Raw genomic sequence first — 72,089 nt, forward strand, 5'->3', positions numbered from 1 at the left:
CCAAAATGCGATGTCGTCGTCGAATGAAGTCTACTGCCTCATTCTGTTCCTGTTTTCATTTTCCTCCCTCTTTATTATTAAAAGACTATTATTCTTTGAGTCACTACACGGAATCGTAGCTATATAGATCAGATATCTATGATCAGATTGGTGCTAACCACTCCACGAGGGGGTGGAAGATGAATAGTCGATGTGGCTTTCAGTGTAGAGTGTAGACGTAGACCTGGCGGTCCAGATTAGGGTGTGGCGGACCCATCGTACTTACAGACATTTTTTTGACTTGGCAGTGGTCGGCCAACCATTGTCGAGTCCCGCCTTCAGGTTGCACAACCTGTCATGGGGTGGTAATACATGACATTAGTTAGCTATTCATTCTGGGTATGTTTTCAGTATTATTAGTTATACCAGACAGTTATGGTTAGTATGATGTACTAGAAATATGGAAGTATACGTTTTGCGATTATTAAATGATGAATGTTTTCTGGTATGAAGTTTGTACTATATATCTATATTATCATTAAATGTTTATGTTGCCACACAGCTGTATTTAGTTTATTTTCCCTTACTGAGAAGTGTCTCACCCCCGAACATTAAATGATTTTCAGGAAACCCAAAAGGACCGGCGGGTCGTGGCCGTTGTTAAGTTGATTAAGTTACCCCGCTAGGAGGGTAAGTGTTGTGCTCGGATCAGTGGTTTTGTTGTAAGATCCTAGGAAATAATTTTTGGTGTTTTTTGGGTATTTTTGGAGATTGTATATAAATATAGAATGTGATGGATTATAATTAACTCTGGTATTATATATTCTAGGGTTTTGAAAATGTGATTTATACTTACTACTGCTTAGGTTACTGCTGTGAATGACAGGTGTCACTGTTATCCATAGGTTCGAGTTGACTATTTTATTTATTGTGTTTATATATATATATATATATATATATATATATATATATTAAGATAGGTAGGTCATTACATAATTGACTTATATAATATAATCCCCTTACCTGATTCACGAAAAACGACCCGAAACTCCCGAAAAAGAAACCCTAACTTTTGGAGCGAGGCTTGAAAACGAGATCCCACGAGTCGGGAGGAGGGAGAGAGAATCGAGGAGCACTCATGAGTGATCTGGAGAACTTAGAGAGAGAGAGAGAGAGAGAGAGAGAGAGAGAGAGGAAATGAGAGTTATAAAATAAAAACATAATTTAGCCCTTAAGTAACTTAAAATATCTCCTCCAAGATATTTATATATATAAATATTTATAAATATCTAAAAATATCTTCTCCAAGGTATTTATTTATTTATTATTTTATTTTATTTTATTTTTTGTTCGAGTTACTACATGTATGATGAGATGAGGAAACGGCAAGGAGTTGAATGAACTTTAAAATCTATGCTACTAAATACTATCTTTAATGGGCAGACGACTTTCACCCCTCGGGTTTGGTACCGCAGCATGGTGTCTAAAGTGGCACGATGGTGGCTGGAGTCCTTGGGTTATAAAAAAAAACTATGTTAAAAAAATATTTATTTATAATTATTTTTTAAGTTTGCAAATGGATAAAACTATTTATGTCATAGAATAAAAAAATAAAAAAAAATATATTTGAACAATAATATTTAAAAAGCATTTTTTTTGTTTTTATTTATTTATTTTTTAAAAAAGAGGACGGTACCTCCATTTATTTATTAATATACCCACATTTATGGCGGAGGAATACTATGGTTATAAGATAAAACAAAAGGGAGAGTACAGAGAAACCCTTCTAAAAAAAACCAACACTAGCAACCAAATCAAATTAGGGCAACAAAAACTAAACATAACTAACAAAGAAGACAAAAACATAAACACAACCAAAATCAAATCAAAATACACCCAAAGAAACTCTAGAGTTGAGCTAACGATGAACGGAAATGAGACCCCATCTATCCATCAAAAGAATACCTTTCAGATAACGTGGTAGAAACTGTTATTCTTTGTAGATTACATTATTTCCCATTTCTCATTCTTTAGCAAGAAAATCCGCCGCACTATTGCCTTCCTTATATTGATGCATCACCATGACGTTCACTCCTTCTAACTCCACAACGATCTCCTCCCAAAATTACCAAAGATACCACAAAGTACATCTACCTTTCCGCAACCAATCAACTACAATTTGTAAGTCACAAATGAATTCTTTCCCTGATTGCTTTTAATTCCGCACTATTATTCGTACCATTACTAAAATAACTTGAAAAGGCCGGTTTTACTATGCCATGACAATCCCGAATAATTCCTCCACCTTTTGAAGTACCCGGATTACCCCTATAGCTCCTATCACAATTAAGTTTTATCCACCCTACTGGAGGTTTAACCCACGAAATAATTTTTCCAGACCTGTCGCAACCTCCCTGATGCTTAATTTGAAACTCATTCAAAATCTTAATGTCCGACTTCTTCAATTTTTGAAAAGAATTGGTACTTTCAACAATAAAACTAACCCAAAATCGAACACTTCTCCATATCTGATCTACACTTTGGTAAACTCCTTCTATTCTCGCTTTACATCTTCGATTCCAAAGGCACCACGTAATCAAACACGGAATCAGCTCGATTAAAATACCTTTAATAGACGACTTTTGAGCATAGTGGAACCAATTTGCCATTTTATTTTTCTAAGGAAGGGATCGTTCGAAAGGAATCCCCAACGCCACACTAGCCCGACGCCAGACCTCTGAAGCCACCTCACCTAAAGAAAGAATATGATCAATGTTTTCCTAGAATCTCTAATCACAACAATCACAAGTTGAAGCCATCGATATTCCTTTGACCTGAATTCTATCATTTGCAGCCAAGCATGTAAATTGGGCTCTCCATAAACACATGGAGATTCTTCTGGGCAATAAAGAATGCCAAAACCAATCATTCCACACAAAATTGTCACTTCTGCTCCTCACTGCCTCCCAAGCCATTTTTGTAGAAAAATTACCGTCAATAGCAGGCTTTTATACAAAAATATCCTGCGCACTTTTACCCGCCGGCACTTGGTGCAAAATTTCCATTGTTTTATCGGCACCAACCAAATCCATAACTAAATCAGAGTTCTAATTATTATTTAGCCAACAATCCTTAATACACAGTTTCTTATTCAAAATATCTTCAGTACTCATAGATAACGGGCCTGAAGACAGCCACCTGTCGAACCAAAAAGAAGAGTTCCCACCTCTCCCCAAAATCTTAACATTCTTTTGGAATGGTGGTCATAATTGATTTCCAGAACCGAGTGTCATTTGGTCTCCCCTTCCTTATTAATAAATGATCATTTCTGCAATATTTAGCCCTGAAAAAATTTGCCCACAAATTGTTAGAGGAGAGCAATTTGAAGGAAAATTTCATGAGAAGAGATTTCTGAACTTCCTTAAGATCTCTCAGGCCCAGACCCACTTCCGAGGTAGTTTTACAAATTTTTCCCCAAGAGTGCCAATGAATCTTCTTTTTATCTTTCACCTCTCCCCATAAAAAATTAGAAAAAAGAGAGTTAATGCGAGAATATGTGACCTGCGAAACCTTAATAACAGATATCAAATCAATAGGCATGCTAGACAACACATGTAACGACCTGCTTATTAAATGGATTTTTTTTTTTATAATAGCAAATAACATACTCTGATACCTTGATATTAACCTAAGCAGTGAGAAGCATAATACAAACAAACAATTCCATACATAGTGATATACCACACTGTACAATACCAGAGTGCTATCATGTTTCCCAAAAGAATATATACATGTGTTATTGAATCCCTAAAATTGTCCTCAACTAGCTATGGCTACACAAAATCATTTCCAAAAATGATACTCACTCTCTGATGGGGCACTACAGACGCTCTCTATTTGCGAGCCTGATCTGCTCGCCTACCCGGATCACCTGAAAAATATATCAACACTGGGATGAGCCAACACTCAGTAAGAGAAAATATGCTATTACTAGTGTGTGGCAAATGAGCTACTACATATCATGAAATCCGTTTCATATAAACATGAATAACTGAGTACAAAAGTACAGTACAAATAATAAAACACACCACCCCTTTTCCCTATTGCTTAACATATCAGTATTATGGTTATAATTCAAAATACTTCTAGTGTATATAGTAGGATCCCTGTTTCTGTAAGTCAATACGTAAGTAATAGAAATTGAAACTATCCCCTGTGGTTATCTGTGTCATGACATGCCCCTCATGACAAGGTTGTGCGGCCCGTAGGCTGGATTTACCCTGGCTGGCCAACTAGGAATAAATCACTGAACTTCGTCAGTCGACCTACCCACCTCAACCCATATTTGGATGGGGAGCCTAACCTTTTCAAGGGCCTAGGTGGTCGACCGTACCACGTATATCTAAATAGGTGGTTGCACTCATATAGTAACATAATATCTGTAGCAACGGTACCGTGCTCTGTAGCTGCAAGTCCAACAGTGTCTGTTATCGTATAATATATTTCTATATACATGTCTATCTGATTTACCATGATTCTGAAGTACTGAAATAACCATGAATACTGCATATTCATAATACTGGAATTCGTATAATCATGGTACTGAGATTCGTATAATCATGGTACTAAAATCTGTAAAATCATGGTACTGAAGTTCACATAATCATAATACGTAAATCCGTAAAATCATGGTACTGAAATTCATAAAAATCATGAAGCTAGCATTCGTAAAACATATCCCCATACTACATACATATTCACAAGCCACACCATACTTTAATACATAATTTTCGTAATTAAATAAACTGTATAGTATTTAGAAATATTCTAACATAGTATATTTCTCTTACCTGACTAGTGGAAAGCCCCTACTGTACTCTAACCCGATACTCGCAAGGCCTCCTACAAAACACCCTGAAACCAATATTTTCCCGAACTAAACATCAGTATTTTTTTGCCTGTTTCATTTCCTATAACTACCACAAGGCCAAAAAGAGACTAAAAGGCCTTACCCTGAATTTGGGATGATTTCCAACTCTGATTTCCTAACGATTCGCTCCGGTAGATGCGTGGAGAACTCCACCAGGAGAGTCGTGGTAGCTTCGGATCGTCGATCCGGCGACTGGTGGGGCCGAAAATGAAGAGAGAAGGGAGAGAGATTCGTATGAGAGAGAGAGAGAGAGGAGAGAGAGAGTGGCGAGAGAAATGTCAAAAATCCCAAGTTACCTCTATTTATAGGGCCAGGTTCGTCGACGAGCCCTTCACAAAATTCGTTGATGAGGCCCTGTGTTCGTCGACGAAATTCAGAGCAACCCGAACCGTCTCTTGGTATTTTCTCGTCGACAAAGCCCTGTGTTCGTTGACGAAATTCTGAAGACCTTCGTCGACGAGACCCTGTGTTCGTCGACGAAGCTGGGCAATATCCTGAATTTATGATTATTTAATATTATCTCCAAAATGCAATGTCGTCGACGAATTCTACGGCCTCCTTCTGTTTCTATTTCTATTTTCTCTCCCTCTTTAATTTTTAAAATGCTATTATTCTTCGGGTCTCTACAACACATGCCTTAATAAAATCAATCTTCCACCTTACGAGAGCAACTTAGATTTTCACCCTGCAATTTTCTATCTAATCTTCTCCACAAGAGGCTCCAATGTCCTGGAAGACAATTTTCCAGACACCAAAGGCGCACCCAAATATGTAACTAGAAATTTACCTTCCATGAAACATGTGATTCTCAATAAACCACGCTTCCGAGCAGGAGTGATGTATTTCGAAAGGAATAAAGCTGACTTCGTCTTACTAATTTTTTTGACCCGACCACTTCTCATACATTTTTAGAGCATAAACTAAATTTCTAATAGACCTCTTCCCACCATTGGTAAAAATAAGAATATCATCCACATATAGCAAATGCGAAACCAATGGGGCCCCAATCAGATGATTAAATTGACCAATTCGGCTAGTCTCATAGTTTTTTTCCTAAGCAACCTTATCAAATCCTCCTCCATTATGATGAATAAATAAAGAGAGAGTGGATCCCTTTGCCGCAAGCCTCTCATAGATTGAAAAAACCATTTAAAGGTTCCGTGTGATGACCCAAAAATATATACATGATTAAAGCACAATAATAATAAAATAATAAAAATGGTCATTGAGTTAATATCAATACAAAAGTGTTTTTCTGTAGGATCTTTGATTCCATGTTTGATGCCTAAGAAAGACCTTGTCTAAGCGAGTGCTTAGAGACTATTGCGGCTCAGTCGCTCCCTGGAGGTCGGCCTGGTCAAAATGGAATTTTATAGGATAAACAGGATAGACACTGTTTGTACACGTAAATAAGTATATATACATAAAATAATGTTTTGATAGACATAATTTGTAGAAATATATAATAAGATGATAATAATATAGGTATCATATGTGGCGCCCACAAGACTATGTGGGGTCCACATGAGTCCCGAAGCCACAAGACACTGTTTATATACGTAAATAAGTACATAAAATAATGTTTTGACTGATACAATTTGTAAAAATATATGATAAAATAATAATAATATAGGTATCCTATACGGGGCTCACAAGACTATGTGGGGCCCACATGAGTCCCGAAGCCATATGGAGGTTTACACGAGTCTCAAAGCTATGTAGGATGCATAAAATCGTATAGGAGTTATTTGAGTTACGTAGAATCCATTCGGATCTCGAAGTTGTGTGGGGCCCACAAGACCATGTGGGGCCCACATGAGTTTTCAAATTTTAAATATAATTCTTATTCAAAAATAAATAATAAAATAAATAAATACTAAAAATAGTTTAAAAGTAATAACAATGATAATAATAATGATTAAGAAAAATAATAAAATAATTAATTAACTAATTGATTAATTAATTAGGTAAGTGGTTAATTAAAAATTTATTTAATGGGAATGGTGGCAAGCACTCTCACATGGCCTCCATCCTAATCCTATACTCAACCCATACCTTGCCCATCCCTTGCCCATTCTTTAATTTTTAAAAAAATTATAATTTCACCTATCTCCCCACACTTTTATAAATTTCATTTCTTTTCCAAAATTTTCCTATAAATAGAGAGCTCTCAACCTTCATTTTTCACAACAATTTTCCAAGGAAGAGGAGGATTAGTGAGTGAAAGAATTTGTGGTGGAGAGAGAATTTTTGAATAAGTTCTCAATCACCCACTCTTTCCGATCTCATTTCTTAGAGATAGTTACAGTGTTCGTAAGGAAGAAGGTAAGTAATTTTTGATTATGTTAGTTTTTTTTTTATTTAAAATTCATACCCAAGTTTATTTTATAAGTAAATTTCAATTATGTTAATTAGTTCCACAAAATTTCTATGAGTTTATTTTACGCGTATTTAATTATACCAGTTCTATCTTTAATATACTTGCATCTATTTTTGAGTTAAGAAATGTTCTAATCCCCTCGGGTAAATTTTCAGCATTTATTTCTATTCAAAAATAAAATTATATATATTTTTAACACAAAAATTGTGTGGCATGAGTTTATTTCTACGTTACATTTTTTATGAAAATATGAGTAAAGATGAGATTTTCACGATATTATTTTAAATTGCATAAATTATAATAAGATGATTTTAAAACCCCTTATGGCAACGAAAGTTCAAAGTTACAGATGCTCGGTACCGTAACTTAAAGTTTATACGGATCAGAGTGCACCCACACTGTTTACAGAGTGGTTATTTATGTTAGTGGATTTTTCCTGAGTGGACACCTGGTCCGGACCAGGATTTAATAAGGAAAATCTCACTTAAAGTTTACGTACGTTGATTTAGTTTGGTTGGCCAGCCAGCTAAGTCCAGTCTTCGGACCGCACAACCCAATCATGGGGGTAAACATGACTTACGACAAACAGGCCTAAGGGTGGTTTTACAATATATGTTTATACATATTACGTGTACAAAGTTACTGATGATTTGAAGGAAAAGTATAAGTTTACATGAAAATGATCATTTTAGTGTTTAAATGAAGATCTAAAGAAAACGTATAAGGAAAAGTATATGTATATTTATCATTAAATATTTATTCAGTTTTAAAGTTAAAAGTTTAATTTAACAGTTATAGTATATGATTATAAAATTTTACTGTTATAGTTGATGGTAAAAGTTTTATGTAGAAATTTTTAAATTTATATTTATTCTAGAAACAGTTTTGAAATTATAATGTTAAATATTGTTTTATGAAATTTTTAAAAAAGCTTATTTTTGCCACACACTAATAATAATCTTATTTACTTACTGAGCGTCGTCTCACTCCAATCATATTTTTATTTCAGATAACTCTGAAGAGCATGTTGGAAATCAGTCTTAGTAAGCATGCGGGTGGGGATAGAAAAATAAAGATTATTTAGAAATATTAGTATGATGCCAGATATTTATGCTTATGTAATTTTTCTTCTTTTGAAATAAATGATTGTAATATGGATAATTAGCGCTCTGGTTTAATAATAATTGAGTTTATTTGCTTCCACTGTAAATCAATAGTAAAAAGTTAATATCCCAGGCCCCTCGGGGTTGGGGTGTTACATTCCGTTCATCAAAACAGAAAACCATAGGGACTCCGCATAATTTTTTATGAGCTTGTAAAACCTCTCAGAGAAACCAAAAGCCTTAAGAACCTCAAGAAGAAAGTTCCAATTCACTCTGTTATAAGCCTTAGCCATATCGAGTTTTACCATCACATTGCTGCCAGCTATTTTTTTGTGCAAAGATTGCACCATTTCTTGAGCAAGTGTAATATTTTCAAAAATACTACGCCTAAGAATAAAAGCGTCTGGTTTATGCTAGACCAACTTATCAACAACCTCGGTTAGTTTAAAAATAATAATCTTGGAAAGAATCTTATAAGCCACAGAGCATAAACTAATAGGCCGGAATTTATCAAAACTAGAAGGATTATCCATCTTCGAAATTAAAACAATAAACGAATAGGAAAAAAACTTGGAAAAAGAAGTGCCTTGAAAAAAATCCATAGCTGCATCCAAGAGATCTTTTTTTACAATGTTCCAGCAAGATTTATAATATTTAGAACGAAATCCATCCGGTCTCGGACTGCTTTCTTTGGGAATAGAGAACACCGCTCTTTTAACCTCTTCTTCTGTCGGTTCGGCGCAAAGGAAATTATTATCAACATCTGAAATTTGCCTTTGAATTAACTTAGAGAGATCGTATGGTTTAACCACTGAAGACTTTGAAAGAAAATTCTAGAAAAAAATAGTTGCTTCATTATGAATTGCTTCCGCACCTCCAATATCCTCCCGTCATTTAGAACTATCCGGTCTATATGACTTTTATTCCGCTTCTAATTGATAACTGAATGGAAGAATTTAGTGTTTTGATCCCCCTCAATCAACCATTTTTTTTTTTTTGCAAATTGTCCTATGCGAGATGCTTCCCTATTCTTTCACACCTGAATCTCCAACTTAGTAGTCAAGTAATCAGTTTCAACATCCTCAGAAAAACCTGCTTGCAATTGATTTTCTAGATATTCCATCCTTTCCTCAAGAGCTTTTAAATTTTCTCCCACTCTCCCAAAGACATTTTTATTCCATGCACGTAATACAACTTTAGTTCTCTTAAGTCGAATAGTAAGTTTCAAAAGACCCGAGGCCGAGTCATTCCTAATCTAAGCATCTTTAACGCACGATAAAAACTTATCATGCGAGCTCCACATATTCAAGAACCGAAATACGGTAGGGCCATACCAAGAGAAAGACGTATTTGTATACACCACCATAGGGCTATGATTTGAGAATTTCTGACTCAGATATTTGAATTGAGCCGTACAATATAGGTAGGAAAAAACATTATTAAGAAGCACACGATCAAGCATAGCCCAACTACGAGCCATCCCTTCATGGCCATTACTCCACGACATTCGTGAGCCTGCATTTGATAAATAAAAGAGACCACAATGATGTAAGCAGTCATTAAACTCCATTATAGGTAACAGTGGTCTTGGATTTCCACCAATTCTTTCGTTATCCGTTCGAATAACGTTAAAATCACCCACGACCAACCAAGGAAAATCTAATTGGCACTCCTCCAATTGCCGCCGTAACTCTCTTCTTTCAACATAAGAACATTTGGCATAGACAAAACTCATCAAAATTCTTTGACCGTCCTTAAAAAACCATCCAAAAATCTTCTGAGTCATAATTGAAATCACCTCAAAGGCATTTATATCCTTTCAAAATAGCCACAATTTACCTCCCTGATTTTCATTAGATATAAAATGGTGATAATTCAGAAAATTACCCGGCATTTCTATCCGTTCCTTGGCCGCGAAAGGTTCTGAAATAGCAAACAACCTAACATTAAACTTTTTAATTAGCTTCTTTAAACTACCTCTAGACCTGCTTAACCTCCTAATATTCCAAAAAAAAAAAGAATTTGATTATTGTGTTTATACTCCTTTACTTAATATATATATATATATATATTTATATATATATATATATATATATATATATATATACATGCATGAAATATTGGGATGACCATAAAATTATTTTAAATCTCAATATTTTTAGATATTCTTTTGTTTAGCATGTAATATTTAGATATTCTTAGACTCCTTTGAATCATGAATTTACTTGGAAAAAAGGATAGAAATGGAAAATAAAAAGTAAAATCGTCTTCAATTTTATTTTATTTTTTAAAAAATATTCTAACATAACTAAAGGTTTTTAAAAAAAATCAAAAAATTAATATAATTTGAAAAATCAAAATTTTACTTTATTTTTTTCACTTCCTTTAATGACAATACATGAAAAAAATTAATTTTATATATTTTATTTTTTAAAAAATATTTTTCAAATTTTAGAGGAGATCAATTTCCTTTTTTTTTTTTTTTTACATCTATTCCTTTCGGCCTTAAATTCCACCATAACACCTCTAAAAAGGTCCCGACTTTATTCTAATTAATGGGATCGATATTTTAATTTGCTTCGAATGCTTTAGTTTTTTCAAAAAAAGAAAATGATCGTTAAGAACAAATTATTATATATAGATGTGTGTAAATGTATGCAGACTCAAAAGAAATATTATTTTAGTAGTTAAAACTCAAAACTTTTATATTAGAAATATTAAATTTGGAACCTAAAAGGAATGGAAAGAGGTACAAGAGAACAAATACCCAAAAACTCGAATTTGAGAAAGGAAAAATAAGGAAGTTATGGAGTACCCCACAGGTTTCACCAGCTTCTCACCTTCCTGTTCAGTTCGTCGGTGAGCAATGAATTGAAATTAAGTAGAGATGGAGATGGATGCCGCGCCGCCCGAATTAAAGAACAGCTCCACTGTTCACCGTTCTTTCTTTTGCCATTTAATTTTTCAGACCTATGGTTGGTTGAAAATTCATAAGAAGGAGCTTTCATTTCCTTCCTCCAGCTTCCTCACTTTCTGGTTATTTTTATAATTACTATGCACTTTAATGGCGAGGGCGGAGTGTCCGAGCAAGTGGATGCAGCAGTCACCCACCACTTCGTTTAGTTAAAATCTATTTAAAACCCTAAACCCTAAAAGACGTGTGCTTAAAAGCTTTGAAGCGAGTGGATAAATGTGTTTTGAAATCAAATCCCTATTTAAGTGCACATCTTATGCACCATCAGGTGATGACCACTAAATTTAGATGAAATATGTTAGTCTATTTTAAAATGTTAATCAATCTCCTTATATTTATAAAAGGACAAGCTTAAAAAGAGATATGTATCTCAAAAAAAAAAATTATTAGAAAAAGTTTATAGGGTTTTTGGTACCCTATGGGGAGGTCCACTTTTTCTATCAAATCTCATGAGAGGCCATGACTATTTAATTTATGTGAAAAATGTTGATCTCTCATAAGGTTTGTCAAAAAAAACTTAAGTCAATTTTGAAATTTTAAAAATCCAAAAGAAGAAGAAGAAGAATGTAATTCATATAGACATTTTTAAGGTTTGTTAAAAAGACGTAATCCCTTTATATTTGCGAAAGGACAAGCTTGGAGTGGGATATGCATATCTCAAAAATTACATGTTAAAAGAAGTTTATAAATTTTTTAAAATCTAAAAAAATTCATATTTTTTCTAAATCTTATGGAAGGTGAGCGATTTTTGAAATTGCAAAAAAAGTTCATTACCTATTCTTTCAAATTTCAAGAAAAAAAAATCGCTAACTTTAACTCGTAAGTCTATAATTGGACACTTCTATTATCTCAAAAAAAACATATTGCTAATTTAATTTGACAAAAAGAAAAAAACAAGAATACTTAGGTTAAGTGCATTTAGATGAGCGTAATTAATTAGTCACCCTCAATCATTTCATGTCCCTTTACTCATGGTGGGGTGTATGTCATCTGTTCTTGTAGGATTAATTAATGACCCATTAAATAAAAATTTTCAATGCACAACTTTTGGATTTTTCTTGCCCCAAACCCAATAGGGTCTGAAGTGTGACTTTTTTTAAATATTTCACAGGTGACGTAATAAACAGTAACAACGGAAGTAAATAAACTTCAAATACTTTTATGCCAGGGTGCTAAATAACTGTATTTACAGGCATTTCTTTAAACATCAGAATTAACAATCTTTAAAATTTTCAAAACAAAAAACCTAATACATTCCTAACTGGTACTATACTAGTATTTATTCAAATCTGTTATTTCTTTCTAATCTCACCCACGAGCTCTCTAAGCCCAAGTCCCAATATGCTCCTCAAAGCTATTTGTAAAGTAGAAAAATAATTGGGTGATATGATGCTCAATAAGTAAGTGAAAAAAGATCAGTATGTGGCTAAGATGAGTTTTACTATATCATAATTTCGTAACAGTATATATGTAATGCTATAACTTCAAAACTGCATTTGAAAAACTGTAAAACATATATAAATTTCTATAAACTGTAACTGTAACTGTAACTGTAATACTTGTGTATATATATATATATATATATATATATATATATATATATACATATATGTATGTATGTATATACTTTCTTTTATGTTTTTTCAGTAAATCATCATTTAGGCCTTCTAAATATAACTCTGTTCACATATATAAATATATCTAGGTATATACTGTAAATCATCACTTAGGCCTTCTAAAGGTGGTCTTGTTCACACACACACACACACACAAATATATATATATACTTATTTTGTAAAGATATCCCTTTTGCCTCTTAACTGTAAGTTATGTTTACCCTTTTGATTGGGTTGTGCGGTCCCAAGACTGAACTTACCTGACTGACTGTTGTATTTTTGTGGCTCTTATACTTGGTGGAGTTCATAAACAAAGGAAGAAAAACATATATGTGAAGTCATTGGTGCTATGCAGCAGGCAGTCATTGATGAATAGGTCTTATTCGTCGACGAATGGAGATAGTAAGAGTAGATAAAATTCAGACATTTAGAAGTCATCGAAGAATATGCTTGATTCGTCGAAGGATGGACACTAATTTTCGACAAATGGGCCTTATTCGTCGACGAATGGACTTATGGCTGTGAAGATGATTTCAATTTTTGAATATGAACGTTAAAACGGTTGGGTATTTGGAGGTAAGCCTTCGTGGGGTTATTAAATATACCATTCTTGGTATATTTTGGTGTGAGAAATAGAGAAGGAAAGAAGATCATTGAAACTCATTGTATTGTGTATTTTGTGACCTTCGTAGTGAATTTTTTGTTGATTGCTCTTGTGGATGTAGGCTTTGCCGAACCACGTAATTCTTGATCTCATTGCTCTTATTATGACTTTGTTTATTTTCTATGGTTGTGGAATGATTCTGGATAATCACCATTTATATTATTACATTTGGTTTTATTTGATCCTTTACACAATATACATATTTCACTGTGCATTGTTTGAGGGGCATTTTTCCCAACAATTGGTATCAGAGCAATGTTGTAATGACCTCTGCATTGAAGGATCTCTTGGTGCATTAAGGCATGGTGAAAATATTATACAGAATTCAATCAGATAGCATGGATGCAGTGACTTGGAAAGAATTGGGAGCAACGGAAGTATCAACCTTTCGAATTTATTTGGCTAATGACGTGTTGTATCATGTCATGGACGAGGATTCTTCGGCATTAGTTTGGTGAATACTGGAATGCTGATATATGTTTAAGTGTTCGTCAAAATCTGCAAGTCAAGTGGAAGAAGATTCAGAATGTAGTAATAAAGATATGTTATATGTTTCATCAAGTTCGAAGTGCCTCACGAGTGGTTCTTGGATCTTAGATACAATATGTTCTTCTCCTAGAAGATGGTTTGACACCTAGGTTAGTTTATGCTAGTTGTATTTTGATGGAAAATGATATTTCATGCAAAATATTTGTTATTGGAAATGTTAAAATCAGAATGTATGACGATGTTGTAAGAACCATATGTGATGTAAAGCATGAATTGGGTCTAAGGAAGAATATTATTTCATTGGGTACTTTAGACTGTAATGGATATTGTTACAAGTCTGAATATGGAGAAATGAAAGTGTGTGAAGGTGACTCAATAGTGATGAAAGGAGAAAAAGTAGCAGAAAATATCTATGCATTGCAGGATGTTACAGTTGTAGGTGGATCTGTAGCTATTGAATATGAGTCAGATATCTTGTGGCATATGCGGTTAAACATATGGGTGACTACATGTATTCAGATGTTTGGGAACTGATGATGATAGCACAAGGGATATAAATATGTATTTCGTGGGTTTATCACGAAGGGTCTTGGTGTACTTCATGCAGTGGCTGAGGTGGAGAACTAGAGAGATTCTTAAGTTAGACATTGGGGCTAAGTGCGTTGGTTTTGTTCGAGGAGTGTTGTGTGTAGGGCAGATCATGTGTAGGGCTTGTAAGGTACTTCTTGGTGAAGTCAGTGAGTATGACGCGTTTCTCGTGTGACCAATTGCCAAGGGTATCGTTAGATGGGAAAGTTGTAGATGAATTGTGGGTAGGTTTTGTGGTAGACTACTCAATTGTGGTAGACCCTCGGGTAAATTTTCAGCATTTCTTTCTATTCAAAAATAAAATTATATATATTTTGAACACAAAAATTGTGTGGCATGAGTTTGTGTGGCATGAGTTTATTTCTATGTTACATTTTTTATGAAAATATGAGTAAAGATGAGATTTTTACGATATTATTTTAAATTACATAAATTATAATAAAATGATTTTAAAACCCTTTATGGCAACGAAAGTTTAAAGTTACAGATGTTAGGTACCGCAGCTTAAAGTTTATACGGATCAGAGTGCACCCACACTGTTTACAGAGTGGTTATTTATGTTAGTGGATTTCTCCTGAGTGCACACCTGGTTCCGGATCAGGACTTAATAAGGAAAATCTCACTTAAAGTTTACGTACGTTGATTTAGTTTGGTCGGCCAGCCAGCTAAGTCTAGTCTTCGGACCGCACAACCCAATCATGGGGGTAAACATGACTTACGGCAAACAGGCCTAAGGGTGGTTTTTATAATATATGTTTATATATATTTAATTACGTGTACAAAGTTACTGATAATTTGAAGGAAAAGTACAAGTTTACGTGAAAAAGATCATTTTGGTGCTTAAATGACGATCTAAGGAAAACGTATAAGGAAAAGTATATGTATGTTTATCATTAAATATTTTTACAGTTTTCAAGTTAAAAGTTTAATTTAACAGTTATAGTATATAATTATAAAATTTTACTGTTGTAATTGATGACAAAAGTTTTATGCAGAAATTTTTAAAATTATATTTATTCTAAAAGAAAATTTGAAGTTATAGTATTAAATATTGTTTTACGAAATTTTAAAAAAAAAACTCATTTTGGCCACACACTAATAATAATCCTATTTACTTACTGAATGTCGTCTCACTCCAATTATATTTTTATTTCAGATAACTTTGAAGAGCATGTTGGAAATCAGGCTTAGCAAGCATGCGGGTGGGCATAGAAAAATAAAGATTTGTTTAGAAATATTAGTATAATGTCAGATATTTATGCTTGTATAATTTTTTTTCTTTTGAAATAAATGATTGTAATATGGATAATTAGTGCTCTGGTTTAATAAAAAATTGAGTTTATTTGCTTCTACTGTAAATTAGTAGTAAAAAGTTAATATCCCAAACCCCTCGGGGTCGGGGTGTTACATTTGGTATTAGAGCAATAGGTTATAGGTTCTGTAGACTTTAATATATATATATATATATATATATATATATATATATATATATATATATATATATATATATTACCAAAGCATAGGATATAAGTTCTGCATACTCTAATATATAAATTTTACCAAAGCTTAGATATAAAACATGATTTGGGTAGGACTGGGTAGTTTAGAATATTTATTTTAGTTTGTTATATTATTATACGTTAATAATAGATTTATGATTTTAAAATAACATTTGATCATTATTTAGGAATGAATCCTAAAGATAGTAGTATTAGAGGAAATGAGATTTACGTGAAGACTCCTAAGAACAGGTAATAATTATAAATTCTCTAAGAAAAATAGTAGTATTATTGAAGACACGTTAATTAATTTAAATATGTTATTTATGTTTGTACAAACACGTACCCGTATTGATGATTCATAATTAATTGTCAAATGGATTAATAATTTAAAATTTATATATATATAAATATAATAATAATATCTGAGATTTAATTATTTTCAGTGATGTTATTTTCACTAAATATATAAGAAATAACCCATTAGACCCAACTGAATTTAGAAGTGCTACACATTCAAATAGATATGAACAAACAGTCTATTTTGAAATCTGAATTTACCCAAAATTTTTTTGCATGTATAAGTTGGATATGAATATATATTTTTACATTACATATTCAGTTATCAACAAAACATTCAAGCTTAATTTAGGAATATATATTTTGACAAAATCTTTAATTTTTATTTTGTATTAGTATATAAGGAATTGAATATCATTTAAATATTACTTATTATATTTAAATTCAAAAAAAAAAAAATCCCTTAGCATGTGCAAATTAAATATGTATATCTAATTTTGTCTTTTTTTCCATGGCATATTCAATTTCCATCAAGTATTCAAGTTTGATTTAGAAGTACAAATTTTGACAAAATCTTAAATTTTGTATAAATTTATAAAAGTTAATACAACTAAAATTTTTCTATATAAAAAAAAAAAAAAAAACTTTATATAGTAAAAATTTCATTAATGAAAGCAATATAAAAATTAACTAATTTCCTTCAAATAACTAACTAATGTCAAATCATCAATTGGCCAAACATGGCCAACATATATTTGATCTAATAATAATAATAATAATGAAATATATATATATATATATATATATATATATATATATATATATAAAAAAGGGGTACTCTTGCAGTTGAAAAAAAAAAAGGCCTCATGGGTGGAAATCATCGGCTATAGCTCACTTACCCCGAAGCAAGGTCAGGGCATGAGACCACTTGGGTGTAGTGGGGACTTGAACCCGCGATCACATGGATGAACGGCCAGTTCCTTATCACTAGGCCACCCACCAAAGTAGTGACATAAGGATGAAATTAATTATAGTTAAAGCATTAATAAAGATGTAGAACATAAAAAAGAACCTTGAGTCCGCAAATTTTGCAATACATGTCGCTCGCTCGATTTCCGCGACACATATCGCTCTCCCTCAATTTTTGAAAAAATACATCACTCGAGGCACGCGTCGCTCTCTCTCTCAATTTTTGCGACACACATCGTTCTCCCTCGATTTTTGCAAAACGTGTCGTTCGTGACACTCGTCGCTATCTCGATTTTCGTGACATACATCGTTCTCCCTCGATTTGTGTAAAATGCGTGCTCGATATCCGTGACACGTGTCGCTCTCTCTCGATTCTCACGACACATGTCGTTCTCCTTCGATTTGTGCAAAACGCGTTGCTCGATATTCATGACACACGTCGCTCTCCCTCGATTCTCGCAGCACACGTCGCTCTCTCTCGATTTCCACAACACGCGGCCACTCCCCTATAAAAAGGGTCTATCCTTCTCAAGCTCTAAACATCACAGCTTTCTATCATCTTGAACAATCACATTTCGGTTTGCAGTGATTAGCTCTTCCCAACTTGTCTCTTACTTGTCTCATTACTCGAAAAATGTTGCCAAATCACCAAACTCCCCAAGTTGCTGAGAGCAGCACTAGATCGTCGATTCAAAGATCGAAATCCAGTAAGGCACAGCTGGAATTCTAGAGGAGGCCTTCCACAGCAGTCAAGGGGAACTCCCTTCCGTGGAGTGGACTATCTTGCTTGTAGCACAACGCCGACGGTATGGTCCAATCAAGCTGAGAAATATACGCTTTTGATTTGAGAATCGTAGGTGTAGGCGGGGATCAGTTGGAGAAGCCACTATCTCAACTACTGCCCCATCAATTCTCGATATTACCTCCTCCGCCACTATCGATCCGAGTAGTGCCCCTGCCATTCTTCCAACCCTCTTCCCTATCGAGAATATTCCGACTATGAAACTTACAACTAATATCACACCAATGAGCCTTATCCCTTACAATGGCAATATCGCAGTCACCATACTAAGGGTTTCGGATAATGCTGGCCTACTTCACCATTGCAAGGAAATCCGATGCACATTGAGACTCATATACGGGCCACCAATAACTTGGGAAGAGGGCATCTCTTCCTCCATAGCCGAACAAACGGGCGTTCTCTCCCTTTTTCTGACCCAAGCCGGCGACATTATAAGAGGTCAACTCTGCCAAGAAAGAACCCAGGCGGTTAGCAGTGACACCGCTAGTACTGCGATAGATGTTGATGTTGATCTAAGGCTCTAAAGGCCAGATCTCATATATTTTTAATTTATGGGACATGTATAATATATATACATATATATAACTATCCTTTTCCACATCTTCTGAATTTCTTTTCCATTTCAACCTCTATTAGACCGACGATTCACACTTCAATTCCCAAAATAAAATACTTCGCCAAATTGACCCTCAATCTATTCTAAGACTTAGTCAAATCGTTAATCAATGTACTCTTTTAAATAACGCAACCAATTATACAGTACTCATTTTAAATTAGCAAATTTCGAGGACGAAATTTTTATAAGGAGGGGAGATTGTGATGACCCAAATATATATATATATATATATATATATATATAATTAAAGTACAATAATAATAAAAATAATAAAAATGGTCATTAAGTTAATATCAATACAGAAGTGTTTTTTTGTAGGATCCTTGATTCCATGTTTGATGCCTAAGAAAGACCTTGTCTTAGCGAGTGCTCAGAGACTATTATGGCTCAGTCGCTCCTTGGAGGTCGGCCTGGTCAAAATGAAATTTCATAGGATAAACAGGATATACACTATTTGTACACATAAATAAGTTTATATACATAAAATAGTGATTTGACAGACATAATTTGTAAAAATACATAATAAGATGATAGTAAAATAGGTATCATATGTGGGGTCTACAAGACTATGTGGGGTCCACATGAGTCCCGGAGCCACAAGACACTGTTTATATACGTAAATAAGTATATAAAATAATATTTTGACTGATATAATTTGTAGAAATATATAATAAAATAATAATAATATAGGTATTCTATGCGAAGCCCACAAGACTGTGTGGGGCTCACATGAGTCTCGAAGTCGTATGGAGGTTTACACGAGTCTCAATGCTATGTAGGATGCATAAAATTGTATAAGAGTTATTCGAGTTACGTAGGATCCATTCGCGTCTCGAAGTTGTGTGGGGCCCCCAAGACCGTGTGGGGCCCACATGAGTTTTCAAAATTCAAATTTAATTCTTATTCAAAAATAAATAATAAAATAAATAAATACTAAAAATAGTTTAAAAGTAAAAACAATGATAATAATAATGATAATAATGATTAAGAAAAATAATAAAATAATAAAATAATTAATTAACTAATTGACTAATTAATTAGGTAAGTGATTAATTAAAATTTTATTTAATGGGAATGGTGGCAAGCACTCCCACATGGCCTCCATCCCCATCTCATACTCAATCCATACCTTGCCCATCCTTTGCCCATTTTTTAATTTTTAAAAAATTATAATTTCACCAATCTCCCCACACTTTTATAAATTTCATTTCTTCCCCAAAATTTTTCTATAAATAGGGAACTCTCAACATTCATTTTTCATAATAATTTTCTAAGGAAGAGAAGGATTAGTGAGTGAAAGAATTTGTGGTGGAGAGAGAATTTTTGAATAAGTTCTCAATCACCCACTCTTTCCGATCTCATTTCTTAAAGATAGTTACAGTGTTCGTAAGGAAGAATGTAAGTAAATTTTGATTATGTTAGTTACTTTTTTATTTAAAATTTATACCTGAGTTTATTTTATAAGTAAATTTCAATTATGTTAATTAGTTCCACAAAATTTCCATGAGTTTATTTTTACGCATATTTAATTATACTAGTTCTATCTTTAATATACTTGCATCTATTTTTGGGTTAAAAAATATTCTAATCCCCTCGGGTAAATTTTTAGCATTTCTTTTTATTCAAAAATAAAATTATATATATTTTTAACACAAAAATTGTGTGCCATGAGTTTATTTCTGCGTTGCATTTTTTATGAAAATATGAGTAAAGATGAGATTTTTACGATATTATTTTAAATTGCATAAATTATAATAAGATAATTTTAAAACCCCTTATGGCAACGAAAGTTCAAAGTTACAGATGCTCGGTACCACAGCTTAAAGTTTATACGGATCAAAGTGCACCCACACTGTTTACAGAGTGGTTATTTATGTTAGTGGATTTCTCCTGAATGCACACCTGGTTCCGGATCAGGACTTAATAAGGAAAATCTCACTTAAAGTTTACGTACGTTGATTTAGTTTGGTCGGCCAGCCAGCTAAGTCCAGTCTTCGGACCGCACAACCCAATCATGGGGGTAAACATGACTTTCGGCAAACAGGCCTAAGGGTGGTTTTTATAATATATGTTTATATATATTTAATTATGTGTACAAAGTTACTGATGATTTGAAGGAAAAGTGCAAGTTTACGTGAAAAGGATCATTTTGGTGCTTAAATGACGATCTAAGAAGAACGTATTAGGAAAAGTATATATATGTTTATCATTAAATATTTTTACAGTTTTAAAGTTAAAAATTTAATTTAACAGTTATAGTATATAATTATAAAATTTTACTGTTGTAATTGATGACAAAAGTTTTATGCAGAAATTTTTAAAATTATATTTATTCTAAAAGAAAATTTGAAGTTATAGTATTAAATATTGTTTTACGAAATTTTTTAAAAAAAACTCATTTTGGCCACACACTAATAATAATCCTATTTACTTATTGAGCGTCGTCTCACTCTAATCATATTTTTATTTCAGATAACTTTGAAGAGCATGTTGGAAATCAGGCTTAACAAGCATACGAGTAGGGATAGAAAAATAAAGATTTGTTTAAAAATATTAGTATGATGTCAGATATTTATGCTTGTGTAATTTTTCTTCTTTTGAAATATATGATTGTAATATGGATAATTAGTGCTCTGGTTTAATAAAAAATTGAGTTTATTTGTTTCCGCTGTAAATCAGTAGTAAAAAGTTAATATCCCAGGCCCCTCGGGGTCTGGGTGTTACAGGTTCAAACTGGGTGATCCTGTAGCAAACGAAGGAGTGATTGAGGACATGAATTTTGTTGATGAAAACGTGATGCAGCGTACTCTGGTAAAGAAAGAGAAACAATTGCTAGAAAACTGTGGCAGCAGCAATCATGTTATTCAAGTGGAGTTAGGGACTCAGGGGAGAAATGTAGGGAGCTCTGTCTTAGGTTAGCAGTATCATGGTATGAATGGGCATGTGATGCAAGTGGAGCTACAAACTCAGGGCAGAGATGATAATGGCCATATTTTATGGAGTTTCAGCTTGGAAGATCAGTAGAATCACAGTGGGTCCATGTACACTATCAGACCACCAATTAGGTATAAATTTGGCATTTTGGTGTTTCCTGTATTCATTACTTGTAGCGATTTGATATTTCCTACCATTTTTTAAAAAAACTTTAAGATTCTATTGCTCTGATACCAATCTATAACAATATGATATTTCCTACCATTTTTTTTTTTTAAATTGTAGGACTTTACTGCTCTGATACCCGTTAATATAAATCAACTGTCATCATGGTCCAGATAGGACCTATGGAATCTGAGACATAATAAAGTACCTAAGCAGCTGGAAGTAGAATACATACAACCATAATAATATATATATAATACTAGAGTGACATAATTCTTCCCAAAATATACATACGTAATCATTTTCAAAAATATCCTCATCTAAACCTAGGGCTACCCAAAAATGACTACCCAAAATATTCACCCTACAATGAGGGCAGTAATGTTGTCCCCTTTACCTACGAGCCTGATCTGCTCGCCTAAATGGATCACCTAAAAAATGTTAAATCACTAGGATGAGATAACGCTCAGTAAGATGAAATATGCTATTACTAGTGTGTGACAGGTGAGTTTACATATTTGTAAAAACTGATTTGCAAAATATCATAAATAACTGAGTTTGAAAAAACACATATAAATATTACAATACAACTCATACCTAAGTTGCTTAACATAAACCGATTTTATGAATATTCTATTCATAATACTTCTAGTATTTATAAGTATGTCTACGATTTCTGTAAATTTGTATATAAATATAATAATCAAGAAAATTTTCCTGGATGGATAGCTGAAAGTCATGATTTAACCCCTCATGACAGGGTTGTTCGGTCCGAAGGCAGGACCTATCCTGGCTGGCCGACTAGGATAAGTCAACTGAACTCCGAAAGTCAGATCGGCCTCCTCAACCCTAACTGACAGGGAGTCTGTCCACAACATAGGCATGATCAACTACTGATATCCACATACTATCTGAGTTATGTGATTGCACTCTAAACTAAAAATAGCCACAGTACTGTGCTCTGCCGACTGAATCTAGACCATCAAGGTCTGATACTATATACATATGCAACTGATATATCTATATTACTGTTTTACCATGATTTTGAAATAACCATAACACTGTAAAAGTGATCTGAATAATGTGAAAAATCTGAATAGCTGATTGAATATTTAATATCTAAATAAATGAATATCTGTCTGAATTTTTGAGTATTTGAGTGTTATGGTTATAAAATCATGATATTCTGAAATTGCTAAAAATATATGTTTCTGTACATATATTGTAAATCATGATATCTTCAAAATATTATAAATCATGTTTCTGAATATGCTGTATAATTTCTATCTATATGTATACTGAAAATTCACCATTTTATAAAACATGTATATCCCATGATATTTTCTGCTAATATACTGTAAAACATGGTATTTGAAAACTGTATAGTTACTGTGCTACTTTGTTACTTGCTCATGCACACAATTAAATGAATGGGATTCGCATGCTCTGAAATCTGTATTTTCTATTATACTAATATTTATAATTTGAATAATAATCTTGTAAAAGTATATTTTATACTGAAAATCGTACTAAATTCTCCTAGAGTAGCATATTTCCCTTACCTGACTATCTGAATACTAGATGTTCTTTACAATCTCACACGTGCGGTATTTATAATTTCAACATTTTGAGATAATACACATATAATTTCCCAATCAAACAATTGAATTCACCTAAATAATCATCACATGCATATTTCCCCAAATCCATATACACAATTCCTAGTCTATTAACCATGTTATCATTTTACTTGGGTTCTTGAAATACCACCCACTAGAGTTCTCACCCTTGCCTACAGGGTCCCAAAACACCCTACTTCTGAAAATAAAATACCCTAGTTTTATTCCAAAAAATACTATTATGTTCTCAAAAAATAAAAAATCTCAACTTAGATAAACCTGTTAATAACATCTGAATAATCTACTTACCTTGAATTTGGGATGGGGTCCAAGTTGGCCTAACCAACAAATTATTCCAGCAGATTTGAAGAGAATCTTCCCAGGAGTGACGTGGTAGCTTCAAATCGTCAAACCGGCGAAGAACGGAGCTGGAATCGAAGAGAGATGGAGGGAGGGACGATTTTAGTGTTAGAGAGGAAGCCTGCATGCCAAAATTTCTCGCAGAAAGGAAATTTCTTGGTTACTTATACCCCTGGCTTCATCGACGAGACACGTCACTTCGTCGACGAGGCCAAGAAGCAATTTCCTTGACGAACACATTACCCTCGTTGAAGAAATTCAGGGCCTAAATACAGCTCTCGGAAATTACTCGTCGATGAGACAAGTGTCCACGTTAACAAGCCCAACAAGACAATTCATCAACGAACACTCTGTGTTCGTCAATGAGACCTTGCTGATAAACCCTCTCTTATTTTCCTTTATTATTTAATTACTATAATTCTTCAGGTCTTTACATTACTACTAGCAGCAAAGTTTCTACTATTTTTGAATTTGCAATGCATAATAAAGGAAAAGTGGAAGGATAAGTGTTGTGGTAGAAAAAATGGATATATTGCATATGTACTAGGTGTGTGAGTTTGTAATGACCTGCTTCAATTTTCAAAATTTTTTTCCTTTTTATAATAAATCCAATATAATAAATCTAGTAGATCATAATCCACCTGAACCCGTGGGTACCAGGGATACATTAGAAAATAGCACGGAAGCCTAAGCAGTAGGAAACATAAAATCATAAATAACTCATAATACCATATACATTACCATCCATCACAATGTCAGAATTACTACATCCATTGTAATTACATATGTAAAGCACCCAAAAGAGTCCTAGGGTCACTTCCCACAAAAATCCATCTGACCTTATTACAAAAAACATACCCTTCAGAGAGGGCAGATTAGTCGTAACTATCACAGCTGAGCTTTATCCGCTCTCCTATCCAGGGCTCTTGAAATGTTTATGAAATTTAGGGATGAGGCACCTCTCAGTAAGGGAAATGAACTAATACTAGTGTGTGACAACAGTTTTTTTGTGTTATACATAAAAACATATATAAGCATATTAAGTAAATATGTCTGTATCATTTCTGGGAAAAACATGTATAAATATACCATGGAAAAACATACTGGATTTTCATAACATAAATCATCTCATATATTAATAATAGAAAAACAATCCTAGTAGGTTAGCTGGCTGTTGTCATGTATTATCCTCATATTATTGGGTTGTGTGGCCTGAAGGCGGGACTTGACAATGGTTGGCCAACCACTGCCAAGTCAAAAGTATAGTCTGTAAGTCCGATAGGTCTACCAGACCTGGTCCGTACACTAGGGACGCTCACACTTCTTAAAACCACATCGACTGTCCGTCCTCATGCTACTCCGTACAGCAGCGTTAACACAATATCGTGATAATTACAAACACATAGCAGCGGTACCATACAAGTGCTAGCCTAGACCAAGCCAATCACGTTCTGATAACATAGCATATAGTCAAACTGTGATAAATGGGTATTTCATACTATTAATTGCCAAATCAATATCATCACCTCATTTTGCATATATACATCATGAAAATCGTCAGTCCATACGCCGACATTTCATATTTTTACCATAACTCGGCTCGTATGCTGGCAAATCATATCCATAGCACGGCCCGTACGCTGGCAAATTGTATCCATAGCCCAGTCCTTACGCCGAAAAATCATATTCTTAGCTCGGCTCGTACGCCCACAAATCATATGCATAGCTCGACCTGTATGCCGACAAATCATATCCATAGCTTGGCCCGTACATCGGCAAATCATATTCATAGCATTATCATGATCCCAGAAAACAGTAATTTATAACAAATTCTACTCATGCCACACAAAATGGGTTTCACATATATTTAGAACATACCATTATTTACAGCAGTATTTTCTAACGTAATGCATATATAAATATATTTATTTTCTTGAAAGCAAGTGCTGTAATATCATACATATATTTTCTTAAAAATAACTAGCTTAGTTTATCTCCTTATCTGATTCTTGAAAAACCCCTAAGATAAACAGTCCTGCACCCATAGGATTCCCTATTCAATACCTTGAAAATGATATTTTCCAGAATTAAACTTTAGTATTTCTACGCGGACTACGTTTTATACAACTGTCAAGAAGTCAAATACTGAGTAGAAAGCCTTACCTTGAATTTAGGATGAATTTCCAAACTCGACCCACTGACGATCCACTCCAGCAGATATGCAGAGAACTTCGCCAGGAGTGTCGCGGTGGCTTCAGATCATTGAACCGGCAGAAGATTGGCTCGAAATCTTAAAGAGAAGTTAGGGAAAACGAAATAAGGAGAGAAAGAGAGACATTCTCGCAAGTTTTCAGAAATAAAATGAGGGTTAAACCTATTTATACACTGGCCAGTATTTAACATATTCATCTAGTATCCTTATCCTAATTATTTCCTATACTCTGATATAAATCATTTCCTAAATCATCAAAATCCCCAAAATCATTGCTCTGATACAAAAATGTAATACCCCAAACCCTTAAACCAGGGTCTGGTGCGTTATACTAGATAAAATCCCTGATAATCCATATTTCATAACATACGCAACAGAAAACATAAACATAATCTCAATATCATAATATAGTAATACCACAATACCGTAATACCAGAGTTTACTATTTTTTATCTATAAATCCATAAAATCCAACCATCACCTGCATTTCCATATAATCATACATCTCCGAAACATTTTAGTATGTCCACAACCATTCTGTTCTCAACATCTTTAAAACATAAAGACATAAAACATAAACATTTCCATTTCCAAGATAGTATCAACATATACCCTATTTCTTATATAGTCCTCAAAAATGCTAAAAATACCCTCGAGCTCCTAAGCCCGACCTCGAGGATGTCCTGAAAAGAAACATTCATATTCGGGTAAGACAGATCTCAGTAAGGGAAAAAACATACATATTAAAACAGCGTGTGGCCAACATGAGGTAAATAAACATCATTTTAATTACATTTGGAAATCATCACGTACCATTGAAATCATTTTTTGAACCTACACAATCACACGCAAATATTTAACCCACGAGATTACCCAAAGATAGGGGTGATTACCCGCCCACACAAGTAGCACCCTTCTGCTCTGATACTTAGGTAACCCTAAGGTCACAACTAAAGCATATCAGGGCACTCACCTTACTCAGTAAGCCCTCAAGTGTTAGATTAATCTTGTATTTACGCATTCAATAATAGCTTACCAGTAAAGGCCCTAAGGATAGGGAAATCTACCTACCCATACAAGTAGGTTCCCTCTAACTTAGTACGTTATGCAGCTAATGTCACATCTGAGGCTACTAGTGCACTCGCCTTTCTCGGCAAGATCTCAGGCGAAGGGTTCGCCTTGCCTAATTGTAACATGTGCTACATACATAAATACTTCTAATAACATAATACATCATTCTTTTCTATCATTATACATTCATACACATTCATTCATGTTCATATCTTAAACATTGCATTTTATTTCACTTTAAGTGACTCTTTCCCATTTGTATCATTCACGTTTCACATTTCATTTCATTGCATTATCATTCCATTGTCATTTCATTGCATAAAATTTCATTTCATTACTTTGTACTACAACTGGTCTTTAGCCATCATCAGTTAGTTTCCACATAGAAATGCGTTAGAATCTGCTACAGTTAGTTTTCACATAGAAATGCGCTAGAATATGCTAACATGACTATCTTTCAGCTGTCTTACATTTACATGGTTGCATTTAACATACACAAGCAACATTGTCCATATCATATTTTATTCATAAAACTTTACTTACTTAACCTGCATCTCGTATATTTAACATATATTCGCATAGAATCTCATGCCATGCAATTTTAGCGGTAAAATTCATATACATTTCTTACAAAATAAGTCAACCCATAATTAACATTTATATTCTAAAAATACATTTCATTTCTTACTTAATTCACCAGAAAGTTCATTTCCACTTTCATTCGATTACTTTCACATATACATAGCTATATAAGCATTCCTAAGCTCAGAAACATAAATTTCATGGCTGACATTTTAAACCCACATAAAAATATATATAAAAAAATAACACATAATTCATTTTAGATCATGAAAAACTTGATTTAATATATAAATCTCTCCCTTACCTAACTTCCGAACTATGCTGGCAAAATCCCCGAACCGATACCCGCAGCATTCACTTGGACCCTGAATCCAAAAATTTTAATTTAATTAAAATAAATTCCAATTAACTTAACTCTTAAGGAAAATACTTATTTACTACTTTATAGGCTCCAAATAAGCATATTCCTTAAGAAAATCCCAAAATAAATCACTTACCCTAATTTTGGGATGTTTCCCAAACCTCACAACCCAACGATCAGCTCCTACAGCCTTGAAGAGAATGATCCCACGAAACTCATGGAGGTTCCGGATCATCAAACCGGGTCAAATTCAACCCAAAATCGAAGAGAGAAGGAAAGGAGATCGTTTTCTAGAGGGAGAAGGAGAATTTTCCCCTAGTTTTACGCTAAAAAATGAAAGAACTTCAATTTATAGGTAGGGCTTCGTTGACGAGATACGTCGATTCGTCGACGAGGCACTATAGAGACTTCGTCGACGAGAAGATACCTTTGTCGACAAAATTTAGAGTTCTTAAAATTCTCTCTCGTGATTCCTTCGTCAATGAGAAACCGAGTTTGTCGATGAGCTTAGAAGGTCACTCGTCGACGAATACAAGACATTCATCGACGAGACATGTTATTTTCTTAAAAATTCTTCCTTTCCTCCTCTTATTTTCCTCTAATCCATTTTATTCATTATATTTTCTAATTATTTTAATTCCGGGTCATTACATTCACCCCTCCTTAAGAAATTTTGTCCTCAAAATTTTACTATCTAATCATCCTTTTACATAACTTAAACTCATTTACTAAATACCATCATAAGAACGTAACATGCATATCATCACATAAGTCATTTAATCATCATTCATTAAATTAAATTATCTCATACCTGCTTCTCTGATGGCATCCTCCTCAGCTCGAAGTGTATACAGGCAAGGCAGACCATCTCTTCCAAGTGGTATCTACTGCTTTCCCCTGTCCTGATTCTGAGCAGCTATCATAGGCAAGGGTTCTCGACAATCTTTCCTGTGGTGCCCTGGCTTACTGCTCCTGTAGTAATTCGGAGTGTCATACTAGCATTTGCCCCTATGCCTCTTATCACATTTCGAGCATACAGAGCCCATTGCTTCTTTTCCTTTCTTCATTGATCCCTGACTAGCCTCAGACTGAAAGCCAAATGGTGCAGGTCTCTTCTTCTGCTCTGAAGGCTCAATGCTACTCTAGATACTTTTCTCCAACACTGTGACCTTGTCAACTCATTCTGAAATATTCTGAACTTGAAACCCAACCACCAGCTCATAAATCCTGCACCTCAAGCCTTTCTCAAATTTCCTAGCTTTCCTTACTTCATTTGGGACCAGAAATGGAGCGAAACGCAAGCCGCATACTCCGCAACCATCATATCCCTCTAGGTCATATTGGTGAACTCCTCTATCTTTTCCTCTCTGACAGATGAAGGAAAATACCTGTCAAAGAACAGCTCCTTGAATCTCTCCCAGGTAAGAGTTATCCTTACTACCCTCTAATCCTGTAGCAACTTCGTAGAAAGCCACCAGCGCTTCGCCTCTCCTATCATCTTAAAAGCGGCATAGCATACCTTCTACTCATCGGTGCAGTCGAGTATAGCCATAATCTCCTCTATCTTTTGTACCTAGTTCTCTGCAACCACAAGATTTCGTCCACCTGTAAAAGCTGGAGGGTTCATCCATACAAACTCTTTTATACTGCAGCCCTGTCCTACAGATGGACAGTTCTATTCCTTGGGTTCCTTCTTCATTTTTGCTTTAACTTGACGAATGATACCCCGCAATACCTTAAAGGTATCTATTTCTTCCTCACTAGAGGTCATTGAATCCTCCCTTCCTTCAGCCTCTATATTCTCATCTCCAAAGTCCATCCTGAAAATAGGACAAAGAAGAGATAAGATTTCCATACTAAAACTCAAAATAACATAATCATTAAATAAAATCCAAAATCCCCATATAAGGACCAGTCTCAAAATTCAGAAACAAAAACATATAAGGTTTACCATGGCTTTTCTGAGGCTGTCGACTACTTCAAAAACATCACAGGAAATTGTCGACGTAATTTTTCCTCTAAATCACAAAACAAAATCCTATACTTCCCTACACCAAACCTATTTCTCAGTATCTAACCTATTCATCTAGTATCCTTATCGTAACTATTTCCTATACTTTGATATAAATCATTTCCTAAATCCTTAAAATCCCCAAAATCATTGCTCTAGTACCAAAATGTAACGCGCCAAATCCTTAAATCTGGGTCTGGCGCGTTATACCTAATAAAATCCCTGATAATCCATATTTTATAACATACGTAGCGGAAAACATAACATAATCTCTATATCATAATATAGTAATACCACAATACCGTAATACAAGAGTTTACTATTTTCTATCTATAAATCCATAAAATCCAACCATCACCTACATTTCCATATAATCATACATCTCCAAAACATTTTAGTATGTCCACAACCATTCCATTCTCAATATCCTTAAAACATAAAGACATAAAGCATAAACATTTCCATTTCCAAGATAGTATTAACATATACGTTGTTTCTTATATAGTCCTAAAAAATGCTAAAAATACCCTCCAGCTTCTAAGCTCGACCTCGAGGATGTCCTGAAAAGAAACATTCATATTCCCATGAGACACATCTCAATAAGGGAAGAAATATACATATTAAAATAGTGTGTGGCCAACATGAGGTAAATAAACATCATTTTAATTATATTTGCAAATCATCACGTACCATTGAAATCGTTTTCTGACCCTACACAATCACACGCAAATATTTAACCCACGAGATTACCCAAGGATAGGGGTGGTTACCCGCCTATACAAGTAGCACCCCTTTGCTCTAGATACTTTGGTAACCCTAAGGTCACAACTAAAGCATATCAGGGCACTCACCTTGCTCAGCAAGCTATTAAGTGTTAGATTAATTTCGTACTCACGCATTCAACAATAGTTTACCGGCAAAGTCTCTAAGAATAGGGAAATCTACCCGCCAATACAAGTAGGTTCCCTCTGCCCTAGTACGTTATGCAACTACTACCACGTCTGAAGCAACTAGTGCACTTGCCTTTCTCAGCAAGCCCTCAAGTGAAGGGTTCGCCTTGCCTAATCGTAACATGTGCTACATACATAAATACTTCTAATAACATAATGCATTATTCTTTTCTGTCATTATACATTTATACACATTCATTCATGTTCATATCTTAAACATTGCATTTTATTTCACTTTAAGTGACCCTTTCTCATTTGTATCATTCACGTTTCACATTTCATTTTATTGCATTGTCATTCCATTGTCATTTCATTGCATAACATTTCATTTCAGTACTTTGTACTACAGCTGGTCTTTTACCATCATTAGTTAGTTTCCACATATAAATGCGCTAGAATCTTCTATAGTTAGTTTCCACATAGAAATGCGTTAGAATCAGCTAACATGGCTGTCTTTTAGCTGTCTTACATTTACATGGTTGCATTTAACATACACAAGCAACATTATCCATATCATATTTTATTCATAAAGCTTTACTTACTTAACCTGCATCTCGTATATTTAACATATATTCGCATAGTATCTCATGTCACACAATTTTAGTAGTAAAATTCATATACATTTCTTACAAAATAAGCCAACCCATAATTAACATTTATATGCTAAAAATACATTTTATTTCTTACTTACTTCACTAGAAAGTTCCTTTTCACTTTCATTCGGTTACTTTCACATATACAAAGCTATATAAGCATTCCTAAGCTCAGAAAACATAAATTTCATGGCTGGCATTTTAAGCCCACATAAAAATATATATTCATGAAAAACCTGATTTAATATATAAATTTCCCTCTTACCTAACTTTTGAACTATGCTGGTAGGATCCCCGAACCGATACCCACAGCATTCACTTGGACCCTGAATCCAAAAATCCCAACTTAATTAAAATAAATTCCAATTAACTTAAATCTGAAGGAAAATACTTATTTACTACTTCTTAGGCTCCAAATAACAACATTCCTTAAGAAAATCCCAAAATAAATGACTTACCCTGATTTTGGGATGTTTCCCAAATCTCACAACCCAACGATAAACTCCTACAGCCTTGAAGAGAATGATCCCACAAACCTTGTGGCGGTTCCGGATTGTCAAATCGGGTCAAATCTGGCCCGAAATCAAAGAGAGAAGGCTGGGAGATCGTTTTCTAGAGAGAGAAGGAGAATTTTCCTCGAGTTTTATGTTGAAAAATGAAAGAACTTCAATTTATAGGTAGGGTTTCGTCGATGAGACACGTCAATTCGTCGACGAGGCGCTATAGAGACTTCGTCGACGAGAAGATACTTTCGTCGACAAAATTCAGAGTTCCTAAAATTCTCTCTTGGGATTCCTTCATCGACGAGAAACCGAGTTCGTCGACGAGTTTAGAAGGACACTCGTCGACGAATATAGGACATTCGTCGACAAGGCCTGTTATTTTATTAAAAATTCTTCTTTTCTTCCCCTTATTTTCCTTTAATCCAATTTATTCATTATATTTTCTAATTATTTTAATTCCGGGTCATTACATATTATTTCAGATAGAAAGTCATAATTTTAAAATTTGAATCTTGACCATTTAACGAGAGAGCATTGAGTTTATCACCTAAGTCAGTACTCTTTGGGAGCAATGACCAGAGTTCGAGTAAATTGAATACCTAACATAACAATCGTTAGCGTTTGATAAAATTGAGTCGTTGAAAACAATTAAATTCAGTAGTGACACCAACAAAACTCGTCATCAGTGCTCGAAAGATACGTAACTCAAACATACATTATTGTTATCAAATGAATGACATTATTTTCTTCACTTAAATTCTAAATTATTATCTCAAATGGAAAGTCGTAATCTTAAAATTCGAATCTTGACTAGTTAACCAGAGAGCGATGAGTTTATCACCTAAGTCAATACACTTTGGAGGCAAAGACCAAAGTTCGAGTACACTGAATACTTAACATAATAATCGTCATCGTATGATACATTTAAGTCATCCAAAACAATTAAATTCTACAGTGACACCAACAAGACTCGTCATCAATGCTTCAAAGATATTTAACTCAAACATGGATTATTTGTTATCAAATAAATGACATGCTTTTTGTTGGTCAAGTTTCTTGACTCCTGAATTAGATACTTAGGTAATGAAAAACCATTAATTTATTCTTTTTAATCTTGGAACGCAGGTGTATCATGAAGTATAAAAATTGTAACTATGATGATATAATTGGGATGATGCTAATAAATGCAAGTTCCAAATGATGAGGGAACTATATATATGCATGGTTAATCCATGTGGCATGTTGTGATTGGGCAGTTTTGAGCCGTACGTACGTGCAGCATGCTGAGTGAAAGCTACCTCTTTAAAAAAAAAAAAAGCATGCAGAGTGAAACGATGTAGAAATGATGCATGCGTACGTACGCAAGCTAGCCGTTCGGACTTGGGGAGTGTCATTATGGCTGCATCCGTCTCGTCACTAAAAGTGAAAAATTGAAGTCAGGTTGGGCTGAGTAATCAAGTGGGTCGGTAGTAGGCAGCAGTCGGACAGCCAGCCAGCTCACCAAATTCACCTCTTTAATTTCCAACTAATTCTTTATGGAGAGACCGTAGAGCGACAACCCGGCCATCCTCATAAATGCCAATTGGTGGTCCGGAAACCAAAAAAATAAAAATAAAAAAATCAGGCTTTGTTGGCTACTCAAGAATGAAATAAAATTGACCATCATAATTTTAGATATTTTTTCTATAAAATTTTACGATCCTCATTTTGTGATTTGTTTCATTCCGGTTGTGGTACCGAGTAATATTAGATTATAGTTATTTTTTGGGAAAATAATTATCTAAAATTTTTTAAAGTTTAATTGTCTTGTCATGAAATTTAAAAAATTACAACACTATTTGAGAGGTTTCAAAATTTTACAGGTCTTCCTTTTATTTTTTTTGTTTTTTTTGATAGCTCAAAGACTCGAACTACCATCGTGTCACTTTGTATACTATGATGCGGTACCAAACTCGGGAGGTGAAAGCTTTGAGCTAAATTCTTAAAGGGGGAATAGTATTAAAAATTCGAGTTGTGAGTTTGTCCCACATTGAAAAATTTGAGTGCATGATGGGTGTTTATATATGCATGATTAGATCCAAGACCCAATAGGCTTAAGCTTGTGGGTCAAGTTAGTATTCGCCTATATGTATCAAGCCCACTTATAGGATTGCCTAGAGGAGTATACACCAGGTGACTTCGGTAAGCTATACCTTGGCAATGATCAACCTTGCGACTTAGTCATATGAGTGAAAAGGGACTCAGGGTAATGCACTCAACGGGAAAGTTGAGTGATCTATAGTCAGTAGAGATTGACATGTGTGAGCATGGTATACTAAGGAAATAGAAGAGGGTCAATTTCCAAACATACACCATTATCTCAAAGAATGAGAGACTTGAAGTAGTCCATTTAGATGTGTGGGGACCGACAACTATCTCATCTACAGGTGGAAGGAATTACTTTATGACATTTATTGACGATCATTCTCGGAAGGTATGAGTTTACTTTTTGAAATATAAATTAGAGTATTTGATGGTTTTAAGATTTGGAAAGCAATGGTTGAAAATGAAACTGTTTTAAAAATCAAGAATCTGAGAACCGACAATGATGGTGAGTATGAAGACACTAGGTTTAAGAAATTCTGCTATGAGCATGACATGTGGATGGAAAGAATAGTGCCAGGTACGCCCCAGCACAACGGCGTAGCCGAGCAGATGAACCGATTGTTGACTGAAAGATCCAAAAGCATGTGTATACAGTTAGACTTACCAAAGTAGTTCTGGGCAAAAGCAATCAACACAGCAGCATACTTAATTAATAGGAGTTCATCAGTACCATTGGACCACGGTCTACTAGAAGAAGTATGGAGTGGAAAAGAGGTGAGACTTTCACATTAGACAGTTTTTTGTTATGTTGCATATATGCATATCAGTGATCAGAAATAAGTTTGATTCAAAGTCCCGGAAATGCACCTTCGTCGGTTACGGTGAAGATGAGTATAAGAATCACATTTAGGATGATGAAAACAAGAAGATGATTAGAAGCAGAGACATGATCTTCAGTGAAAATACGATTTACAAGGACAGACACACAATATAACCTACAGAACAAGTTTAGAATAAAACAATCTATGTAGACTTGGATGATGTCCTACAAGGTATTGGGACACCATAGTGAAACACTGAGAATCCTTAGGAAAAGGAGACACAACATAAAAATGCATATAATCCTCAGGTGGAGGAACTTGTGGAGCAGATCGTCGCACCACCACCTCCAGCTCCAGCTCCAGAGCTTAGCAGATATTTTTTTCTCCATGTACCAAATAAGAGGTATATGAATTATTTACTTCTTATAGATGGAGGAGAACTCGAATGCAACGATGAAACATGTCAGGTGGGAGATTTGAGCAAGTGGGAGCTGGTGATGAAGGATGAGATGAAGTCCACCTACAAAAGAATGTGGGAACTAGCAAAGTTGCATAAGGTAAAAATACTCTTCATAACAAGTGGGTGTACAAGATTAAAAAGGAGTATGATGGATCCAGGAGGTACAAAGCTTAGTTGGTAGTCAAAGACTTCGAGAAGAAGGAAGGAATTGACTACACCAACATCTTTGCACCAGTTGTGAAGTTAACAAGTACCATCAGATTAGTCTTGAGCATTGTTACCTCGAAAGGCATACATCTCGAGCAATTGGATGTGAAGACAACATTTCTTCATGGTGATCTTGATGAGGAGATTTACATGCAATAGCCCAAAGGATTCTTACTAAAAGGTAAAGAGAATCTTGAGTTCATATTGAAGAAGAGCTTGTATGGTCTCAAATAAGCTCCCAAAATTTGGTACTGAAAATTCGACGGCTTTATGCGCATAAAATATTTTCAAAAGTGCAATGCCAACCACTGTTGCAACTTCAAGAGGTATCAATATGGCTATATCATTATATTGTTATATGTTGATGACATGTTACTCACAGGACCAAATATAGAAGAGTTCAGAAAATTAAAGCAGCAATTGTCAGAGGAGTTTGAAATGAAGGACTTGGGTTAAGCAAAACAAATACTTGGGATGCGGATCTCCAGAGATAAGCAATAAAGAACATTGTGGTTATCTCAGTTAGAGTATATTAGCCGTGTTTTACAAAGATTCAATATGAGTAGTGCCAAAGCAATAAATACACCATTGGCTGGTCACTTCCGCCTCTCCAAGGATCAGGCTCTCCAAATAGATGAAGAGAAGGATTTCATGGCTAAAGTACCTTATGCCTCACCCATTAGAAGTCTTATGTATGCCATGGTTTGTACCAGACCAGACATTGGTCAAGCAATGGGAGCTATTAGCAGGTTTTTGTCAAATCTAAGGAAGACTTACTGGGAAGCAATGAAGTGGATCTTGAGATATCAACGTGGCACTATTGATAAGTGTCTATATTTTGGAAAAGGAGATATGATTTTAAAATTGAAGGGTATGTTGATACCAATTTTTCTTGTGAAATTGATCACCGTAGAAGCACCACTAGATATGTGTTCACTGTTGGCACAAAAGTTGTTAGTTGTGTAACGCCACGAACCCGAGAGTGGGCCCTGTGTAATGATCCGAAGTATGATGGTATTTTAATAATAATTAAGAGAGAAAAATGGGAATAGAAAAGAGGGTGTAGCAGGCTTCTTCAACGAGTGCTTCACGTTCGTCGATGACGCGGCAATTGGGCTCATTTACGAGAAAATACCGAGGAAGGTTTTGGCAATTCTGAATTTTGTTGATGAGGGTAAAGGTTCGTCGAAGAAACTTTTCAGGGACTCGTCGACGAGGTGACGTGTCTCGTTGACGAATCCGACTCTATAAATAGCATAAAATTCGGATTTAAATGCAAAACAATCAGAAAATTTGCTCTCTCTCTCTCTCTCTCTCTCTCTCTCTCTCTCTCTCTCTCTCCTCCCTACAGTTTCTCTCTCCTCTCTCTTCGATTTTGGCTCCATCATTCACTGGATTGACGATCTGAGACCACCACGATGCTCTTAAGGAAGTTCTCTCCAAATTTGTCGGAGCGGATCGTTGGTGGAAGCAAGTTGAAATTCATCTCTAAGTTGAGGTAAAACTTTTTTTGCCAAATTTGATCTTTTCACAATTATAGGAAATGATATTCACGTGAAAATACTAAAATTTAGTTCTGTGAGTTGTTGAATTCAGGGTGTTGAACGGGGAACCCTGCGGGTGCAAGACGAGTGGAATTTTTAGGGGGTTTTCTTTAGTACCAGGTAAGGGAATAAACTAAAGAAGATATTTTCCATGTAAACTATTATTATTTATCAGTAATTAATTTTCAAGAAAGCATGTATTACATTTGAATATTATTGAAAAAACGCATATTTAGGAAAATATTGCGGTTATACAGAAAATGTGGTTTTAGAATGAAATGTACGAATATACTTAGTTTTGTGTGGCATGAATATTATTTTTCATGAAAAGTATTATGATATGACAATTTTATGAGCAAAGCATGTTTTCAGGAATTATGAAATAATATAGTACATTACGATTTTGAAAATACATGATAATTGATTTATTTACTTGGACTGATATGTATGAGAATATTCGACGTAAGGCCGTGATTGATAGCCAGCGTGAGGCCGTATTTATGAAATGTTCGACGCAGGGCCGTATTTATGAAATGTTCGACACAAGGCAGTATTTATGAAGTTATAGAAAATGCTATCAATTTATTTATGTTAAACACTATATTATCATGTATTATATGTTATCAGAACCCGGATGTTAGTTTACTTCAGTTTTAGGAGCACGATACCGTAGTTATATAGATCATATATCTATGTTCAGATTGGTGCTAACCACCCCACGAGGGGGTGGGAGATGGATAGTCAATGTGACTTTCAGTGTAGAGTTGTAGACGTCCACCTGGCAGTTCGGACCAGGGTCTGGCGAGCCCATCGTACTTACAGACATTTTTGACTCAGCAATGGTCGGCCAGCCATTGTCGAGTCCTACCTTCGGGTTGCACAACCAGTCATGGGGGGTAATACATGACATCACTTAGCTATTCATCCTGGGTATATTTTCAGTATTATTAGCTATACTGGACAATTATGATTAGTATGATTTATAAAAATATGAAGGTAAACGTTTATGCAATTATTAAATGATTAATATTTTCTGGTATGGAAAATGTACTGTATATCTATATTATCATTAAATATTCATGTTGTCACACAACTGTATTTAGTTTATTTTCCTTTATTGAGAAGTATCTCACCCCCCCCCCCCACTTAAATAGTTTTCAGGAAACCGAGAAGGACCGGCGGGTCGTGGCCGCCGTTGAGTCTGTTGTGTCACCCCATTAAGAGGGTAAGTTTGAACTAGGATCAGGAGATTCTGATGTGGAATCCTAGCAATAAGTTTGAACTAGGATCAGGAGATTGATGATTTACATTTACTGCTGCCTAGGTTCCGCTGTGTATGACAGGTGTCCCCGCTACCCACGAGTTCGGGTTGACTATTTTATTTATTATGTTTTATTATATGATTAGATAAGCAGGTCGTTACAGTTTGGTATCAGAGCCTAGGATGCTAAGTTCTATAGACTTTAGAATGCAATAGTAAAAATACCAGAGTATAGCATAAGGGAATTTGAGGTCTAGTTTTGTAGTCTAGATACAGGACTTCCGTGGTGGTTTGTGTGATTTTCCTGGGGTGACAATTTTAGGAAAGTCATGGTAAACTATTGTCGTGTTGGGTATCTAGGTTGCAAGATTGAATCTTGAATTAAGACCAAGAGAAATGAATTAATTAGGAGTAAATATTATATTGGTTGGGTGATATGTATAGTAAAGGGGGTTCTAAGTTAAGTTATTTGTTTTTCAAGATGGACCGTAGTGGTAGTAGTACCTATGCTAGTGGGAATGAGGGTGCTGGACCCTCAGGCGCTGCGGGTGGTGATTCAGATGCAGTTTTGCACAACGTGGCACAACAAGTTATGGCTGAAATCGCTAGGAGTTCAAGGGAACAAGGTAGTCTATCGGCAGGTCACGGTAGCTCAATAAATAAGTTCATTAAAATGAATCCTCCGGCTTTCTTGGGGGGAACAGATCCTACAGTCGCTGAAAACTGGGTGCAGGAGATAGAGAAAATATTTGCAGTGCTGCAGTGTTCAGAGGTGCAGAGGGTGCTATTTGCTACCTACAGATTGACCAGAGAGGCTAAGAGGTGGTGGACGACGGTGAAACTCTTAGAGCAGCAGAGGATGGTACCTGTGGAGATGACATGGGAGCGATTTAAGGAGACATTCTTCGATAGGTATTTTCCAGCCTCATCCAGGGAAGTTAAGATAGATGAGTTCCTGAATCTGAAGTAGGGATAGTAGATCGTACAACAGTACGCGGTGAGGTTTATCTAATTATCTCGCTTCACCCCATACATCATAACAGGTGAAGCAAAGAAGGTACGATAGTTTGAAAGAGGTTTGAGGAGAGAAATATATAAGTAGGTGTCGATTCTGAAGTTGCAAGATTTCGCTGAGCTGGTGGATAGAACCACTATAGCAGAGATTAGGGAGTGGTTGGAGGCTGAGAAGCAGAGGCAGAAGAAGAGATCCACACCTTCTGATTCCCAGCAGGGAGTCGGTCGTGGTTCGTGGAAGAGAGGTTACTACTATAGTGATCGGAGGCAGGAGACCGAGAATCACGGTTTTCAGGGTGTGTAGCCATCTCCAACTTGCCATCTTGTGGGAAGAGACACCTGGGGGAATGTCATGCCGGGCAAGGTATTTGCTACTGGTGTCGGGAGCCAAGGCATATGATGAGGGATTTTTAGGCTCAGATTGGTGCTGCTTCTACTCCTAGACTTGCTCGAGGAGGCTACCAAGTGCCACATGGAGGCCAGTAGAGGAATATGGCTCCAGCCAAGGTTTTTGCTCTGATGCCAGGTGATGCTGAGCTGGTCGGCGACGTGGTGATAGGTACGATTAATATTTTTTTATTTAAAGTTATTACACTATTTGACTTAGGGGCCACACACTCATTTGTATCTATGGGGTGTGTTAAATTGTGTGGGGCCGAAACACAATCACTAGATGTTGAATTATTAGTGGCTACACTGACTAGGTCAGTGGTGAGATATAGTAGGGTACTCCGTGGTTGTCCAGCTGATGTTTAGGGGAGGATTCTATCTGCTGATTTGGTAGTGCTGGGCATGCATGGGTTTCATATCATATTCGACATGGATTGGCTAGCAGCTAATTTTGCCAGTATAAACTGTCGTGCGAGAGAGGTGATATTCAGACCTCTAGGAAGACCATAATTCATATTTATAGGGTCACGAGTACAGTCTCTACCTCAAATGGTCTTAGCTGTTCAGGTGAGGAGGCTACTTCTGAGTGGTTGTCAGGGATTTGTGGCCTTCGTGAAGGAAACCGCAAGGAATGAAGTGAAGCTCACCAGTATGCCAGTAGTAAAGGAGTTTACTGATGTATTTCTGGATGAATTACTAGGTTTGCCACCTGATCATGAGGTAGATTTTCCTATTAATCTACTTCCAGGTACAACATCGATCTCTAAAGCATTGTATCGAATGGTGCCAGCAGAGTTGGCAGAACTGAAAGATCAATTACAGGATTTACTTGATAAAGGTTTTATATGACCTAGTGTATCTCTGTGGGGAGCTCTAGTACTATTTTTAAGGAAGAAGGATGGGTCTATGAGGATGTGCATAGATTACAAGGAGATTAATAAAGTGACAATCAAGGACAAGTATCCTCTACCCCGTACCGATGATTTGTTTGACCAACTCCAGGGTACACGGGTATATTTTAAGATTAACCTCAGATCAGGCTACCATCAAGTAAAGGTAAGAGCAAAAGTTGTATCAAAGATGGCTTTCAGGACTAGGTATGGGCATTACAAGTTCCTTGTTATGCCATTTTGTATGATGAATGCCCTTGCAATATTTATGGATTTGATGAGTCGGATCTTTCATCCATTTTTAGACCAGTTTGTTGTTATTTTTATTGATAATATACTGGTTTATTTGAGGAGTTATAAGGCACGAGATACATTTGAGGCAAGTTTTACAGATGCTTAGGAAGAAGAAGTTGTATGCCAAGTTCAGTAAATATGACTTCTGGCTCGAGAAAGTTGTGTTTTTGGGGCATGTCATCTCAGGAGACAGAATTTTTGTGGATCCCAGTAGAATTGATGCGGTAGTGAATTGAGCTAGACCGAGGAACATTTAGGATGTCAGGAGTTTCTTGGGGTTAGCTGGATATTACAGTCATTTTTTTTTAGGGATTCTCAGCTTTATTAGGGCTTCTGACATGATTAACTAGAAAGAATGCCATATTTGAATGGGACAACAGTTGTGAGTAGAGTTTTCAGGAATTGAAACAGAGGCTAGTCACAGCACCAGTACTGATCATCCCGTTAGGGGGTGAGGGTTATACTATCTACAATGATACATCCTCGAAAGGACTTGGCTATGTATTGATGCAGCATGACAAGGTGGTGTCGTATGCGTCCAGACAGTTGAAAGAGTATGAGAAGAATTACCCTACCCATGATCTTGAATTGGCCGTAGTGGTACACGCATTAAAGATATGGAGGCATCATCTGTACGACGAGCGGTGTGAGATTTTCTCCAACCAGAAGAGTTTAAAGTATTTCTTCACCCAGAAGGAACTGAATATGAGACAGAGAAGGTGGTTAGAGTTAATTAAACATTTTGATTGTACTATCAGTTACCTCCCAGGGAAAGCAAATGTGGCTGCTGATGTGTTGAGTAGGAAGTCTGCAAGATCAGTGTTAGCAGTTATGGACATCCAATATTCGATTATGATGGATCTGGAGAAACTCGGCATTGAATTCATCAAGAGTAATCCTTTAGTATGTAATGTCAGCCTAGTGGTACAGCCTACTCTGCAAGAAAGAATTAAAGCTGCTCAGAAGGAAGACCCAGAATTAGCAGAGATGATAGATAAAGTGCAGAGTGGTCAGGGGGAGGAATTCTGTTTGTCAGATGATGGAGCTTTGCCGTCCCATTCCAGATTATATTTTCCTATTGATGCTGACTTCAGGAAAACTATTTTGGAGGAGGCTCATAGATCTTTGTATACAGTTCATCCCAAAAGTACGAAAATATACAGGGATCTGCGAGAGTTCTATTGGTGGAGTGGTATGAAGAGAGAAATTACCGAGTATGTAGCGCAGTGTCTGACATGCCAGCATAAAAGCTGAGCATCAGAGGCCAGCGGGTTAGTTGTAGCCGCCTATTTATCCTAGAGTGGAAGTGGGATCATATATTCATGGACTTTGTTTCAAGGCTACCGTCAACATCGAATGGCCATAATGCAATTTGGGTGATAGTAGATTGGTTGACTAAGACTGCCCATTTCCTCCCAATCAAGATCAGTTACTCCCTTAACTGTTTGGCAGAGATTTATATTTAAGAGATAGTTCGTTCTCACGAAGTGCCGATATCCATAATGTCAGATCAAGACCCGCATTTCATGTCACGTTTTTATAGAAGCTTGCTGGAAGCTCTAGGGTCTCAGCTATCGTTTAGCACAACATTCCATCCTCAGCCAGATGGGCAGACTGAGAGGAAGATACAAATACTATAATATATGCACATGCGTATTAGATTTTGGGGGTAGTTGGACTTAGTTTATGCCGCTAGTAGAGTTTGCATATAATAATAGTTATCAGGCCAGCATTGGCATAACACCATTTGAGGCTTTATACAGTAAGAGATGTTGATCTCCTTTGTATTGGGATGAGATGGGTGAGCGGCGAGTTGTGGGACCAGAGCTTGTGCAGCAGGCGTATAATAAGGTTCGGCTCATTAGAGATAGGATCAGTGCAGTTCAAAGCCGACAGAAGAGTTATGCCAAAAATTGCCACAGGAAATTAGAATTTGATATTGGGGATCATGTATTTATGAAGATAGCTCCGTTAAAAGGGGTTATAAGGTTTGGTAGGAAAGGTAAACTTAGCCCTATGTTTATCGGTCCTTTTGAGATTTTAGAGAAAGTGGGACCAGTTGCCTATAGGCTAGCGTTTCCACCTACACTATCCAGGATGCACGACGTGTTCCACGTATCTATATTGAGGAAATACGTCCTAGATCCTTCTGATATTATCAGTTATGGTGAGTTAGAGTTCGACGATTCGCTAGTCTATGAGGAGGTACCAGTGTAGATTCTGGATAGAAGAGAATAGGAACTACATAATAAGAAGATTCCTACGGTAAAGGTCCTATGGAGGAATCATGCAATAGAAGAGGCTTCTTGGGAACTCGAGGAGTAGATCAGACAGAAGTAACCGTAATTGTTCTAAGAAGTTCGAATGTAATTAGGAAATGGAAGTAAATAGGTAGTATATCTTTTGCAGGTACATGTAATACTTTAGTTAGTAAGTGGTATTTTAGTTTTGGGAGAATTTTCTTTTATATATGTAATCTCGTAGGACTCGAAATGTAACCATGGTATTCTTCCGCCATAAGTGAGGGTAAGTAATAAAATAAGTAGACCATTTTGCCTTTAAGGGATGATGAATTATATGAATAGTAAATTTCGAGGATGAAATTTTATAAGGAGGGGAGAATGTAATGACCCAAAGTATAATAGTATTTTAATAATAATTAAGAAAGAGAAAAATGGGAATAGAAAAGAGGGTGCAGCAGGCTTCATCGACGAACGCTTTGATGCAGCAATTAGGCTCGTCGACAAGGGTATGTCTCGTCGATGAGAAAATACTGAGGAGGGTTTTGGAAATTCTGAAATTCGTCGATGATGGGTGAAGGTTCGTCGATGAAATTCTTCAAGGACTCGTCGATGAGGTGACGTGTCTCGTTGACGAATCTAGCTCTATAAATAGCCTTAAACTCATATTTAAACGTAGAAAAATCAAAAAAATTTCTCTCTCTCTCTCTCTCCTCCCTACGGTTTCACTCTCCTCTCTCTCCAATTGCGGCTTCATCGTTCGCTGGATCGACAATTCGAGGCCTCCACGACACTTCTGGGGAAGTTCTCTCCAAATCTGCCGAAGCGAATCATTGGTGGAAGCGAGTTGAAATTCATCCCTGAGCTGAGGTAAGACTTTTTATGTCAAATTTGATCTTTTCGCAGTTATAGGAAATGATATTCATGTGAAAATACTGAAGTTTAGTTTTGGGAGTTGTTGAATTCAGGGTGTTGAATAGGAAACCCTGCGGATGCAGGACGAGTGGAATTTTTAGGAGGTTTTCTTCTGTACCAGTTAAAGGAATAAACTAAAGAAGATATTTGCCATACAAACTATTATTATTTATCAGCAATTAATTTTCAGGAAAGCATGTATTACATTTGAATATTATTGAAAAAATACATATTTGGGAAAATACTGCTATTATACAGAAAATGTGATTTTAGAATGAAATGTACGAATACACTCAGCTTTGTGTGGCATGAATATTATTTTTCATGAAAAGTATTATGATATGGCAATTTTATGAGTAAAGCATGTTTTCAGGAATTATGAAATAATACAGTACATTACGATTTTGAAAATACATGATAATTGATTTATTTACTCAGAATGATATGTATGAGATATTTGACGCAAGACCGTGATTGATAACTGGCGCGAGACCATGTATGATATATGATTTTGGTGCAAGGCTATATTTATGAAATGTTTGGCTCAAGGCCGTATTTACGAAGTTATAGAAAATGCTATCAATCCATTTATGTTTAATGCTACATTATCATGTATTATATTTTATCAGAACCCAGATGTTAGTTTAATTCAGTTTCAGGAGCACGGTACCGTAGCTATATAGATCATATATCTATGTTCAGATTGGTGCTAACCACCCTACGAGGGGGTGGGAGATGGATAGTTGATGTGGCTTTTAGTGTAGAGTTGTAGACGTCCACTTGGCAGTCCGGACCAAGGTGTGGCGGGCCCATCTTACTTTTAGACATTTTTGACTCGGCAGTGGTCGGTCAGCCATTGTCGGGTCCCACTTTCGAGTTGCACAACCCGTTATAAGGGGTAATACATGACATCAGCTAGCTATTCATCCTGAGTAGGTTTTCAGTATTATTAGCTATACCAGACAGTTATGATTAGTATGATTTATAAAAAAATATGAAGGTATACATTTATGCTGTTATTAAATGATTAATGTTTTTTGGTATGGAAAATGTACTGTATATCTATATTATCATTAAATATTCATGTTGCTACACAATTGTATTTAGTTTATTTTCCCTTACTGAGAAGTGTCTCACCCGCGAACTTAAATAATTTTCAGGAAATGTAGAAGGACCGGCGGGTCGTGGCCGCCGTTAAGTCTGTTGTGCTACCCCATTAGGAGGGTAAGTTTGAACTTAGATCAGGAGATTCTGATGTGGGATCCTAGTAATATTTTTTTTTATTTTATTTTATAGAGATTGTGTATAAATACAATGTTTTGGAATATAATTAACTCTGGTATTATGTATTTTGTGGTATTGAGGATGATGATTTACATTTACTGCTGCCTAAGTTCCGCTGTATATGACAGGTGTCCCCGCTACCCACGGGTTCGGGTAGACTATTTTATTTGTTATGTTTTATTATATGATTAGATAAGCAGGTCGTTACATCCGGAGGGTTATTTTCTAAATAAATCATCCCGAATACTAATTAATTATACAACAAAAGATTAGCATAACAAATACCAGAGTACTAAAAACCATTTTTTATTACAAGACAATCCAAGTATCATAATAATAGATTTGAACCCATAAAAAATATAAATAAAATACTAACAATAACTCCAACATCAATTGTATACATCCTTAGGAATTTCAAGATAAACCAAAATAACATAGTAACATTTAATCTAAATCTCGCTATCTAGTCCCACCCATGCTTCCACTACTCACTTTGATTACTAATATACTCCTCATAACATCTGAAAAACATTTGATCATGATGGGATAAGACACCTTTCAATAAAAAGGAATAATTTATTATTGATGTGTGGCTAATGTGAGTTTTAGTGAAATCAAACACCTCGCTTAATTTACTTTAGCTGGCAAAGATGGCATTTGTATAATATAACTCACACCTACACCATTGGAAATACACATTTTCTCCATAAAATTAACTAGTTCCATAAATAATATCATTTTCATAAATTTACATATATGCATAGAAGAAACCCCCTTTTGGAAAAACACATCATAATGTATAAACCACCATGATCGGGTTGTGTTGTCCGATGACTAGAGCTAACCCTGGCTAGCCTACCACCAAACTAAATCAAACCTCATGTCTGCAAGTTTGATTTGCCTACCCAGCCTGGTCAAGACTCCAGGGGGATACACAACCCTTTCGTGGCCAAATCGGCTTTTCAATACCAACACTTCTATCCATAACAGTGTGGTTGCACTATCTCAAATACTAGTTACGGTATCGTGCTCTCATCACATCTGGCTCTCAGGGTTCTTATACCATATAATGCAATTTAAGTAATAAAACTATAATAAAATTCTCATTTTCGTAATTCAGTATAAAACCTGTCATATACACATTTTCATATAAAACGTATCATATCGGAACCTGACATTCAGCCTCCATATCTAACCCGGCATTTAGCCGTCATATCAAACTCGGCACCTAGCCATCATATTAAACCTGGCATTCAACCATCATATTAAACCTGACATTCGTCCATCATATCAAACTCGACATTCAATCGTCATATCCCATTTCAAAAATTCCACCACATTTCCAATATTTCCATCAAATTGTCCAAATTCTATTTTCACTATATAATACCACAAAATACTCAAATTCAATTATACAGTAAAATATGAATAATCTCATGCCACACTATTTTTAAACTGATAATCCATTATATACCAAAATGCCTGGGAAAATATATTTTCAATGAAAACAAGGCATGATCATCTCCACGATTTTATTTAACCTCAACTATATTTTTAGGAAACAGAAATGATCAACCAACACATTTTAGGTTTTTCCCAAATACGTATAATAATCCAAAACATCCATATCATTTGTCTGAATCAACCATAAAATCATATATAACATATATGAGTTCATATACTTGAATTTAATTGGTTTAAATTTAAGAAAAAGCTGATATAATTTATTCCTCTTACCTGTTCCTGAAAAACCGTCTAAAACAATCGAAAATGAACCCTAGCTCTCACGATCCTACAATGGAAAACCAGCAAGTCAAGTAAGAATGAGGTGAGCGATAGGAGAAACTTGCCAGAGCCTCGGGAGGCCGTAGGAGAGAGAGAGAGAGAGAGAGAGAGAGAGAGAGAGAGAGAGAGAGAGAGAGAGAGAGAGAGAGAGAAGCCCTAATTTTTTAGAGAGAAAGAGGGAAATGTGATGAAATGAATAAAACATAAGATTCCCCACTTATAAGCCCCTGCACCACAAACAACTGTCAATGGTTTTTCTGTGCTTTATAAAACCATGACGATTTGGTTAATAACTGCTCTCGATAGTTTATACAGTCAACAATTTTCTAAGATTCCTCAAAACCGTCAACGGTTTTGGTCCTACCAAACCAATTTTCTGTCATTTTCTTTCTCTTTTCTTTTATTTATTTCTTTTCTTTTCTTGGTTTGAGTCCCTACATCCTCCCCCACCTTATAAAAATTTCTTCCTCGAAATTTGCTAACAAAATCGATCACATCTAAAAACCAAGGTGTAGTCTCAAGAGGAAGGGTGAATTGGGTTATTAAAATTTTAGTTAATTTCATGAATTCTTAACCACTTTTAATTCTTTTAATGAATTCTCAACTTCTTGTTGATTTAGCAATCACAGAAAAACTTAAGTCTTTTTATTCAATCCACAACCACACAACTTAAACAAAACTTAAACAACTAATCAATTGATTTACCAAGCACAAGTTAAGGTATGCACTGTAGCACTATCAAGATTAATTCAAAGTTAGATTTTAATGCTTGCAAGTTTTAGCACTTAAAGTAAAGATTGAGAATGTATGCTTGCTAATATAAAGCCTTGTATTAATGATTTTTCTTTCTCAATATGATGTGCAATATAAAATCCAACACTCTTTCCAAAAGTTTAGACTTTAAATAAACTTTTAGTAAAAGAGTCTATGGGTGTTAACCAATCAATGTACTCCCATACGATTTTCGCAAATTATTGATCAACCAATGTACTCCCTTTCGGTTTCTACAAGTCCGAAAACAAATTAATATTCAGCTTATTTAATTTCCAAACTATGTAGTATATATGATCAAGAATTTAAATCATCCACGTTGTTTATAGGTATGCTAAAAAAATAAATATAGTAACAGAATGAGAGTGATACCACATCTTTTACGAGCTTCAGCTTATCCTTAGCCTACATCCTCATCTTAGGCAAACCACCTAAGGATTACACTATACCTATTTCTTTCTGGGTGGTACAAAACCGTTACAAGCGATACCACATGCTTAACCACTCCTTCAATAGGCTAGAGCAACGCCTCTCCAAGTGATACCCCACACTAGGTCACTCCTTCAGTAGGCTAGAGCAACACCTCTCCAAGTGATACCCAACACTCGGTCAATGATCCAACAACTTGGAATCGTCAAGAAACAACAAAAAACAAGAAGCAATTGTTGCGTACAAGAACACTCTCACAAAGAGCAAATTAGTACAAATTCAACACTATATACTTTAATATTTAAATATCAAGATGAAGTAGAATTGAAGCTCAAGCATAGAATTCACCAAGAATCCTTCTTAGATGATGATTAGCAGTATAAATCAGTGTAGGAAAGATTAGATCTTTAGCAACTTTCAGTAATTCAGTTGTACAAAGGTTTGAGTAAGAGAGAGCTTTAGCAATTAGAATGCTTGAATGCTGATTGTATGCTTGGTGATTTAATTCATTGGATTAAAGGAGTATTCATAGAGTTTTTAGAGTGAGTTTCCTTGTTTCCCATGTTGCTTAGAGTGTCCCCCAAGTTTTTATAATATTTAGATTTGAAAAACTAATTTTTGGAATTTTTCCGTTGAAGTTCAAATTTTAAAATCTCTGCAGGGTCAGTAGGCCGGGTCACTCGAATGGGCTTGTTTTTGTATAGGTCAGTCAGCTGGACAATCGGTCGAGACCATTTTGTCTGTCTAGGAATTTTAGAAATTAATTGTCAGTCGGCTAAGTGAACACAATTCATTATGGTCAGTCAGTTGGACAGTTTAATTGTCAGTCGGCTGAGTAAGTATAGTTCATTTATGTCAGTCAGCTGGATAGTCCAATTTTATAAACTTTCATTTTTAAGACTTTGAACCCTTGTTGTTTGAAAAACTCAAATGTGACTTTTATAATCATTTTTCAGGGTTTTAAAAAATTGGTCTCCAAGTCAATATTGCATCCTAAAGAGCTTCAATATATTTCAAGAGATATTCAAATATGAAGTACTTACATAAATACTTCTTAAGACTTTGACATTCTAAACACTTCAGTCTTCATGCTTGCTTTGGCTCCATCTTGTCTTCAAGCTTTAATATACTTTGAGCTTTCTCTTTAATATCCATGCTCTAATAATCTTCAAGCTTTAATAGATCATCTTGAAATCCATGCCTTTAAGCTACTTTTGATCATATATATATTTTAAGACTTCAATGGATCCTTGTGAACACTTGACCTTTCTTTCTCATAGTTGAGTCCTAAAATGTCATCACTTAACCAAATATGTTAAGTTCGTCTTATTTTTTATCATCAAAATAAGATTTTAAGCCTTGTAAGGCCAACAACATCCTCTGGCGTGTTTCTTAACTAATAACCTTGTTCTACAGAAGAGTCGATAGCCACTCACATAGCGGCCTCGTCCCAAGTTTATTACCAACCCTCACTTGTGGCGGGGGAATATCGTGGTTACAATATCGGTATTTGGGGGATTACAAATAACCAAATAAACCTTCCCCCAAAACCACGCATAACACAAAATCATAACTCGTAAACTTACACAATCAAACATAACCATACAACCAGCACAAAACATAATTATATTCAAAATTAACCACCTACCTGACCTATTACCCTTACCCGTCTAACACTGGGACTCATTGAATAGCTGATGATATGTTCGCCATATTTCTTCTTCCAACTCCCAAGAAGCTTCCTCAACTATATGATTTGACCATAGCACTTTCACTAACGGTATTCTCTTAGTACGCAGTTCCTGTTCCTTCCATTCTAAGATCTAAATCGGCACTTCATCGTATGATAAGGTGTCACTCACCTCCAATGACTTGTAACTTATCACATGCAAAGGGTTTAGGATGTATTTTATCAGCATAGACACATGAAATATGTCATGCATCCTTGACAGTGTTGGGGGTAAAGCCACCCTATAGGCAACCGGATTGATTGTCTCTAGAATCTAAAATGGCCCAATATACCTAGGGCTCAGTTTCCCTTTCTTCTCAAATCTTACAACTCCTTTCATCAGAGCAACCCTTAGGAAAATCATAGCCCCCACATCAAACTCTAGTTCCCATCGGTGAGTATCAGCATAAGTCTTTTGCCGACTCTGAGGTGTCCTAATTCTATCCCCAATTAATTTGATATGTCTGTTGAATCAATTCTAGCCCCAAAATCTATTGTTCTCCTACCACATCCCAATACAGCGGAGATCAGCACCTTCGACCATACAATGCCTTATATGGTGCCATCTTAATACGAGCTTGATAGCTGTTATTGTAGGAGAATTCCACAAGTGGAAAAAACTGAATCCAACAACCTTCAAAATCTAGTATACAAGCTTGCAACATATCTTCTAAAATCTAAATTGTCCTCTCTGACTGTCCGTTAGTCTGCGGGTGAAATTTGGTACTGAAAGTAAGTTGAGATCCCAAAGCTTCCTACAAACTTTTCTAGATTCAGGAGGTGAATCGTGTATCTCAATCTGAAACAATGGATAGAGGCACGCCATGAAGTTGAACGATTTCCTGCACATAAAGTTATGCTAGCCTATTCATGGAGTAACTGACTCTACTTCGAACGAAATGCGTAGTCTTTGTCATCCAATCCAAAATTACCCAGATGGCAACTTGTTTATGCAACGCTGAAGGCAACCCCGTCACAAAGTCCATAGAGATATGCTCCCACTTTCACTTAAGAATACAAAGTGGTTGCAATGGTCTCGCTGGCCTCTGATGTTCCGCTTTCACTTGTTGGCATGTCAAACACTATTCTACGAACCAGGCTATCTCTCTCTTTATATTACACCACCATAAGGATTCTCGTAGATCTCTATGCATCTTATTACCTCCGGGATGTACGGTTTAAAGAGAGCGATGAGCCCCCTCTAGAATCGTTCTTTTAATCTTTGCATTGTTAGGTACACATAGTCTGGTGTGAAATATGAGAATCCCATCATACGAGATATTCATGAAGTCTGTTTGTTGTCCACTTCGTACTTTCTGCACAATTTTCATCAACTCTGCATCTCTCATCCGAGTGGCTTTAATTCTTTCCTACAAGGTCAGTTGAATTACTTGAATTGTAATAAACGCCGAGTGATTCCCCTCCACCATTTCCACACCAAAACTATCCTAGTCCATCCTAATCTAATGTTGAGTGACTATCACTGATGCTGACGTATCCCCTAACTTATGACTCAGCGCATCAGCTACTGCATTAGCTTTTCATAGGTGGTAGTTGATGGTGCAATTGTAGTCGTTAATTAGTTCAAACCACATCCTCTGCCTCATATTCAGCTCCTTTTGTGTGAAAATGTATTTAAGGCTCTTATGATCTGTGAAAATTTCACACCTTTCACCATACAAATATTGCCTCCAAATTTTCAATGCAAAAATCATTGCTGCTAACTCCAAGTCGTGCATAGGATAATTCTTCTCATACTCATTGAGTTGCCAAGAAGCATATGCAATTAATCTCCCTCGTTTCATCAGCACGCACTTGATCCCTTTATGAGACGCATCACTATAGATTACAAAATTCCCTTCCCGTAAAGGGATTGTCAGTACCGTCGCAGTGATAAGTCACTGCTTTAACTCCCGGAAGCTCTGTTCACATTCGTCTGTATAGTAACACTAATAACTATGGGACTTAAATAATAAAGAAATGAAAGAAAAAGGGAATTTTTAAAGGGGACATAGTAGGGCCTCGTCGACAAACAGAGAGCATTCATCGATGAACAGTCTTCTTGGGCTCGTCGATGTGGATGCATGTCTCATCGATGAGAGTTTACCAAGGGGTTGTTTTCGAGGCCTAAAACTCATCGATGAGTGTTAGGTGTTCATCAAGGAACTCCCTTCTTGGATTCATCAACGAGGTGAAGTGGCTTGTCGATGAGGCCACAGGGCAAGAGGACTATAAATAGCTTGTTGACCTCATAGGTCACACCCAGTTTTGATAATGACAAATACTCAAGTATTTTATGGCTATCTAGTTTGTGTGCAAGTTTATATTCACAGGTACTTTGATGGCACATGAAGTAGAGCATGAAGACCCTGAAGATCATTTTATATTGCAATTCATTATTATTCAATTTGGGTCTGTAGTAGTAATTAGGGAAAAAGGTTTGTAATGAATCTCTACATATCATGCGCATAGGCTAATTGTAAGCTCACAGACTGTAGAGAAACCTTAGGTCCCTACACATATGCACAAATAGTCCCCGTTACACTTGCACTATTAGAGGATTGATATGAAATGAATTGGACTAAAATAGGCAAATCTGTGAGAGGTCAGGCGACTAAACCCGTTGTGCTCAAAACACATCGAGAGCCCAAACCGTGGAAAAGTTAGCATGTTGACTTAGTTTCGGGCGACCAAACCAAAATGAATGCACCGTTCATGAGCGACCGAACCACTGAGGTGACCATTCTCACCAACTTAGCCAACCGAACTTTACGTTCAAAATGGCCCCGGGCAACCGAACACTTGAGTTCAGTCAATCGAATCATAGATCAGGCGACTGAAATGTGGACAAAATAATTTTCGCCTTAATTCAACCAACCGTGCATACACTCGAGCACTCGAACATCCAAAAGAGACTTTTTCTACTGAGTCTATTCGGTAGACCGAACCAAGGTTCAGCCACCCGAAAATTCTCGAGTTGCTTATTTTTTTTACCTAGGTTAAAATGCTTAAACATGGTTAAAATTTCTAAATTGTTTTAAAACAATTATAATAATACCCTACATGTCCTAAATGGTTATATTTTGGCCCACTTCTATATAAAGGGTCTTATTTGTGTATTAGTATAAGATTAATAAAATCATTAGTGCCAAAATCCTCTCAAACCCAAAAGCTCAACTTCTTAAAATACTCTCATACCTTCATTCCTTTGATCAATCTTAGCATTGTGAGAGCTTCTTGTTTGTGCTATTGCTTAGTATAGATTGCTTAATACTCCCATCACCCTTTCTTGATTGATTTATTTATTTTGGGGAGTCAAGTAAAGTTTATCCCACATATTTAAGTTTAATAAATCTTGTGTTGGGATAAACTCAGTAGCTTGAAGATCTTTGCATTGTCATTGCAAGATTTCTATAGCTATATTTTTTGGTGTGCAAATATTTTTTACAAGTTATAATATTTTTCAAAAACTTGTGCCTATTTCATTGAAGAAAATATTTTTTTAGTTTATTTTAATATTTAATTGATTTCTTTGAAACCCTAATTTATTATTGAGATTGAATATCTTGTTTCAAAGAAATAGCTTGTTTATACACTTAAGCATACTTGTGATCATACTTTGCTTAGTGTTTGCTTGCCCAGAATCACATCACTGAGCTTACATTACCCATACTATTGATGTATGGTTGATTGATTACATTTGGTACATATCTTCTTGATTAAGAAGCATAATCATTGTGCCCTGTTTGTATTGTGAAAATACTGTTGTATTCCAGGCGTAGCCTGAGGGGGTAGTAATCCAGCCTAGTAAGGATTGTATGTAAAGGTTGAGGTCAGCCCTATGCTAATTGACTTGGTTGTTTACGTTTTGCTCCACACCTGAAGTGAGTTTATAGTGGTATTCCTTGTGCTTGTTAGCCAAGGCGAGGATGTAGGCAGTTTGCTGAACCTCGATAACATTTTTGGTGTCATCTCCTTTACTGCTTTATTATGCATGCTTGGTTAATTTATTTGTGCAATTTAATTTCTACTGTATATATATATTGATTTACTTTATCTGCACTAGATTGACCTTAGGCTTGTGAATTACTACTGTTAGGGGATTGACCTAGGGGATAAAATTTGAAAATACCAATTCAGCCCCTCCTCTCTTGGGATTATGGTGAAGCTAACAATTGGTATCAGAGCCACGTAGCATAGACTTAATAGTTAATTTGCAAATGATCTAGATGGCTTATAGCACTGTAACCCCTTTCCTTGAGGGACCCTCTTCCACACGCCCTCTGGTTTTCAGTGATGTTAATTACACCTTCTAGAAATAGAGGCTGCACATATATCCTCAAACACTGATTGGAAGGTGTGGAGAGTTGTCTCTAGGGGTAATTATGTTCTTATGAAAACTGAGGGTACAACTAAAGTTCCTAAAACTAAGGAAGAATACAATGATGATGATATGAAAGTTGTTAGTTTGAATGCCGCTGCTATGAATATTTTGTACTGTGGTCTTGATGTAAATGAATTTAATAGAGTTATAGCATGTTCATCTGCTAAGGAGATATGTGTAAGTTAGAGGTCACATATGAGAGTACTAGAGATGTAAAAGATAGTAGGATTGATATGTTGACTAGTGAGTATGAAGCATTTAGGATGAACACTGGTGAGTCCATTCAGATCATGTACACTAGATTCACACACATCATTAATCCACTGCATGCATTAGGTAACACCAATCCTACATATGAGATGATTAGGAAAGTCTTTAAAGGCTTGCCTCTTGTTTGGGAAGTTAAGGCTACAGTTATTTCTGAGGGTAGAGACCTTAAGGCCATGACATTAGATGAGTTGATTGGTTCATTGATCACCTATGAATTAGCTATAAATTAGAGACTTAATGAACATAATAGGTTGAAAAAGGTGACTGCATTAAAAACTTCCACTAATACATCCAGTGAGTGTAACAAACATGATTCTAGAGATGATATGGCCATGCTAACTAGGAAATTCAGTAGATTCTTCACGAAGAATAGTAAACTATACAAAAGGTATAGGGAGTTTGCATATGGGAAGGGAGATTTGAGTAAAAGAAAGAAGAAATCAAATGCACCTACGTGCTATAACTGTAACAAGGTTGGATGTTGACCTTATAAGTCACGCCCGGTTTTGATAATGACAAATACTCATTGTATCTAATGGGTGTTTGAGATTTTGTGCAGGAACTACAATTGTTAAGATCAATATGGACACAAAGCACGTAAAGCCTGAAGACAAATTTATATTCAGTATAGCAATATATTTCATTTGTAAAAATTGGTCTGTAATAGTAATTAGGGCTCTGGTTTGTAATAAGCTCACACACATCACATGCATTTTAAAACGTAAGCTCAAATAAACCGTAACCTAAAAGTGACCTTAGAATGACCTTAGGTCGATCGACACCGGATTTTCTCGGTGTCTTCAATATTGGACCCAAAGTGACCTTAGGACACTCACCTTTGCACTTGCATGTATTAGGAACTTGAATAGGGTGAATGTGTATTGAAACGGGATCAAAATTTATGCACTTTCAGTCGATCGACCAAGGCAGTTCATTCTGCCCCGATCGACCGAAACAGGCTTGGGTCAACAGTTGACCAACGTCCTAGTTGATCGAACCAAAGTAGTTCAAATCCCTTGGTCAACCGAAACCCTATCTGGTAACAATTTGACCATCTGGTTGACCGAACCAAAAATGAATACCAACTACCTGGTCGACTGAGGGGCCTCGGGAAAAATCCCAACGATCTGGTCGACCGAACCAACCAATTCAAAATGGTCCGATTAACCGAACCTCAAAGAAATGGGAAATCGCCCACTTTCGGTCGACCGAGCCTTCAGTTCAAAAACCTCCTGGTCAACCGAATCATATGAGATCTGGTCAACCAAAACTGTTCTGGTCGACCGGACCTCTTGGGTTGCCCTGATTTTTACAGCAGTTAAACATTTTTTAAACAGGATTGAAATGTCATTAAACTTTCCTAATAATACCCAAAAGGTCTCTAACGGTCATATCTCTTCCCATGTCTATATATATGAGATCATTTGTGCAAATTAGTAAGGGATTAGGATTTTTGATTAGGGTGAAAATCCTCTGAAAATCCCAAAACCCATAATACTCATCTTTAAGCCTCCAACACTTATTCTTACTAGATCTTACTTCTAAAATATCTTTGTAAGTGAGTTTAAGTGTGGTTGTGCATATAGGTTTGCTCTTCTTGCTCTTGTTGTTTGATATAATTTTATTGAGAGTCAAACCTAAAGGATTCTTAAGGGACTTTGCTAATAAGTTCATCCTAAGAAGACTTTATTAGATGTTATGAGATTGCATATTCGTTGCAACATCTTAAGAAGCTCGTATTTGTTTTTGGTTGCGAAATATTTTCAAAATCATTTACAAATATCTATTGTGCTTTACCTTGAAAACCATTTAAAGGGATATTTGTTTTTGAGGTGAAAAATATTTGTTCCAATATTTATTCAAATACATATCATTTTACTGAATACAAAGATTACATATATCTTGCAAACCAAGCATATACTTTATTTGATATTTACATGCTTATGACATCCTGCTGATTGAAATATTTGAGACTTGACATCTTTGTGTGAATTTACTGATTGAATATCTTGTGATACAAAGATTGCTTGATTGATACACTCACGCACTCATTACACCGATAGTAAATATATATTTTTGAGAGTTGAAATATTGGACCACACTGAGCTTACATATTAAATCATATTGTGGTGTATGTAATTACACGTATTTTGGGTACATATCTGCTTTACACGAAAGCACAATCATTGTATCGTTCGATTGTAATACACATCTTTTGTATCTCCAGGCACGGGCTTGAAGAGGGAGACTAGCCCTGGAATAGTTCTGGATTGGCTTAGACCCAGTTAGGAAAGCTAGGTGCGCCATCCTGTTAAGGCATGTAGGTTGAGGTCAGCCCCACTAATTGACCTAGTTAAGGTTGAGGTCAGTCCTATACTAATTGACCTGGTTGTAATCGGTGCCACTCCACCCTTAAGCGAGCCTTTAGTGGAATCCTCAGGCTTGCGAACTAGAGGCAGGAACGTAGGCATAGTTGGCCGAACCTCGATAACATATCGTATGCTTTGTTTATATTTCTGCACTTTATATTTACCACACATATATGTTATAGTATGAAGGATGCGTTTGATTTAATTTCCACATCATATTTGTATACGCATTTGGAAATTGCATAGACAAACCCTAGGTTGTGTATATATTGCTATTGGATAGATTAACCTAGGAGAAAAGTTTAAATTTCCAATTCACCCCCCCCCCCCTTCTCTTAGGAATACACCAATTCTAACATTGGACATATCAAGCCAGATTGTCCCTTACTAAAAAAGGAAGCTAGGAAAAAGAAGAAAGCCATGAAAGATGCCACTTCATGGGATAAACTAAGTAGCATTGACTCAAACTCAGACCGCAATGACTCATAGGTTGCTAATCTGTACTTGATGGCACATGATGATGAGGTATTGTCTTCTTGCTCTTTATCTTCATATTTTTCTTCTGATGATTTTGATTCTGATAGCATGTCTACTTTTAAAGAATTGCAATTTGAATATATTCGTGTGTCTAAAGTGTTAAATAAAATGAGCAAGGAGAATGATGTTTTAAAAAAGAAATGCAAGAATTGGTCAAAATTATTTGAAATGGCAAAAAATTCTCATGCTTCGATTCTTAAAGAAAAAGATTTGAAAATTGAGGAGCTTGAAATAAAATTGGAGGATAGCTCCAAAAATATTTTTAAATTTACCGAGGGCCAACGTAATTTTGAAAAAATGCTTGGAGCCCAAAGAAATTCTCTTAGTAAAGAGGGACTTGGTTTTAATGGTGTTGAAAATATTAGACGACCTAATCTTTATTTAGGACACTTCACACATGAATCAAAATCTCAAATCCCATCTAAAGATCCAAGGTGTCGATTAAAATGTTTTAAATGCAAGCAAATCGGTCATATTCAATTTGATTGCCCACTTAGAAATAAACATGTAAAAATTAGAAAGATGTGGGTAGTTAAGGGTGACCCAGTCACTAACCCCCATAGGCTCAATAGAATCTTGGGACCAGCATCAGTTACTTAGTTTATCTTATAGGTGTGCTTGAGATTGTCCTCTTCAAAGGAAAAATGGTACCTAGATAGCAGGTGCTCACGAAACATGACCGACGAGAAGGCAAAATTCGCCTCAATCACTCCCAAGGATGGAGGGCACATGACGTTTGGTGACAATGCAAAGGGACGCATCATCGGCATAGGTAAGGTCGATAAGGATCCTTCCCTGGTTATTGATAATGTTCTATTAGTTGATGGTTTGAAGCATAATCTATTCAGTATAAGTCAATTGTGTGATAAATGATATAAGGTTTCATTTGAAAATCATAAATGCATAGTTGAAAGCAAATCAGATCATAAAATTCTTTTCACTGCAGATAGCCATGAAAATGTATATACTACTACTTTTGATAATTTAACTGCACAACAAGTAACTTGTTTTTCTATAATAAATGAAGCCAGTTGGTTATGGCATAATCGCTTAAAACACGCTAGCATGAACTTGTTGTCAAAACTAGTAAGAAAAGATTTAGTGAAAGGCTTGCCTAAAGCACCATTTGTGAAAGATAAGATCTGTGATGCATGTCAAATGGGTAAGCAAACAAAGTCTAGTTTTAAAAAAAAGAAATTTATATCTACCTCTAGACCACTTGAAATGCTTCACTTGGATTTATTTGGTTCTAATTCTGTGCAAAGTCTAAGTGGTAAATCATATATTTTTGTTATTGTTGATGACTATTCTAGGTTCACATGGGTGCTATTTCTCTTACATAGAAATGAATCATGTGAATAGTTTACTAACCTAGGCAGGAGAATTCAAAATGAAAAAGGCTATAAGATAACTCACATAAGAAGTGATAAAGGCACTGAATTTAAAAATGATGGCATAGAAAATTATTGTGACCTAAAGGGCATATCACACAAATTTTCTGCACCTAAGACCCCTCAACAAAATGGTGTAGTAGACAGAAAGAATAGGTCATTGCAGGAAATGGGAAGGACTATGCTAAATGAACATAAATTGCCTAAATATTTTTAGGCTGAGGCTATAAATACTGCATGTTATGTCATTAATAGTGTGTTAATTAGACCTTCACTTAATAAAACTGTAATAACCCGAAGAATTTTCAGCATCTCGTCGACGAACAAAGGGGATTCATCGATGAGGATATAAGAGGGGCTCGTCGATGAGGACAGGTTTCGTCGACGAGAAAATACCGAGAGAGGTTTTTGGGGCAGTCTAAAATTCGTCGACGAAGGAGGAAGTTCATTGACGAAATTACTTAAAGACTCATCGATGAGATGACGTGTCTCATCGATGAATCCATGGATATAAATAGTGAAAACTCGGATTAAATTGTAGAATTTGGCGCAGCAATCTCTCTCTCTCTCTCTCTCTCTAAAACACCTCTCCCTCCTTCTCTCTTCAATCTCGGTCCCGTTTCTCGTCGGATCGAAAATCCAAGACCACCACGACGCTCCTAGAGAAGTTCTCTACAAGTCCTCTGGAGCTGATCGTTGGTGGAGTTAGTTTGAAATTCATCCCAAATTTAGGATAAGGTGTTTTATTCAGATTCTGCTCTCCTTGCAGTTATAGGAAATGTTGTATGTAGGAAAATATTGATACTTTGTTTTGGGGGATGTCATTTTCAGGGTGTTGAGCGGAGAACCCTGCGAATGTAGGGCCAGAATTTAGCGAGAGCTCTTCAGAAATTGGGTAAGGGAAATATGCTATGCTAGGAGATTTACTTACGTCATTAGAAATTATGTATATATATATATATATATATATATATATATATGCATGTATACCATATATTATACAAGATATGAATTTTTAAAGTATGTGTGGCCTGAGTACATGATATTGATATGGAGTTTTATGTAGTTTTTCAGTATTTTAAGTTATATAGATATAGTTAGATAATTGCAGATCTTATACAGACAAAATATGTATACATATACAGTTTTATTCAAATGATTACATAGATGGATATATATAACAGTATACAAATATTTATTCAGAACAGTATATACAGTGTATATAGAAAGCTATGATTTTCCTAAATGTCATAACACTTATATTATATAGAAATAAAATACAGACAAATTATATAGTTATAACATCAAAATCCTACAGATATTACAGTATTTACAGTACGACAATATAGTGTTATGGTTATTTTGGAAATATAATGAAAACAGTATAAAGAGTATAGTATGTATGTATGTATATATATATAGTATCAGATCTTTGTGGAAAGATTACAGACATATACAGTACAGATATAGAATATAGAGCACGCACCTGTTGCTAGATACAAATAGAGTGCAACCACATATCTCAGATAGTGTGTGGGTACCATTGACCGTGCTCGGAGAGTATGCAGCTCCCAGTTCACTGGGTGGAGGGGGCCGGTTTGACGAGGTACCAGCCAGTCCCGCACTTATGAGAGTATGCGGTTTGGTCGGGTTGAGGTAGTGTAGAGTATAGTGACTTACCTAGAGGGCCGACTAGGTTAAGTCCCACCAACGGACCGCACAACCCTGTCATGAGGGGTCAAATCATGACATAGAGAGTCCCAGGGAAAGAACACAGTTATATATATATATATATATATATATATATATATATATAGTTTTACAGTTTTATAGTTTTTATCGTATGTAGTATGTTATAGCAGTATGAATGATAGAAAGCTTTGATGATACAAATGTTTTAAGCTATTATACATGTGTTTTATAGATTTTCCAGATCATGCAGATTTGAATATTATTATTATAATTTTATGACTCGGTTGCCACACACTAGTAATAGCATATTTCTACTTACTCAGCGTCGACTCACCCCATTACTTTAACATTTTTCAGGTGAGCCAGCTAAGCGAGCAGATCAGGCTCGCAGATAGAGATCACTTGGTCACCCTAGTTATAGGGTAAGTTTTGTGTAGAGTTTTGTATTTTTGGGGTAGTTGACATTGGAGAGAGAGATGTATTATGTAGTTATGGTTGAAAATACTGAATTCTGGTATTGTATATATATGTATATGTAATTTATGTTTTCCACTACTTAGGGGTGCCCATTATATTCAAATATTAGAGTAATTTGTCATTATATATATAAAAAAAAAATGGTGAGAATTTTGAGAATGTTACATTTTGGTATCAGAGCCTAGGTTGCTAGGTTTTGTAGACTCAAGAGTGCAGTAGAAAACAATACCAGAATATAGAAAAAAGATTTGAGGTTTTGTTTTGTGATCTGGATATGAGATTTCGTGATTGTTTCTGTGTTTTTTCTGTGGTGACGATTCCAGGAAAACCATAGTAAACTGTTGACGAGTCATGTGTTTAGGTTGCAGGATTGGATTGTGGGGTAGGATCAAGGGGAAAAGTTGATGTGTGGGAAATAGGATTCTAAAAATAGTGTTCTATATGTTTGCAGGATGGACCCAGGAGGCAGTAGCGCTCACGCTAGTGGGGATGATGGAGCAGGTCCTTTTGGCGTAGAAGGTGGAGATTTAGATGTTGTGCTTCGTAGTGTGGGTCAGCAAGTTATGGCTGAGATAGCGCGGAGCTCTAAATAGCAAGGAGGTCCATCTCCAGTTCAGGGATGTACCATAGAGAAATTCATGAAGATGAATCCGCCAACTTTTTCTAGAGCGACTGACCCTGCAGTTGCTAAGAACTGGGTGTAGGAGATAGAGAAGATCTTGACAGTACTTCACTGCACCGACGAGAAAAGAGTCTTATATGCTACATATAGACTAGCAAGGGAGGCCAAGAGATGGTGGACAGCTACCAAACTATCGGAGGAGCAGAGGGCGATTCCAATATCGACGACCTAGGCCCGATTCAGGGATGTGTTCTTTGATAGATACAATCCTGCTTCAGTCAGAGATACTTGAGTACAAGAGTTTCTGAGTCTGTCCCAGGGGTCATTGACTGTCTAGCAGTACGCCGCGAGATTTATCGAGCTATCGCGTTTCTGCCCCTATATTGTCCCAAATGAAGCGAAGAAAGCTAGAATGTTTAAGAGAAACTTGAAACGTGATATTTATAGGCAGATGACGGTACTTAGGATCCAAGACTTCTCAGAGTTGGTTGTATAGGCTATTATAGCAGAGGAAAGTTTGCCCAGGGAGACTAAGACATAGAGTCAAAAGAAGAAGACTGCACCCTCGAATTTTCAGGCGGGTCCTAGCCGAGGCCCTTGGAGAGGGGATAGATTTGGCAGAGGCCAAAGACAGATGGTAGAGCATGATGGATTTCAAGGCGGACAGCTTCTTGCCATTTGTCCTAGATGCGGACGGAGACATCCTGGTGAGTGTCGACTAAAGGAAAATGTTTGTTATCGATGCGAGAGGCCCAGTCATATGGCTCGATTATGTTAGATGCCATTGAATTATGCATAGGCTCCCCAGCCGTTTCGAGGTGGATATCAGGCACCTCGCGGAGGTCAGCAGAGAAATATTGCACTGGCGAGGGTCTATGCGTTGACACTGGGAGACGCTGAGACAATTGGAGACGTGGTCATAGGTACTCTTACTGCTTTACCATATAAAATTATTGTTTTGTTTGATACAGGTGCCACCCACTCTTTTATATCGGTGGGTTATGTTAGAATAACTGGGGTGGAGACACAACTATTATATATAGAATTATCTGTGGGCACGCCAATGGGATCCATGGTAAAATGCAAGAAAGTGCTTCGAAATTTTCCAATAAGTATTCAAGAGAGTGCTGTTAGGCGATATTGTGGTCTTCGATATGCAGGGATTTGATGTGATATTGGGCATCGATTTTTTAGCTATTTATCACGCTAGCATTGATTGCCATCAGAAAGAAGTGATTTTCAGACCCTCAAGTGAGCCAGAATTTAGATTTGTGGGTTCACGCGTATGTGCCTCACCACAGCTGGTGTCGACTATTCAGGTAAGGAGATTGCTACAGGGTGGTTTCCGGGGGTATGTCGCATACATAAAAGAATTTTCAAAAGAAGAATTGAGACAAGATAACATACCAGTAGTGAGAGAGTTTTTCGATGTATTTCCAGAAGAATTGCCTGGTTTGCCACTTGATCATGAGATTGAGTTCACTATAGACCTATTGCCGGGATCTGCACTAATATCTAAAGCATCGTATCGTATGGCTCCAGTCGAGTTGAAAAAACTGAAAGATCAGCTAAAGGAATTACTGGATAAGGGTTTTATTAGGCCTAGTGTGTCACCCTCGGGTGCGCCAGTTCTGTTCATGAAAAAGAAGGATGGGACCATGAGACTGTGTATCGATTATAGGGAGATCAATAAACTAACGATCAAGAATAAATATCCTCTTCCTAGGATCGATGACTTTTTTGACCAGCTTCAGGGGACCCAGGTTTACTGTAAAATTGATCTGCAGTCAGGCTACCGTCAGGTGAAAGTTAGAGTATAAGATATTTCAAAGACTGCATTTCGTACTAGATATGGGCATTACGAGTTTTTAGTAATGCCATTTGGGTTGACAAATGCACCAGCAGTATTTATGGATCTAATGAATCGGGTGTTCCATAAGTATTTGGACTAGTTTGTGGTTGTGTTTATTGATGATAAACTGGTCTACTCGAGGAGTTTTGAGGAGCACGAGCATCATTTGAAACTAGTGTTGCAGGTATTAAGGGAAAGGAAATTATATGCAAAATTCAAGAAATGTAAGTTCTGGTTAAGACGGGTTACTTTTCTCGGCGATGTGATCTCAGAAGCAGGAGTATCCATTGATCCAAGTAAAATAGAGGCAGTGGTGAGTTGGAAAAGGCCGGGAAATGTTCAGGAAGTCAGGAGTTTCTTGGGATTAGCAGGTTATTACCGACACTTTGTCTATGGTTTCTCTAGGCTATTAGGTCCATTAACATGATTTACGAGAAAAAATGTAAAGTTTGATTGGACCGACAATTATGAGCAGAGTTTTCAGAAGTTAAAGCGGCGGTTAGTTTCAACTCCAATATTAGCTATTCCATCAGGGGAAGACGGGTTTGTAGTATACAGTGATGCCTCTTTGAAGGGTCTTGGATGCGTGTTGATGCAGCATGATAAAGTTATTGCATATGCGTCTAGGCAGCTTAAAGAATATGAGAAGAATTATCCTGTCCATGATTTAGAACTTGCTGCAGTGGTGTATGCTTTTAAGATTTGGAAGCATTACCTATATGGTGGGAAGTGTGAGATTTTCACAGATCACAAGAGCATAAAATATTTCTTCACCTAGAAAGAGTTGGATATGAGGCAAAGAAGGTGGCTAGAACTTATTAAAGATTATGACTGTATGATTAATTATCAACCAGGAAAAGCGAATGCGGTGGCTGGTGCTCTAAGTAGGAAATCAGGGGGATCAACACTGGAAGCCATGGAGATTCCACATTCAATTTTAATGGATTTGAAGAAGCTCAGTTTAGAGTTAATAGAGGAGAGTTTGCAGGCGGTCATTGCCAGTCTAGTGGTTCAACCAATGCTTTACAAGAGGATTAAAGCAGCTAAGGGTGACAATGCAGAGTTGGCAGCGTAATGGCTAGAGTACGAGATGGTTAGGGTGAGAAATTCAGTATATCAGATAACGAAGCCCTATGATTCCATAATAGGCTCTATGTTCCTGTGGATACCGAGATCAGAAAAACTATACTGGAGGAGGCTCACAAAATCCTATACACCGTACATGTAGGTAGCACTAAAATGTATCGGGATCTATGAGAGTATTTTTGGTCGAGTGGAATGAAGAGGGAAATAGCCGAGTTTTTTCAGCAATGCTTGACGTGTCAGAAGGTTAAAGCTAAGCACCAGAGGCTGACAGGAAAGTTGCAGCCATTGTTTATTCCAGAGTGGAAATGAGATCACATTTCGATGGATTTTGTTACGGGGTTACCACCTGTACGTCAGGGGTTGAATGCAATTCGGGTGGTTGATCGTCTGACAAAGACCGGTCATTTCATTCCGATTAAAATTAGTTACTCCATGGATAGATTGGCAGAGATATATGTTCGAGAAATAGTTCATGTCCATGGTGTACCGGTATCCATAGTTTCAGACCAAGATCCTCGGTTCACTTCACGATTTTGGACAAGTTTTCAGGAGGCTATGGGTACACAGTTAGCATTCAGCACTGCTTTCCATCCCTAGACAGATGGACAGATTGAGACGACGATTCAGACATTAGAAGATATGCTTTATACTTGCGTGTTGGATTTTGGGGGTAGTTGGACTTAGTTTCTATCGCTAGTTGAATTTGCTTATAATAACAACTACCAAGCTAGTATCGGCATAGCTCCATATGAGGCATTGTATGGTAGGAGATGTCGTTCTCCTCTCTTCTGGGATGAGGTAGGTGAAAAGCGAGTTTTGGGTCCAGAGATAGTACAGCAGGCTTGTGACAAGGTCCAACTAATTAAAGAAAGAATCAATACAATAAAGAGTCAGCAGAAGAGCTACGCAGACACTCGCCACCGAGAGTTAGAGTTTGATGTGGGAGAATAAGTATTTTTGAAGATAGATCCTCTGAAACGAGTTATGAGGTTTGGAAAGAAGGGCAAGTTGAGCCCTAAGTATATTGGCCCTTTTGAGATACTAGAGAAAATAGGGTCAGTTGCCTATAGGCTAGTGTAGCCGCCATCTTTGGCTAGATTTCATGATGTGTTTCATGTTGCTATGTTAAGGAAATATGTCCCAGACCCGTCCCACATCATTAGGTATGTAGAAATAAAACTTAGGGATTCATTAGCTTATGAAGAAACGCCAACACAAATTTTAGATAGAAAGACACAAGAACTACGTACTAAAGAAATTCAGTTAGTGAAAGTTTTGTGGAAAAATCATGCTATTGTGGAAGCTTCTAGGGAACTTAAGGAACATATCAGACAGAGATACCCGCAGTTATTTCAAGAGGTATAGAGATAATCAGGTAAAGTATAATAGTTAGATAAGTTTCTTTTGCAGGTACATGTATGGATTTAGTTAGTAGATAGTTTTTAGTTTTTATATGTGTAATCTCCCAAAACATAAAATGTAACCACGATATTCCTCCACCATAAGTGAGGGCAGGTAATAAAATAAGTAGATCATTTTTCCTTTACGAAATGATGGAGTGTATAGATGGTGTTCAACTTAGAAAGTAAATTTCAAGGACTAAATTTTATGAGGGGAGAATGTAATAACTCAAAGAATTTTCAGCATCTCGTCGGCGAGTGCAGGGGATTCGTCGACGAGGATATAAGAGGGGCTCGTCGACAAGGACAGGTTTCATCAACGAAAAAATACCGAAAGAGGATTTTGGGGCAGTTTGAAATTTGTCGACAAGGAAGGAAGTTCGTCGAAGAAATTACTTAAAGACTTATCAACGAGATGATGTGTCTCGTCAACAAATCCAGGGCTATAAATAGTGAAACCTTGGATTAAATTGCAAAATTTGGCACAACAATCACTCTTTCTTTCTCTAAAATGCCTCTCCTTCTTTCTCTCTTCGATCCTGGTCCCGTTTCTCGTCGGATCGAAAATTCGAGGCCACCACGACACTCCTAGCGAAGTTCTCTGCAAGTATGTTGGAGCTGATTGTTGGTGGAATTAGTTTGAAATTCATCCCAAACTCAGGATAAGGTGTTTTATTCAGAATCTGCTCTCCCTGCAGTTATAGAAAATGTTGTATGTAGGAAAATACTGATACTTTGTTCTGGGGGATGTCATTTTAAGGGTGTTAAGTGGAGAACCCTGCGACTGTAGGGCCAGAGTTCAGTGAGGGCTCTTCAAAAACTAGGTAAGGGAAATATGCTATGCTAGGAGATTTACTTTCGTTATCACAAATTATATATGTATATATATATATATATATATATATATATATATATATGCATGTATACTAGATAATATACAGGATATAAATTTTTAAAGTATGTGTGGCCTGAGTACATGATATTGATATGGAGTTTTACATAGTTTTTCAGTATTTCAAGTTATACAGATATAGTTAGATAATTGCAGATCTTATACAAACAGAATATGTATATATATACAGTTTTATTCAGATGATTACATAGACAGATATATATAACAGAATATAGATATTTATTTAGAACAGTATATACAGTGTATATAGAAAGTTTTGATTTTCCTAAATGCCATAACACTCATATTATACAGAAAGAAAGTACAGACAGATTATATAGTTATAGCATTAAGATGCTACAGATATTATAGTATTTACAGTACAACAATATAGTGTTATGGTTATTTTGGAAATATAATGAAAACAATATAAAGAGTATAGTATGTGTATATATATATAGTATCAAATCCATGTGGAAAGATTACAGAAAGATACAGTATAGATATAGAATACAGAGCACGGTACCGTTGTTAGATACAAATAGAGTGCAACCACATATCTCAGATAGTGTGGGTACCGTTGACCATGCTCGGAGAGTATGCAGCTCCTTAGTTCACTGGGTGGAGGGGGCTGGTTTGAAGAAGTAGCAGTCAGTCTCGCGCTTAGGAGAGTATGCAGTTTGGCCAGGCTAAGGTAGTGTAGAGTATAGTGACTTACTTGGAGGGCCGACCAGGTTAAGTCTCGCCTATGGGCTGCACAACCCTGTCATGAGTGGTCAAATCATGACATACAGAGTCTCAGGGAAAGAACACAGTTATGTATATATATAGTTTTACAATTTTATAGTTTTTATCGTATGTAGTATGTTATAGCAGTATAAATGATAAAAAGATCAGATGATACAAATGCTTTAAGCTATTATACATGTGTTTTATATATTTGTTAGATCATGCAGATTTGAATATTATTATTATAATTTTATGACTCGGTCATCACACACTAGTAATAGCATATTTCCACTTACTAAGCGTCAAGTCACCCCATTACTTTAACATTTTTCAGGTGAGCCAGCTAGGCGAGCATATCAGGCTCGCGGATAGAGATCACTTGGTCACCCTAGTTATAGGGTAAGTTTTGTGTAGGGTTTTGTATTTTTGGGGTAGTTGACACTAGAGAGAGAGATGAATTATATAGCTATGGTTGAAAATACTGAATTCTGGTATTGTATATATATATATATATATATATATGTAATTTATGTTTTCCGCTGCTTAGGGGTGCCAATTATATTCAAATATTGAAGTAATTTGTTATTATATATATATAATTGGTGAGAATTTTGAGGATGTTACAAAAACCCCATACGAATTTTGAAACAACCATAGACCTAATATTTCCTACTTTCATGTTTTTAGTTGTAAATGCTTTGTGCTTAGGGATAATGAGCATCTACGGAAATTTGATTCTAAATCTGATGAAGACATTTTCCTAGGTCATTCTCTTAATAGTAAAGCATATAGAGTTTTTAATAAAAGAACTTTAACTTTCATTGACTCTATTCATGTTGTATTTGATGAATCTAATCCACTTTCTAAGAAAGATGATGAAGATGATATTGACATTATAAAATGCTTAGACAAGTTATCTATTGAAAGCAATGCAAGTGAAAGTTCAAAAATAAATGATAATTCAACTTAAGATAATAACAATGAAAATGAAGTTGGGGAGTTGCCTAGAGATTGGAAATTCATTAGAAACCATCCTATAGATCAAATCATAGGTAAACCTTCCTGTGGTGTAGCCATAAGATCTTCCTTGAAAAACCTAGTGAGTCATTCCGCTTTCTTATCCCAAAAAGAATCTAAAAATATTAAAAAAGTCATAGAGGATGAGTCTTGGGTGTTGTCTATGCAAGAGGAACTTAATCAATTTAAAAGAAACAAAGTGTGGACCCTAGTTCCTAGGCCTAATGATTACACCATTATTGGAACTAAATGGGTATATAGAAATAAGAAAGATGAGAATGGGGTAGTAACTAGGAATAAAGTTAGACTAGTTGCCCAGGGTTACAATCAGGAGGAAGGAATAGATTTTGATGAAATATATGCTCCTATTGCTAAAATGGAAGTCATTCGTATGCTACTTGCTTATGCTACTTTTAAGAATTTTAAATTATATCAAATGGATGTTAAAAACGTATTTCTTAATGGTTATATTAATGAAGAAGTGTATGTAGAACAACCACCCAGTTTTGAAAATCATAAATATCCCAATCATGTATATGGGTTGTTCAAAGCCTTGTATGGATTGAAACAAGGTCCTAGAGCTTGGTATTAGAGGCTTAGTAATTTTCTACTAGAAAATGAGTTTACCCATGGCAAAATTGACACTACACTTTTTCATCAAATCCAAAAATGATGATATGCTTATTGTTCAAATTTATGTTGATGATATCATTTTTAGAGCCACTAATGATGAGTTGTGTAATAATTTTGCCAAGTGTATGCAAAGTGAATTTGAAAAGAGCATGATGGGTGAACTTAGTTTCTTTTCAGAGTTGCAAATTAAACAAGCTAAATATGGGACTTTCATTTGCCAATCTAAATACGTTAAGGACTTGCTAAAGAAATTTAATATGGAAGATAGCAAAATCCTTGGTACTTCTATGAGCTCTTCCATCAAACTTGATAAAGATGAGCAAGGAATCCCTATTGATGTGAAATTGTATCGTGGCATGATTGGGAGTCTTCTATATCTTACAGCTAGTAGGTCTGATATTATGTTTAGTGTGTGCATGTGTGTTAGGTTTCAAGCTGCTCCTAAGGAATCTCATCTATTAGTAGTAAAATGAATCCTTAGGTATCTAGTTCGAACCATAGAGTTAGGATTATGGTATCCTAAGCATACGACTTTTGAGATTGTTAGTTATACTGATGCTGACTTTGTCGGTAGTAAGGTTGATAGGAAGAGTACTAGTGGCACTTGTCACTATTTAGGACAATCTCTGGTTTCTTGGTTCTCCAAGAAAAAGAACTCAGTTGTCTTATCCATAGTCAAAGCAGAATATATTGCGGTTGGTAGTTGTTGTGCTCAAACTCTATATATGAAACAACAACTTGTGGATTTTGGGTTGCCCTACGATACAGTACCGATTAAATGTGATAATACTAGTGCAATTAATATCTTAAAGAATCCTATCTCACATTCATGAACTAAAATATTGAGATTAGACATTATTTCCTAGGTGATCATGTATAGAATGGGGATGTGACACTTCAGTTTGTGTGCATAAATGAACAATGGACTGACTTTTTCATTAAACCACTTCCAAAAGATAGGTTCATACAAATTAGACGTGAACTAGGTCTCCTGCATAGTAGAGATGCTTCCTAGATATTTGATACATTGCATAAACTTAGGGGGAGCTTTCTAATAAATCTTAAGTCTAACAATTAATATAACAATTGGTATCCTTCATTGGTTTAGACTTTATGAATTTGTTTGCGTTCTGCAATGCATAATTCTCATATCTACTACATGATGATGATTGTATTAATGTTTTACATCTTGATCATACTGGAACTGTTTGGGTTAAGTAGTTGTGGATAAACTGTTAATCTTAAAACTCAAAACAAGTCATTTTTATATAGGTATTTTTGGGAAAATGTCCTATTTTCAAATGACATGCTGCCGAAATTTTTAAAATAATATTTCCCAAACTTATCTTGTGTATTAATGTATCATACCCAATGCCTATGGCTATTTATTTTATAGCCCTTTTTGCTATTGTCAAAAGGGGTCAAAAGAGGGAGATAGAGATTAAAAGCAAAAATTGGGTAGTAATACTTAGTACTTAACACATTATTTGCATTGAAATTTTTTTTTTTTAGATTATGAATATTGTCAGGGAGAGCCTTTCTAGGCTATACCCACTTTTTGCATGGTGTATTTGTCATTATAAAAAGGTGGGAGAATGTTGACCTCATAGGTCACACCCGATTTTGATAATGACAAATACTCAAGTATTTGATGGCTATCTAGTTTCTGTGCAAGTTTATATTCACAAATACTTTGATGATACATGAAGTAGTGCATGAAGACCCTAAAGATCATTTTATATTGTAATTCATTATTATTCAATTTTGGTTTGTAATAGTAATTAGGGAAAATGGTTTGTAATTAATCTCTACATATCATGTATATAGGCTAATTGTAAACTCACAGATCATGGAGAGATCTTAGGTCCCTACACATATGCACAAATAGTCCCCATTATCACTTCTACTATAAAGGGATTGAATTTAAATGAATTGAACTTAAATAGACAAATTTGTGGAGGTCGGGCGACTGAACTTGTTGTGTTCAAAACACATCGGGCGCTCAAACCATGGACAAGTCAACATGTTGACTTAGTTTCGGACGACTAAACCAAAATGAATGCACCATCCATGGGTGACCAAACCGCTGAGGTGACCGTTCTCACCAACTTAGCCAACCGAACTTTACGTTCAAAATGGCCCCAAGTACCCAAACACTTGAGTTTGGTCAACCGAATCATAAACCGAGCGATTGAAACACATGAAAAATAATTTTTGCCTTGGTTTAGCCAACCGAACATACACCTGGGCACCCAAACGTCCAAAAGAGACTTTTTCTACCATGTCTATTCGGGCAACCAAACCAAGGTTCAACCACCCAAAAACTCTCGGGTTGCTTATTTTTTTACC

The sequence above is a fragment of the Malania oleifera genome, chromosome 11 (assembly GCF_029873635.1).
Source record: "Malania oleifera isolate guangnan ecotype guangnan chromosome 11, ASM2987363v1, whole genome shotgun sequence".
In the NCBI taxonomy this organism is placed as follows: Eukaryota; Viridiplantae; Streptophyta; class Magnoliopsida; order Santalales; family Ximeniaceae; genus Malania; species Malania oleifera.